The sequence below is a fragment of the Mus musculus genome, chromosome 4, assembly GCF_000001635.26.
Source record: "Mus musculus strain C57BL/6J chromosome 4, GRCm38.p6 C57BL/6J".
Lineage (NCBI taxonomy): Eukaryota > Metazoa > Chordata > Mammalia > Rodentia > Muridae > Mus > Mus musculus.
Genome location: NC_000070.6, coordinates 47,085,604 through 47,145,768, shown reverse-complemented (window position 1 = coordinate 47,145,768; position 60,165 = coordinate 47,085,604). Strand labels below are relative to the sequence as shown.

General features: G+C 48.2%; 1 protein-coding gene and 1 long non-coding RNA gene across 4 annotated transcripts; one reads left to right on the top strand and one right to left on the bottom strand.

Moving 5' to 3' along the window:
- Positions 1-22,710: 22,710 nt before the first annotated feature.
- On the bottom strand, positions 22,711-53,875 carry Galnt12 (polypeptide N-acetylgalactosaminyltransferase 12). 3 transcript variants are annotated; one of them, XR_003954907.1, is made up of 11 exons: positions 53,441-53,875; positions 41,500-41,669; positions 37,189-37,378; positions 34,128-34,313; positions 33,330-33,447; positions 32,340-32,431; positions 31,865-32,041; positions 27,734-27,865; positions 26,141-26,254; positions 25,261-25,407; positions 22,711-23,332 (listed from the first exon to the last, which is right to left on the bottom strand). XR_003954907.1 is itself a non-coding variant. In NM_172693.4 (10 exons), the coding sequence occupies exons 1-10, from the start codon at positions 53,794-53,796 to the stop codon at positions 23,192-23,194; spliced, it is 1,731 nt and encodes a 576-aa protein (NP_766281.1). In that variant the 5' UTR covers positions 53,797-53,846; the 3' UTR covers positions 22,726-23,191. The 3 variants fall into 3 exon arrangements, 1 of the variants encoding a protein (NP_766281.1); NM_172693.4 differs by lacking the exon at positions 32,340-32,431 and having other exon boundaries at positions 22,726-23,332; positions 53,441-53,846; NR_156438.1 differs by lacking the exons at positions 32,340-32,431; positions 41,500-41,669 and having other exon boundaries at positions 22,726-23,332; positions 53,441-53,846.
- Positions 33,810-46,762, top strand: Gm52731. Its single transcript, XR_003955395.1, has 3 exons — positions 33,810-34,756; positions 40,679-40,742; positions 46,596-46,762. It is a non-coding gene; the product is annotated as a predicted gene, 52731 (long non-coding RNA).
- Positions 53,876-60,165: the final 6,290 nt, after the last annotated feature.

Sequence of the window (60,165 nt, the reverse complement as noted above, 5' to 3'; positions counted from 1 at the left end):
GAGACAAATGTTTTTGTAACTTCTGTGTAGATAATGACCCGTGGGATTCATATAGAGAGATGCTAATGGGAACAGCTGACAATGATGGCTGGAAGAGAGGAGCACAGGAGAAGCACTGGGAGGAGTTAGGGTGGGTGGTCAGAGGATGGAGGCTGTGTACTGGGTGTACTGTAACCATCGCTCATCCTAGGAATCATTGATGAAAATGAGTTCTAAGGTTGGCAAGCATGGTGCCACCGAAGCTAGGGATTCAATTCTGCGGCTCCAACATCTGCAGTCTGCACAGGTGGAGGAAAGTCTCCTGGGGAGAAGGAAGCAGAGGAAAGGACTGGGGTAGTGGAGATAGATTTGGAGTGTAGAGGAATTTCAATCCTGGTCTGACATCTTCCCGGTGGGCAGTTCTGAGTTCCTATAATTTCGTTGTGTTCTTTGTAGGTGTCCCTAGCAAAGACTCTCCCAGTGGTGGGTATTGGGAAGGTTAGAGAGTGGCTGGGCAGTAGCAGTTAGAGTGAAGGATGGCAAAGACAGCCATAAGAACAGAGGAAGGGGAAGCCTGTGGGGGGCACACATCCTGGGCAGCTGCCATTAGGTAAGATGTCCTTCCAGAGATCTTGTCTGGCTAGGGGTCCATCTCTTCTTTTTTTTTTTCTGTCTTTGATCCATCTTCTTGGTCTGTGGTATGGTGTTGGACATTCCTGGCAGGGACTCAAATAGGCCTAGGCTGGTCCTATGGAAAAAAACATAGGCAAAACCCCTTCCTATTGTTAGGAGGAAATCAGGCCTGTCCAACACCTGTCTAGTGGGTTCTTCTACCTGACCAGGATGGGTGGACTATGTGTCGGCTGACTCCAGTGACAGACAATGGGAGTTTCATCCTGTGTAGCATAGACGTGGATTACACTGAGTGTAGATAATGCCAGGTTTAATTGGGTGTTTGGTGATAGGGAGCCTTGTGCCTGTTTGATTGTTTTTTAAGTGTTCTTTCAATGACAGCTTGACCCTTGGATATTTGGGGAGATACCAGTATGGCAGACAAACTTCCAATTTTCACAGAAACTTTGCAACCAATGACTTTTGAAGGCTGGTCCATGATCAGTTTTGATTTGGAGAGGGACCCCCATGACAGCGAAAGTGAAAAGCATACAGGCAAAGGGAGAGGTGGGGGCAGCTGTGAACCCAGCTGAAACAGCCATTGGTGCAGGATGCTTTAGGAGCTGAGGAGGTCAGGGCTCCATAATGAGGTAGACTCCCCAGTGTGGGGACTGAGAATATCAGCAGCCGACACAGCTGTGACCAGAAATGGGGCACAAGTCAGATAGGGGAACCGTAGTGATGACAGGACACGGGGGGTGGGGGGTCCTAGGACATGACAAAGGAATGGAAGGCAGTGGGGCCGTGCAGGGAGCAGAGGCGAGATGGGAGCCTGATCAATAGAGGTCTGTGCAGCTTACATGTGGAGAACGAATGAGAGGGTAGTAAGTTCCAAGTATGGGCTGTCCAGGTCTCTCTGGGATGTCCCCGACAACTCCATACAATGACAAGTCTCACTGCAAAGCTCAAGTGGCCCTGAGATACCCTGCAGTACAGAAAACAGTCAAAGCCTGTTCAGATTCACATTGACCAAGACCCGAAGTGAAAGAGAATAGAAATAAGCACTACAGCCACAGGCGGAGTCAACTCAGAGACAGATGGAGAGGCCAGGAGGTCAGCGGTCCAGGCCCGCAGACAAGTGGGTGTGCTGAAGCATACTCAGGGCTTAGGAGTCACTGGCTTACTGGAAGACTGGCCATGGAGCTGGAGGAAAATATAGAAGGACGCAGTCTGAGGTCAGATAGGAGGCCATGGGAAGAGCCATGCATGTGCAAATGCGCTGCTATGCTACACTTCCTTTTTCTGTCTTGTTGACTGAGATCAGGTCTCCTAGCTCAGGCTAGCCTTGGCTTCATTACAAAGTCAAGGAGGACCCTGAACCACTGCTCTACTTCTTTCACCTCCCAAGTGGTGGTCTGCAGAAGTACTGCTGTGTCCAGCTCCCTTCTTATTTCTAACTAATAAATGCCAGCAAACACGGAGCCGGGAGTAGATCCTGAGCTAAGGACTTGAACTCTCCAGTGACTCACAGGTCTGAGATGGTCCCATCAACCCACTGAGCCTCAGTTTCTTCACCCGAAAGATGGGGCTGATAAATTCTAGTCTAAATACCATATACTACTGACATTTTGATCAAATATACGGATAGAACCAGAAGCCATCTTAAATTGTCGAATGAAGGCCGGGAAGTTAGAAGATGGGGCAGGGAAGGGGTGCTGTGAAACTGCCTGTTGGCCCTGAGGTGCCTGTTGTACTTCTGAACCCTCAGCAGCTGTGGCTCTCTGACAGCCTCAAGCCAGTGAGCAGTCCAGCATGGATGGAAGAGGGGCCTCATGGTTGCCGGGGATGGGGAGTCATTCGCCTTTAAGGATGTAGCCACTGGTAAGGGGCCCATGTTCATTCAGTAAATAGCCCATGCCCATGTTCACCCACTCAAGCAACCCTGATTACACACAGTAGGTTATTTCAAACTGAAATTAAAAGACGTGAATGTAGGAGCAGAAAGTGTGAGAAAGGTTCCAGGAGGAGGGGAAGGGGGATAAGAGATGGTAAATAGATTAGATATTATCAAAATGTATTATGTGCATGCATGAAATTGTCCAAATAGAATATTTCCCTTATGAAACACTTGCATTCCATCTGAGCCTCTTGTATGGAGAGAGACAGAGACAGAGAGAGAAAGACACACACACACACACACACACACACACACACACACACACACACACAGAGAGAGAGAGAGAGAGAGAGAGAGAGAGAGAGAGAGAGAGAGAGAGAGGGAGAAAGAGAGAGAGAGAGAGAGAGAGAAATGAGAAAATTACCACAAGAAGCATGGGAATGGACTAGGGAGGAACCCTTAGGCATAGCTTCCCAAGGGACCAGGCAGAGTCAAACAGGAAGGAAACAGACCCAAAGACACAAATTTAGGGGGTGTCTGTGCTGTTAAACTAATTGCCACCCCACAGACGCACTTGAGAGGATCTCAACCATCTATTATTCAAGCAAGACATTTATGTTCTTTGTCATTAATATCTCTCCATCTCCCTCCCATCCTTAATCAGCTGGGACAGTCACCTGGGCCCACTTCAACCCCATCAGAGCTGGTTTGCAAGAGAAAGCTCCGACAGAGAAGGTCTCTATGCCCCTCTTCAGAGTCAGAGCCCAGGGAGAGTGCTCAAAGCCGCAAGCCTGTCACCCAAGAATGAGTGCTGAATGTTTCCCCTCACTGCCAGATCCAAGAGGCAGAGAGCAGAACAGGCTGCGGAGCTGTTGTCTGTTAGGTTCAGAGCCTCCATCTTACAAGATTACTATGAGTTCTGGAGATGAGAGGCATGCTCAGATGCTTAGCGCTGCCCAACTGTCCAATTCGAGGTGATCAAGAACGGACTGAGGAGGGAGCTTAGTCAGGGATGCTGGCTCTGCAAGCTCAAGGATCTGAGTATTATCTCCAGAACCTATGTAAGGGAAAACACAACAACAACAACAACAACAACAGCAACAACAGCAAACAACAACAGCCGACACTGGCATGTGCTTGTATCCCAGGGCTGAGGAGACAGCGAGGAGCAGACCCCCTGGGCTCACTGGCCATCCAGCCTAGCCTATTTCATGGGCTCCAGGCCAGCAAGAGACTATCACATAGAATGCAGATGACTCCTGAAGAACAATACCTGAGGTTGTCTCTGGCCTCCATACAGTACACTTGTGCACCGCACCAGCACCCATGAACACGCACATACAGAGAAACAGTGGAGAGGGCAGACCCTTCATGTATTGCCCCATGTTAGTAAAAATAACTGTTACAGTCAGTACTAAGGAGCCTCAATTCAGGGCTTTAATCTGGTGCCCTGGAAATCCCCCGTGGATGGAGTCTACACACACACACACACACACACACACACACACACACACACACACACACACGCCTTCTCCATCAGTTTCGCAAGGATAGCTGTGCCCTGTCATCTGGGCTGATCTGAGGTTTACCCCGAAGCTTTAAATATTCAAAGGCATCTTTGTTTCCCTGCAGAGCCATTCTCATTCATTCTGTGGTTACATAAGCCATAGCTTTGGTTCTGATATATAAGGAAAAACCCACTACCCATTTTATTCATTTTGAATAAACTAAAAATAATGAAATGCGATGCTTTCCATTTCCGGCAGTCAGTGCAGTCTTCAGGAAGAACAAAGGAAAGAAAAAAACAAAACCGTGAAAGATGGAAAAAGAGCCCTGGGCTGGACACACAGGAGCCTGAGATCCAGTGTGACTGCTTAGTCGGCCGTGTGACCTTGGGTGAGTCCCTCCCTTGTGGAGCCTCAGGCACCTCATCCAGTGAAAGAGAGAAGTGTGTTTGAGCCCCTCCAGCCCTGACATCCTACTTTCCAGCGAACAGCGAGACAAGGGACTGACAGTCTTATAAATGAATTGGTTTTTATTATTCAGAAACATTTCCAAATTTTGATGCGATCCTGCTTAGACAGAAGCAGCTACTGTCATCTCTCCTCTCAGATGCCTTCAGAAACACCACTAGACGCACAGGCGCCACCTCCCCGCACTCCAGTCCACTCCCCTGCAGCAGCATGGTCTCTTCCCCATATCCAGGCCTTTGAAATTGCTCTGTCAAGGTCACCATAACTTCCCAAGACAGAGAACAGCACATACCTCCATCTTTCTCTCTCTTGGCCTCTCAAACAGCTCCCCCATGGAGCATGCTCTTTTTGGAGATGCTATTCTGGCCCTCGGGGTGTCCGGAGGGACATAGGGGAAGTGCCTTGAGTGTCGCCAACAGTGCTGGCCAGAGCCTCTGTGTGCCACACATGCCTCGTGGTGACTCCTCTTCCTGTTGTGATCCTTTTGCTACCAAATTCTATATTCCCAGGTGAGACATCCATTTAAATACTCAACAAGTATTTGTTGAGAGCCAACAAATTCCCAAGCTTGGTACCCGACAGTAGGAACATGACCAGGGTCAGCACAGCCTCTGCACTCCTCCCATTTATAGCTCATTGCCAAAGTCGGATGTCCGTGAAATGGGGGAGTACAAGTCACAGATACAAACCAAGGAGCCAGGAACTGTGAGAGGTGAGATGGGGACAGACATCCACTCATGGAGCAGCAGGATGCTGATGTTCATAGATGCCTGGCTATGAAAGTGGGAGGAGCCAGCAGAGGAGCCAGAGACCTGCCTCTAGGCAGAACTGCAGGATGGAGGACCTCTCCAAAAGGGCACCTGGTAACCTAACACTGTCCTTTCTCTGGATGGAGAACCTGGGCAATCAAGTCTGGAAGACCCTGCCTATACTAACACCCACATCAGCCCCTCGCTCCTGGGGTAGAGGATGGAGCATGTGTGTGGGGGCTGGGGGGCTGGGGGGCTGGCAGACACACTAAGAGGTCACACCAGTCAGTCAGCAGCCATGCTTTAGAAGTATTCTGTGACCTTCCACAGACACAGCCAGGGTCTGCTCAGGGTCATGTCACAGAGAGTAATAATTCACTTGTGCTAACTTAGCTCTTAAGTGACTAACTCTATTTTGTCATGGGGAAGAAAATGAGACCATTTTCTTCAGGTGTCCCTGTCATCTTCACCAGGCCTGCTCTCTCATCCTCACGTAAGGGCATGGTGGCCAGCAAGGCCAAAGACCCGTCAAGGGCCACGCAGCCACCAAGGGGCCCCCAGGAGGACTTGTCTATGTGATTTCAATGTTCACACCACCTCTCGCCCCTGCACCACCTCAGAGACCCACTGGGGACTGTATGTCAGCAGGTGCAGAGAGGCTCAGAGACAGGGAGGGCCCTAGGACAGAAACCTGCCCCCTATATCAGCTCTATGCTGTCCCCTGAGTCACAGAAGAAAAACTGACCCCCGAGCGAATGAGTTGGCGGTACAGCTGCAAACTAAATAATGAGAGTGGGCTGAGGCCAGCGTCTCAGGACTGTGTGAAGAAAGCAGCTCCCTGGCAGGGGCAGCTGAGAGACTAAAGCACTTGCTGACCACACCCTCCCAGAGGAACAGGAGAGAGCTGGTCAGGATCCCATGGGAACAAGCCTTTGCTAGCCCCCTCCCCCACCCGCCACTCATCTCCCTCCTGGGGAAGCCCCTCTAAACATCTGTATCCTGCCAGGAGCTGGCACGGGGACTCTGCTGTCACCCAGGGTCATTCAGCAGAAGCCCACTAATCCTGGGACTGTCACCTCTGACCTCACAGAGACCCTCCCTCTCTGACCCTGGAAATCTGGAGTGAGTTTGGGGGGGAATTTAGACGGATGTTGCTCTTGCCAGTTTCCTGTGGAAATTAAGTGAAGCCAGGCGGGGAATCACTCGGAAGAGAAGCAAGAGACTTGAGGACAGCAGGGAACATGAAGGCGGGAGGTGTTTGTTTGCAAAGCTTTACTGGGTCCATCTCAGGGGAAGAAGACCCCTGGCAGGGCTTGTCAAGTAAAGCAAGTCCCTGTCCAGCCAATCTTCATCCCTCAGCCCCACCCTGGACTCTCCCAGCGCCCATGGCTCTGAGCCCACAGATCGCCACACTCTCTGGCTCTTGCAGGCTTCTGAGCCCAACACAAGCTGCTTCCTCTGCCTAGAAGAGCCTTCCTTGAATCTGTGTTTGGAAAACCTCTACTCAACTCTCATTGTGTCTCCCTATCCTTGATAGGGATTTAATCACCTCTATATCCACCATGCCAGAAGCTGGGGGGTTGGGGGAGGGGATAGGAGGAAAGATCTGGGTTGGACATCATCCCAATGCCATGTATACATATATGAAGCTGTCAAAGAATAAATACACGACATCTGAAAAGATAAAAGGAGAAATGAAGTCAATTAACTGGAAGAAGGGAAGGGAGGAAACAGAAGGGAAAGAGGAGGTCTAGTGTGAATGCGAGCTCACAGATACTGCCCGTGGCTGTTGATGTACCAGTCTCTCTAAGTACAAGCCTGCAGATTGAGCTGCTACGGGGTTGAGCTGAGCAACACATACGATTCCACTGGGAACACCTGGAAGCCATACTGAATTAGGAGAGGCTGCTCCGAGTCAGAGGCCACAGGCTCCTTCTGGCGTGTTGCTCTGCCATCTAGCATCTAGGGTTATGCCCTGTGCCCCAGTGTGTCAACCATATGACTGTGTCTAAGATTCCAGCCACAGACAGGCACAGGGCAAGGCAGGGAATATTGTTCCCCTCACGGATACAACTGGAACTTGGGATCAGATGGCTTTGACTTGCTCCCTGGCCATGGCTACTAGACAAAATGCTGCCAGCTTGCCTCCCTCCCCTCTTTCCTGTCTTCCTCCCCACACCTTGATGACAAGGTATCAGCCCCCTCTGTAGCTAAGGGGTCCCAGAACCCAGGGCTGAGCTGGTTCATAAGATTTGTGACATAAATAAATGTGCATGTGTCTCCTCTTCCTCAGGATAGACGTGTATAGGCAGACAGTGAAAGAGACCAAGGCCTTGTGTGCACATCCTGGACATAGTTGTACTTGAAGCTACTGACTAGGTCTAAGTATGGAAATAGTTGAAGATTTAGCCTGTTCCTTGTAGGTATGAACTTGAATTTGAGAGACTTCCTCTTGTACAAGAATAAAGCCACCCATGGGATTGTCAACTGCCTCTCAGGCTTGTGGTTCTTGAAGCTGATTGCACTTCTCACTGGGTAATACCTTGACTGCTCATCGTGATCACCAGCTAGAACATGCAGGTCACAAGAGGGCCCAATGGGATCCTGGGAAATGGGGCTCCAGAATAAAGGAAGGATGACCACAAAAAAGATGGGGAAGAAACCCTGGGCAACAGGGTCTCTGTGTCTGTCAGCTGTGAGGTCATAGAGCAAGGGGGTGTGGGAACACGAGGAAAAAAAGTTTTCAAGGACTCCAGCAAATGAAAGGCCCGTGACCTTGGCAGGAAGGTCCAGCTTGGGGTTGGGGACAGAAGCCAAACCACACAGTGTGATCAAATCCCAGCTTTGTGCAGCTCACTGAGGGAGGAGTGGGACACACATGCTCAAGGAAGGGTGATGCAATGCAGAAATAGCTCCATAGCCAGCTGTGGCCGTGCTCCCTTGCAAATCCACTCCTCCCCACCCCTGGGTGAACTTTCAGCTCATCTGGCACAAGGCATGGTCCTGACACAGATGTGCCTCCCTCAATAGTTCCTACCCACGATTCAGAAGCTTACTGTACGTTAGGGCCTATCCACTGGCCTTTCCTGGTAACCCAATACCATCCTAATCTGACAAGAACCAGACCATGCCTTCCTCCAGTCCCCTCTTTTGACTATGCAGTGACCCAATGTCATGCATATGACCATGCCTATACTCCAGCCACAGACAAGTAGAGGGCATGGGAGGGAATGCCTCTCTCCTCAAGGAAACAATGGAAACTTGAGGTCAGATGGCCTTGACTTGCTTCTCAGCCATGGCTCCTAGACAAGACGCTGCCTAAGTGTGCCACCTCGCCTGGAATTACCATCTGGAATCATAATTGTCATGGCTCATAGGATGGGATCAATGTCCACACTTGTGTTCCCACAGGGCAGAGCCCACTGCTCTGGTGCATTTAAGAGTGTCAACAGCTGTGGTGAGCTCCTAGAAGACTGTAGGGACCTCTCCTGGGTCCTGCCAGGCCCTTTCGTTCCTCAGAATTGGCCTCAGATGCTCAGGAAGGAAGCAGAAGGCCGAGTGGCCCATGGTGCTCCCCCACCCTGCTTGCTGCAGGGCCTTCCCTGAGGACAGCTGCTTCCTTTCACTCTTTTTAGAACCAGAAGACACGATTATGACCAAATTTAGCAAACAACCAAAAAAATGAAAATCCAACCCATATTTTAAAGTGCGCTTCTGCAACTCCACCCTCCGGAAGGGAAGTCTCCTCCGAGCCATGTGGGTGTGGATGGAGAGCTGAAGAGGCAGAGCCATGCTGTGTCACCATTCTGAGGGCAGTGGACATGGGCGGGGTCTCCTCACCAACGACAGACAACTGGCAAGAGCAGGGCCAGACTGGGGTCTGGGGGGGTCCATAGCCAAGAGAAGCCATCTCTTGGCTATAGCGGGGGAGAAGAGATGCTTCTACACTCCAGATGTCAGACTCGGTAGAATGGCCCTCTTTAGACGGGCTCTACTCTTAGTACATTGTTCTACTGTGCTTGCTGAGGAGCACAGGAAACCCAGGCACCAGTGCAGACTGCCTTACACTATCATAGCAGCCAAGTATTAGGGGCTGCACATGACAGGCACACTGGACAGGGGGATTGAAAACTATTATTTCCAGGAATTCTAAATGAGCCCAGCTATGTCTGAGAGATTTTCAGAAGCGGGGAGAGGTGCCTGGGAGCCAGAATGAGTGAGGCAGGTACACCAAGCATAGGTGCCAAGGCTTGCCCTGCAAAGTACAGCATCTGAGAGCCAGGCCTGACGAGGCTGTCCTGAGAGACGCTGTTTCCTCTGGCTAAATTAAGAGACAAAGCGACCAGATTAGACAAGGCTATAATCTCATTAGACTCAGTATCCCTCAGCCCAGATGGGAACCAATCTCTCCTCAGCTAGAAAAACACGACAGGGCCAGCAAGATGGCTCTGTACATAAAAAGTGCAAGCTTGATGTCATGGCTTCCATCCTCAAGACCTCGGGGAGAAGAAGAGAACTTACTCCTCCAAGTTGTCCTCTGGCCTGTATACATCCCCCAACTCTCAAATGAAATGACGAAAGCATGCATCTATAATGTACAAACACTTCCGTTGTGAGGTTGTCATGAAAATTCAATGTATGAAAGTCAGTCATCATGGTGTCTCATACACGCAGTACACACAGTAAATGGTGTTCATCATTGTTAGAAACTTTGGCATGTATGACAAAGTTGACAGCCGGGTGTAGTGACACACACCTATAATCACAGCCCTCAGAAGAATCAGGAATTTGTGGTCAGCTGGGGTTACATGAGACCCTCTCTCAAAAAAAAGGCAAGCAGAAAGCAAGCTAGCTAGCAAGAGGCAAATACGATCAAAGCTTAGTCGAGGCATTTCTCCCAGGAGTTGGAAGGTGCAAGATGAGTTTGTGCATGTAAGCCCAGGGGCCTAATTCTGCATCCCGTGAGGATGGACTGTGTTTACTGGGCATAAGGCTTTTCTTTTGGTTTGTTTGTTTGCTTTGTTTTGGTTTTTTTTTGAGACAGGGTCTTTCTACATAGTCCTCACTCTCCTAGAACTCACTATGTAGACCAGGCTGGCCTTGAATTCACAGAAATCTACTTGCCTCTGCCTCTGGAGTGCTGGCATCATTCAGATGGTCAGCCACGCAAAGGAAGCTGTGGTCAAGGAAAGACTGTTAGGGTCTCTGATCCAGCCTCAGCACACTTGGGCACGTGGACCTGAAAGTCTTCAATCCCCACCACAGAGATGCTTGCACATCCATGTCTACTGCAGCACCATTGACTGTTGGCAAAATATGAAACCAATCTAGATTGCCAGCCACAGATAAATGTCTAAAGAGATTGTGGTACATATAGAGGATGGCTTTTTACTCAGCTGTGAAGAAGACTGGTGTTTTCATCTGCAGGAAAATGCAAGAACTGAAGATCATCAGGTCAAACACAAAATCAACCAGAGTCGGAAAGACAAATGTTTCTCTCATGTAGAATCTAGATTATGTACTCTATCTATCTATCTATCTATCTATCTATCTATCTACCTACCTACCTACCTACCTATCTACCATTTATCCATCATCTATGCATCAGTTATTATCTATCATCTATTATCTATTTATATATAATCTGTCTATTATCTATCTATAATCTATGTATGTATGTATACTATTATCTATCATCTATCTATAATCTATGTATATATATGTATCTTCCTACTATCTATAATCTACCTATCTATCTATCCATCTATCATTCTATATATCTATGAATATCACATAAAAATAGAAAGGCACTACTTGGGGGCAAGAAAAAGACCAGTGGGGCATGAAAGAGAATAAGGGTACGTTTTTAGTTAAGACATATTCTCTCTCCCCACTACCCCCTCTCTCTTCTGCATTTGAAATGCTCACACACACATGTGCGAGTGTGCGCGCGCACGCACACACACACACACACACACACACACACACACACTAAGTGGAATGGCTTTAGCTTGGTGGCTCCTTCAACAATGCAACAAAAACAAAATGAAGCAGAAAATGAAAGTGAACAGAAGGCTAGAGGGAATGCTCCAGTGGTGCTGTCTCTGGACACAGAGTGAGTGGCTTCTTGATAATATGTTTTTGTAGTTTCTAAATTTTTGACAATGAGCTTACGTTTTTTGCTCTTATTATTTTTTACTTTGTTATTTAAAAAAATTGGAAGTAAATAAAAACACGCACTAAAATTAAGCAAATCAAAGATTATGCAACTTAATGAAATTATGAAATGTTAGAATTGGCTTATTTTTTTGTAATCATATGAAGGGAATAAAGTGTTAAACACAGCGGCACACACCTCAGGAAGCCAGCCTTGTATGAGACTGTGGGTGTGGGTTTAGTTCTGAAGCTCCCAAGCCAAAATCTATTCCTATCAGAGATTCAGAGCAAGCAGGTGTCCTTATCCCTGCCAAGCCTGCTCCCTGTGTCCTTGCAAGAGAGAACAGACACCCTGAACAGGAACCCAGGAGGACAGTTCTAGGGTGTGAGGCCCAAGGATGGGGTCACGGAGGTCCTAGGAGCTCAGGTGGCACGGTGGAGATGGGAGTGTTTCACTCAGCTCTAGGGTCAGTCAGGCTTCAGGTCAACAGCAGTGTGGCTCTTTACACTAGGACTAGTCTCCCCATCTGCAATGGCTGGTGTTTATCACCAACATGACTCAGTCTACCCCACCCAGGAACTAGGCCTCTACAGGACCTTGCCTCTGGGGGATGATCTTAAGTTCCCTGATGTAGGCACCCATCTTAAGTGTGGGTGGAGTCACTCCCTGGGCAGGGCAATCTGGGTTGTATAAAATGAAGGAAGACAGCTGAGGACCGATAAACACCCACCTTTGCAGTGACAATTTTGGCATTTTGGTTGGTTCCTTTGAAAGACACAGAAATGTTATAGGAACCTGTTTTCATCGTAATCCCAGGTGTGAGAGATGAGGCTGTTGCTTCAGGTGGTCCACGGCAGCTGACTATGCTGTGCCTCCTGCTCTAGCAGGGGCGTGATTTTTCCCAGCAGCAGATCGTTTCTGCGACTGTGTGACATTTGGAATTCTGGGGACTTTTCAGAGGGTATATAAGAGCCAGGGTCTTATTGTTGGTTGGATACTGCTGGTTATTGGTGGCCGAGGTTTAAGTAGTTATGCACAAAGAAGAAAGAATAAACTAAGGTATCCTGACGATAAAGATCAAACTTGCCCCAAGGAACTCAACAGGAAGCAGTCTAATGGCAATGTTGTCCCCTCTCCCCTGTATCCTTTTTTCTTTCCTATCTAGTCTTGGGGTTGAAAGGGTGGAAACAAAGGGGTGGGGCAGGGTGGAAGAAAGAAGAACCCACAAAGTAGCCAAAGACTGGCTACACGCCCCTCTCTGTTTCTTGACTGTGCCTGCTGCTTAGGCTCTTCTCCCTTGACTTCCCCACCACAACAGACCTCATAGGGCTGTGCACTAAAACAAACCCTTTCTCCCTCAAGTTGTTTTTTTTTTTTTCAGAGTATGGATAACACAGCAACAGGATAGACCCAAAGGCACCATCAGAAGGTGGCAGAATCAAGCCTGCTCTACTTTGAATCAAAGACAGTATTGAGCTAGGACAGACCCTGGGCCAGCAACAGGAAATGAGAGTTCTGGCGCTGTGTGACACTGGTCTGGTACTTTCCCTCTCTGGGCCTCTGGTTTTCCATCTGTAGTTGGTGGAGTTGGACAGAGTACGTTCTCACTGGCTTTCCAGCTTGAAGACAACAGTGGTGTGACAGCACAGAGCCCTGGCCACCCTGTCTTCATGGCCTGATAGACTGAGGATGCCTTTGGGCCCTATTGTTCTAGCCCTGCCTTTAATGAGGCCACATCTGGAGTGTATCTCCGCTGAGCCCTGTTGTGTGCAGCTCCTCACAGCTGGGTCCCCATAAATCAATTTGTTCTATGGACAAGTTCCCAGAACCATCACAGATTCTGACCCAGAAAAGCAGTTTTTATTTCCCTGCAGTTTCTGGTTCCAAAGGCTGTGAAATGAAGTCCACTCACATTGGGGCAAGCTCTCAGCTTCTCCAAATTCCAGCCCAGAGGATTTCAGAGGAGCCACGTGTCTTCAGGCAGGAAGCATGAACCAACCCCTTCTGGTTCCTTTGAGAGGTTGGGGTGGCACCCCAACTCCACGATGAAAAGACAGCGGAAATGATCCCCCCGGACTCCTATGACTCTCAGATTCTTATTCTCCTCAGAGATCTTAGTAATTTTGGAGAAGAAGAATAAAGAAAATTCACCCCTGTGGAGGGAGGGAAGCCTGTGCTCTTTAGCTCTGCAACAGACACCACTCTGTCCCCAGCTCTCTCTAGGTCTCAGACATTGGAGTCCTGCCTGGGTGGGCTCTGCATCCCTCCCTCAGTGAGTGTTCCCTGTGCATCATCAAATTGGCTTGGGGGTTGGGAGGAGCAGCATTTCACCCTAACTCAGATGAAGCTCCGTGCTCCCTCCCAGCCCAGACCCTACTCTCCTTATCCTTGGTTGTGAGCGGCTCATCAGTAAGGTGGCTTGCCCAGAGTCCAAGCAGCCAAACTGAAGGTAGCACCAGTCTCAGCTACAGCACCACCCGACCTCACCTCTCCTGACCACCTAAGTCCACCCTTGGCCCTTAGTTGTCTCTCTTGATAAGGGTTTGGAATCAGATTCCACTTAGAGGTGTTCTTAAAGATACATCTTTGTCTTTGTTTATTTGTATATTTGTTTATGTTATTTGCTATTCTTATTTATTGAACTTCCTCTGTAGACAAGGCTGGCCTCAAACTCACCGCAATCCTTCTGCCTCAGCCTCCCAAATGCTTTAACTAATGACATGAATCACCACACCTGGCTGAATGACAGTTTTTATCAACAAGAATCCATGTGTGGCTCAGGAGGCTTCTGAGAAACAGCAGCCCCCTGTCCCATCGCTCTTTGCCCCTGGACCGAAATGACCCTTAGACTTCCTGAAACTCTTGGAATCTAATTTTTTCCAGGGAGCTAAAGTAATTATGGGTAAGACGAGTTGAAAAATTAAAACTATGGAGGATGGCTGAGGCTTGGTCATCTCTGAAGATCTGTGCTTTTCTGTTCTGCTGTAGCAGACATCACAGGACCCTGGTGAAGAGCAACAATGGGGTTTCTCTTCACTGACACCTCTGTCCCCAGCTATCTCTGGGAATAAGCCAGAGCAAAAAGTACCACCGCTTGGTCTATGCTCCCGGCCCTCCCCTTCCCATCCAGTGAGTGTTCCCACTCCAGACTGAGAGCTCACCCTCATGCTTGCATACTTATTCCTGGATTTGCATCCATGTTCAAATAGCATACTACCCAGCTTCCTCAAGATGTTTCCATCTTAAACTATTATTATTATTATCATTATTATTATTATTATTATTATTATGACTTCCTGGTAGGGAAAACAGAGGAGTTTGTTCTTTTATACCACCAGCTCTCTCCACCTTTGTGGGTGGGGGAGGTGCAGGTTCTTATATATCCCAGGCTAGCCCTTCATCTTCCCAGCTCCACCTCCTGGGTGGTGGGATGTTAGGTAGGTTCCATTGTGATCAGCAGGCCTTTTCCTTCTTGTAGATACACACACACACATACACACACACATTCTGCCCTGTCTATCCCACAGCCTACCCAGCAACATCACTTGCATCACCTCTGAGGTATCTGAGGTCAGTGTGGCCTGGTCAGAAGCTAATTCAGACCTCCAGTTAAATGTAGATTTAATGTTGGCACTTGCTTCTCTCCCTCGTAAATTATGAAAACCACACCCCAGCAGGATGGTGGAAGCAGCAAGGCTGGAGGGCTATCCTCGGGCAGAGGAGACTCCAGAACATCTGCTTTCTTAAGGACCATCCAGGGGGTAAGAGCAAACACACTGGGTGGCCTCCAATGAGATCTAGAGCAAGAATAGAAGTCCCAGGGAGACCTATGCCAGCACCACCTGGATGTATGTTAGGATGTGTGTTTAGTGGCAGGAGATAGGCTGAGGCTGGCTGTGTGTGCTGGAGACACAGATGGGGGATTTCTGCAGGGACGGAGAGGTAAGCATTTGACTCCTGAAGTCCCTGCAGAGCCTACAGCAGTCACTTGCGTTCTCAGCTCTGTGATCCATGAGAATCCAGTGGTGCTCTGTCGTCCTTCTTGACTGACCACACCAGAGCTGTGCCAACGGGCACACACATCTGGTATATCCTTGTAGGGTGCTGAAATCTCTCTTAAGGCTCCCATGAGCAGCCTCTCTCACTGACCCCTGCCTTATAAAAATTTCAAGATGATTCACAGACATTTCATGATTCAGCAGTTGGGGCAGAAGCCTCCGTTCCACAGGGACTGAGTGGAAGATGGCGAGGAAGGGCTAGATGGAGCAATCACAGCTGATGTGGGCTCTGACTGTGGCCTCTCCAGCAGGGCAGCAGGGATCTCATAAGGCAAGACTGAGGAAATACGTCCCCCAGCCCCTGCCCTGTTTTAAAGAAAGAGATGGTAGAGGGTGAAGCCACAGATGGAATTCTACCTGCTCAGTGCATTCACATACGAGGGAGCGGCAGTCTGGCTCCTAAGTGGTTCCACACGTGGGGCACAGTCCCTGGCTTCTTCTTGTTCTGGAACTCTCTACAGAAATGTAAATCAGCCACAAAATCTTCTGTGCTCTCCAAGTGGGACAGACTCATTCATTCAGGCTGCTGATAGCTATTGTTGTGTAAGTGGGCTAAGAGTTGAGGAGCCGGCCTAACATCAGGGTGTGGGAGCTATGGGCCCCTTGGGGACCTGTGAGTCACTTTTTCTCCCCTCTGAGAAGCAAGAGAGCAGCAACCACTCAACTCTGGAGTAAGTCCAGGGTGCTATGTGACCTAAGACCAGTTCTCAGCCCTCTTCAATACTTCTATCTAAAACAGGGCCAGGGTCTGTGTGGCCTGGCATCTTGGCAGGTATTTTGCGAATCCAATGAGCTCACTGGTAGAATGTGCTTACAATAGTGCTTTGGTTGTGGTAATTATAATCATCCTGAGTAAAAGCTGCACAGGGGAAGCCACAGTGCCCCCCTCCCCCGCCGACCTGACAAGCTCAGACAACATAACCCCTGTAGAAAGCAAGTCTCCAAAGCTATGAATAAAGAAATGGAGGATACAGCTTGTTCTTCATTTCAATTTTATTCTATGAGTGTTTTGTCTGCATGTGTATCTGTGTGCCACACTCATGCCTGGCATTTGAGGGATCTAGAAGAGGGAGTTCGATCTCCTGAAACGGGAGTTGTAGATGGTTGTGGGCAGCCATGTGGGTTCTGGGAATCAAACTTGGGTCCTGTGGAAGAGGAGTCAGTGCTCTAACCACTTAGCCATCTCCCCAGCCCACCAGGAAGCACGCCCGTATTCCCAGTCATTCTTGTCAAGTAAATACTGCAGGTGTGATATGCCAGGCCAGATGGTGAAACCTTCAACACTTGTTCCCAAGATTGGAACCCAATACAGTCAAACACAGCACAGCCAGGCTGTGAAGGCTCAGTTTAAAACGAGGCCCCGCTGACACCTCCAGAACTTCAACCAAGCCGAATCCAGAAGACAGTTATAAACAGTGTGTGAAGCACCAACATTACAATTCCGCTCTGGTTTGCTGTGTCTGCAAGCACACCCTTTCCTCGACAGCCCCCGTCTCCCCCAACAACCACACGTGGCACTGGGTGGCCTCTGGGTGCCTGCCAGGTATCTACCCAGCCCATGGATCTCACATCTACAGGAGTTTAAAAACCATTGTCTTGTCTTCCACAGAAGCACTGTCCTATTTCCGAGCTGACACCACCACCTAGTGTGTCACTCAGGAAGGCACGCCTGTTGTGGGGTGGCGGGGCTGGCTGGAGCCTCCCTTTGCCCTTCTCTCTCTTCATGCAGGGCCTCAGCCCAGCCCTGCTTCCTTCTTGCTCTCACCTGTTAAGGTCTTGCAGCCCATTTGCCACACAGTGGCTCACACCTGTAAGCCTAGCACCTGGGAGACTTGGCAGCCTGGGCTACAGAGAGGATTTATGGCCAGCCTGAGGTACATCAAGAGATGAAAGAGGGGGGAATAGGGAAGGGGTTTGCTGGTTGTGAGAAAAAGGGAGAGAAGACGTGGAGGAAACGAAAGAGTAAAGAAAACAGAAGAAGAAAATGGGAGGTGCTGGAAACCTACATCCCGGAAGCAACTGCATCCCCTAAGACTTAGTAAGGCTGACAGACCCTGAGCCTCACCCTAGAACTGCTGAGCCCAAATGCACCTTTTCTCTAAATGGCAGGTGATTGCCTCAGTGCAAGGGAATGTGTGAGGAGCTGTTCTAACAGGAGGGGGAAGGGAGATGGCTAGGACAGTCTATAAAGAAACAATGCATATGGCAGTGGTGGCATATAATCCCACCTTTAATCCCAGCACCTGGGAGGCAGAGACAGGCAGATTTCTGAGTTCCAGGACAGCCTGATTCACAGAGTGAGTTCCAGGACTACACAGAGAAACCCTGTTTCAAAAAAACTGAAAGAAAGAAAGGAAGGAAGGAAGGAAGGAAGGAAGGAAGAAAGAAAGAAAGAAAGAAAGAAAGAAAGAAAGAAAGAAAGGAAGAAAGAGAAGGAAAGAAAAAGAGAGAGAAAGAATACATAAATATTATCTATAATTATATATAAAATAGAACATAATGTTAACCTTAGAAGTAAAACAAAACCTTCCTGAGTAATACGACATTTGTCATGAGAGGAAATTTTATTTCTTGGGAATTTTTAATCAGTCTAAAACAATGGAATCTTCTAGAATGACCTGTAGGAGTACTAGGCAGAGGGTCTCCAGTACTCCAATCTCACTGTACATTCGGTATTTGTGTTCTTATGGATGGAAGAAAACCACTGATTGATCTCTGATCCTAGACAGTCAATCTGAACTTGGCTCCTAGAGGCCATCTTGGGACCTAGCCACAACACAACATGGCAGCTTAGTTCTTCAAAGCCAGCAGCAGGTTCTCAGCAGTGACCTCCAGGAGCTGAGCTTCAGACCCATAAAGCACAGGGACTGATTTCTGCTATTGGTGAGCTGGGAGACAGAGCTCATGTCTCAGAGAATGCAGCAGCAGAACACAGCTTGCTTTCATTCGAGATCCAGAGGAAAGGAAAGCTGAGCACACCCTGCCCTTTGACCCCCAAGAGTGGTGAGGAAGGAGGTGATCGCTGACTTCACCTGCTAACTTCTTGGCTACAATAGGAAAATTCAACGGACACCCGGAACCTAGACTTTCAGCATGGAGGAAATGTTGAGGAGCCTAGCAAAGAATGTTTGTGGTTCCTAAATAGAGGTTGGGTGAAGACAAGAATGCTGGACCTTGAACACAGAAGGGTTGCAGAGTGGAAACTGGAGAATGGCCATTCTCCTCGGAGCAGAGAGTTCTGCAGAATTGACTTGTGAAGTTACAGCGACCTCAGTCCTGGAATAACCCAACATGCCAAGGATGGTCTTATACCCAGCTAAACTACCCCACAAATATGGAAGAAAGGCTTTTTAAAAATTCCCAAATAAGCAAAACAGCCAGATGCAAATGATTCTACTTTTCAGAGAAGTATAACATCCTTGCAATTCAAGCAAACAATATGTGGAACCTCAGAATGTCAAGTACAACTCGGGAACTGGTGTCTACACCAGGAAACTGAAGGACCCTGTGAGTTTATGTGTGTGTGGGCGGGGGGGGGGGGGGGGAGACAGAGAGAGAGAGACAGAGACATCTCCAGAAGACATACTTAAGCCATCATGCAGGTAGGTGATGAATCTGTAGTGGACTCTCATCATTTTATGAGAACCATCATCCTGGTGACCACTCTCCTGTAAGACTCACCCCACTGATCCCCACACCCAGTGTAGAAAGGTGATCTGCTATGAAGACCACCTGTCTCGGTATGGCTTTGCAGAAGAGGCTCAACTCTGAACATACCTGTTCAAAGCTGGCAGGGAAAGTGCTAAGATGCCCTGAATAACAGCAAAGGCTTTAGTCACCTGTGCCCCAACACCACAATTCTTTTCTACTCCTCATTGACTGTTCATGTCCCAGCTCCCTATTCCTCTGGCTGAAAGACCACATCAACTCCATCTTGGGTTCAGGTTCCATCTTAAAGAACTTGAGTTAACCAACAAGCCTGCACCTAGCACTAGTTTCAGGTCTTTCCTAACAACCACGCATCAGGAGGAAAGCAAAAGTTACAGTTGTACCTAAAGATATTTACTTATGAAAGTTTACAGCTTGGCTCCCAGCACCAGCCAATCATTCTAAAGGGCAACAAATTCTGTAATAGCCCCGCAACAAAATGTGTGCCAGGCTGGAATCCCCTTGCTTGTTTGCTTGCCTCAACAAAAGGTTGCTTGAAACTAAGCAAGGGGGTTCACCCTCCTGTCCAGCCGCATCAGTGACTACAATGTGGCCCGCACTCGAGCTTGAATAAAGACCCAGTGCAATTGCATCAGAATCAGCTCCTTGGTGGCCTCTGGAGGTTTGCAAAATGGGCATGACAGTGGCTATTCTTAGTTGTCACCTGATTACATCTGGAAGTAACGAGTGCCTGGGCACACCTGTGAGGGGTTTTTCTTAAATAATTTGAAGCTGGAAGACCCACTTTTTAATCTAGGTCTTTTGAGGTGGGAAGATCCATTCTTAACTTGGGCCACGCCTTCTACTGAGAGTCTACATAAAGGACATGGAAGATGGAAGCTTGCTTTCTCTGCCTGACTGATCTCACTCTCCCTGGCAGGTCTACTCCTTCACTTGGATTAGAGCCCGCTTCTTTGAGATCCCAGTGCATACTGAAATCCAGCGGAGACATCCATTCTCGTGGACTGAACAGCTACTGGGTTCTTGGACCTTCCATTGGTAGACTAGCCAGGGAAGAGTGAGGTAGCCATTGTTGGACTAGCTGGACCATAGTCTGTAAGCCATTCTAATAAATCTACTTTTTCAATTAATCATCTATCTATCTATCTATCTATCCATAGTCACCTTTCAGTTCTGTTCCTCATCCACCCACCCACCCACCCACCTATCTAGCTACACCTATTCACTTATCAATTCTCTATCTATCTATCTATCTATCTATCCATATTAACCTATCAATTCTGTTCCTCATCCATCCACCCACTAACCCACCCATCTATCTATCCATATTCACCTATCAGTTATCTATCTATCTATCTATCTATCTATCTATCTATCTATCTATCTATCCATCCATCCATCCATCCATCCATCCATCCACCTACCTATCTACATAGTCACCTATCAGTTCTGTTTCTCTAGAGAACCCTACCTAATGTCTCATTCCTCCCCGGATCTGTGATGCTTCTTGCCTTTCATGCCATTTCCTTCCCATGGCCCACTTGCTAACACTTCTAACCCTAACCTCTTTCTTTCCAGGTCAGGGATCCCCCAGACGATGGTGGTCATGGTAGATTCTATTAGTCCCGGGGGAGAGAAGAGCCACAGCCACCTGCCAGTGTGAACGAGCCCTGTGAGAGCGACACCTGTTCACAGGTCGGACACTTGAGCCTCAGGCTCTCCTCCAGGACTCAGGAGTCACCCATGCAAATCATACCCTAAACATCTATCATCACACACCCAGGTCCCTGAAGGGCAGGCTAGGACTGATGCTCTTCTGTGAGTCACAGATAGAAAAGCAAAACAGAACCCTAGGATCCAAAGCAAGCTGCCTCAGCCACTCTGCACACCAGCACTGCATCCACACACTAGGGACGGGAACACACAGGCAGGACAGCTGGAGGCACTTCCTCACATCCATGTGGCCTTCTAGACCCTTCACCCATCACTGAAGGGAAAGCCGCCTCAAATATTATAACATCTTCAAAACTAAGAGAATATTGTTTTCCTGGTCTTCCCACACCCTGAGGCTTACTTCTCCTGGTGGAAGAAATCAGTGAAGAGTCCTCAAGCAGAGCCAATTGGCCACCATGCCTCTGAGGCACACAGGCACAGGTGCAGCCGCCCACACGCCGGGTGCAGTCTGGGATGCCGCCGACTGCATGTCTGGCCCACCCAGGCTGTTTTCCTCTGTTTGGGGAGAGGCTCTCTGCTACACCAGGCCCACCTAACCACACTATAGAAGGCAGAGGGAAGCAGAACTGTGGACCCTCCCCTGACCCACAAGTCTCCCCAGACAAGGGGAAGGCCATACCCCGCCTGCCTCAGCATGAGAGCTGAGCTGTGCAGAAGCCACCCCACCCCACCCCACACTGATGAAGGGCTGCCTAGTCCACAGAGAGAAAACATCTGCATTATCCTGTACTGGCTTCTGAATAAACGCCTGCTGACACTCACTGTGCTTTGCACTTTATACGGGCCTATTATGAGAATCTAAAGGGGTGGGATGGCTCAGTGGGTAAAGTGCTTGCCTTCAAAGAGTGGGGACCAGAGGATGGACCCTCAGCATCCACAGAAAAGCCTGACTGACATGGAGGTCTGCAGAGAGTGATCAAGGCAGACACCTTGATTTAAACTCTGACCTCAACACACATGTGCCTCAGATATGTAAACACGCTACATACACATAAAAGAGGGTGGCGGGGGATCTCAAAGATAACATCTCAGAGACCCCCCACACACATGCTAAGCCCTACCTGCTCCCGCCCCCACACCCAGTTTCCTGGTCTCCATCTCGCTCACAGGAACTCCAGTACAGAGCAGGTCAGTCCAGGCAAAGCAGACCTGATTCTGAGGAGCGATACCCTCAGCATACATGTCTGAGAGAAGAGCGAGAGAAATACGCTGATGCTTTTAATCCATCGCACTTGTGTTCTCGCAATTGACGGGGACGAAAATAAGATCTGCAGTCTACCTTCTGACTGATGTCTTCTTGAGACAGGGTCTCATGTAGCCCAGGCTAACCTCAAACTCTCTGCGTATCCAGTGATAACCCTAAACTTCTGATTCTCCTGCTTCCACTTCCCAAGTGCAGGGATTAGGGGTGCGCTGTCAAGCTGATTATTTAAAATGGGGTGCTGCGGATTTAACCCAGGGCTTCATGCGTGCAAGGCGGGCACTCTAGCCAGAGACCCACACCCTCAGTTCACTGGTGGCATTTCTAATTGTTCCTATTAGCTTCACCAAGTTGGTGAGCTCTTGGAGCTGATCTGGAGTCATTCAGACGGTTGAATTATCCAGCAATGTCCACAGCAGCTGCCTCATCACCAACTCTCAATAATCAAATACTATAAGTAATAATATCTATAATCAAATAATATTATAAATAATATTATTAAATAATCAAATGCTATTTAAGGAAAAGCTTAAAAGTTGAGTTTCATGTAGAGCATTACATTTCTTGCTGGAAATACCCTCTTAAGTTTATAGGGCCTTGGCAAACCCTATAGCTTCTTTGAGCTTTCAGATGTGGTTAGCCTGGTTTGGTCAGTAATGAACATTATGATAGAATTTTGGCTGTGGCATCAACGCATAAGCAAAAGCATTCTTTATTGTATGAATCTAGACTATCTCACCCCACTCACACCTGAAGAAATCAACAGTATTTCTAGTGTCCACCTCATCCCCCTGAGAGAACTCTAACTCAACATTTGAGGTATTAACAGTTTGTGTAAAATGTGCTACAAACACCCAGGAAGCTTTGTATGTATCAAAATAAAGTATTTACCTTTTTTGCTAATGAGAATAAAAGGCACCATTGTAAAATGCACATCTTGATAGGAAAATATCCTTTCCAAATACCAAAGGCAACATCTTAGGATTGCCCTCAGAAAGCAGGATGCCAGGAGACATTTTTAAAGTTTTCAAAATCTGTACAAAGCTTATTCACACTCTTGTGACACCCAGCACATTCACGAATGACAACCGTGTACGCTGTCCATCTCATTGGGCACACAGTCCACAGCCGTGGAGGGCTCCTTCCTTGGCAAGGCGATGCACTACGACATGCGCTCCTTGAAGAACCACCTCTGGTTATCTGAGTTGGTACAGTCCCGTAAGTATGGTGCAAAGCCGTTGTCTAACACCTTCTCTGTGGCCTCCACACATTTCCTGCTGTGCTTGTGAACTAAAGTGCCATCCTACAAATGAAAACATTGTTATGTTCAAAATTATTTTAGTGATTGCTCAGAAAAGCCACATTTCCCTTAAGGCAGATTTTGAAGACCCCAAGGAGTGACTTTTAGCATTTCGTAAATGTCAGTAAATGCAAAACAGCGCCACCTGCTGGCTACTGAAGAGGATGGGAGGGAGCCTCTAGCTCCTCACCACTCCCCTCCTTCAGTGAAGTCACAGCCAAGATCCTTTATGGACCTCCCTCATGTCTCTCCATCACCTAACTCCAACCTTATGACTTCCTTCTCCTGAGCCGTTTAACAGCATCACGTGACCTTCTAACTTGGTGGCAGCATATCCAGGTGAGGGACCTGAGTCCACAGGTCACCTGTTCTCAGCCTGGTCACAGTCTCACATCCCAGGTCATGGCAGTCTTTAACGGCCAGCTTGCTTCCTCAATACTTGCTGTGGGCATGGAGAGCCTCTCTTTGCTGTGTATCTTGCCCCTCTCTCTTCTGTAGTGTAAGGAACATAACAAGGGGCCAGCAGCCAAAAGTGACAATGCATAGGCTCCTGGTTCCGAGGGAGAGGCTTTGCAAACTGCTAGATGCTGTTAACCCCCACACTTCCATGGCTCTCCAAGTTTCCCCCTGAGGAAGCTAAAAGTAAGGGACTCACTACAGCATCTCTCTGGCCAGCCTTCTACACAAACCCACGTCTCCAAAGGGATCACTGAACTTTAAGGTAAAATGTTTGTTCGTGTGGGGGCTATGCACGTTCACACACATAGGCGTCTACACATACATGTATGTGTATGCAGAGACCAGAAGATGACAAGGTATCACACCTCCACCTTCTTTACTTGAGACAGGGCCCTTTCTGACTCTAAAGCTCATCATTTTAGCTAGCCAGCCTGTCCTGGGAACCCCTCTGCTTCCTAAGTACTGCCTCCCAGGCGACCTGTCAGGGCGTTACGGGGTGATGAAAGTCTGAACTCCAGTCTTCATGCCTGTGTGCCAAGAGTGTTACCCATTGAGCCATCCCTCCAGCCTTACAGTGGAATTCTTAATGCAGCATGTGACCAATCTTGTTTCTAGATTGTACTATCGTTGGGGGCGGGGGTAGAAGAAAAATGCAAAAGGAAGAGGACAACAGATTGTGGACTGTGTGGATTATTTTTCCTAAACTATTTTATTTTAAGACACATCTTGCTGCCCTGGAACTCACAATCCTCCTGCCTCAGCCTCCTGAGTGTTGGGATTATAGGAGTGTGCTACCATATCCAGATCTTACTTTCTTCTTAAAGTCAAACAGGATAAGACCACAGGGTTAACACCGCAGCTCTTCCAGGGAGCCTGTAAACTCCACTGCTTATTATTCTATTTCTCTACAGGAAAATATATTTCAACTTTGAATGGGATTTTTGGACTGCTCACAAATGGGTCAATCAACAGTATCTGGAAAGCCAGCTCTATCCCAGGCTGCCTCTTTGGTCACATCCCAAGCAGCCACAAGTTCTCTACAGGCCCTCACAGCTTCCACAGGAAGTCCCGGGAATCTCTAAGTCCTTCCCGGAGCAGAGCAAGGCTGCTGTTATCAAGCCTGTTTCAGAGCAAGGTGAAATGATGCTCAGAGAAGAAGGGTGGGTCATGCCTGGGTCTAACCTCATGTTCTGGCACTTGGGTCACTTACGACACTCATATACCCATCTCACCCCCACACATTAGTGTCAACTCTACTTTCTATTACAACCCACAGCAGCTCATACCGTAAAAGACTGAAAAAGAAGAAAGCCTCACTGTTACCAGAAGCCATACACTCACAGTCATTCCCCCAGGGTCAAAGTGAAGTTTCCAGTGTCTGAGACCCACCGGGACCAGGCTAGAGAGTACACCTGGCTTCCGCACAGGCGCACAGACCTGGGCCGATGGCACCGAAAGCTGCATTCACTGACCTCCTGTAGGATGAACTCCTGGTTCTCTGGGACGGTCTCTCGGCAGAGATCCATGACAAGGGTATCCTTCCCGTCCTCCACGGTGATGCAGGCTTCGGGCTGGCGGGTGTTATAGCGTATTTCTTTCCGGGTCGTATACTCGAAAAACTAACAACAGTTTAACAACCAACAGATGTCAGTTTACCTTGTGATGTGGAGGAAGATGCCCTGCACAAGATTATCTAGGGCGGTAGTTTCTCAACCTGCATATCAGACATTCACATCACAGTAGCAAAATCATAGTTATAAAGTAGCAATGATAATAATTTTATGGCTGGAGCTCACCACAACATGAGGAACTGTATCGAAAGGTCACAGCATTAGGAAGGCTGAGAACCACTTCTCTACTGGAAATAAGTGAGGGTGGGTTAGAGCACCACCCCTACCCCACACCACCACTGCCATGACCCTGTATTACGGTTCCAGGTATCTTGAGGTACTAAGTTGACCTCTTATTTAAACCTAGATAAGTCTCTACTCCTGGATTTTTTTCTGCCATGACACATCCAAAGTAACAGACACCGTGAATCCCACATGCTAGGCTAGTGCTCTGCCACTGAGTGATACTCGTGCAGAGGGCTAGTGAGAGGGGTAAAGGCTCTGACGACCTCACCTGAGTCCTGTCCCTGGGATCCACATGGAGGGAAGAGAGAACTGACCCCCACCGTTCTGACTTACACACACACACACACACACACACACACACACAGAGAGAGAGAGAGAGAGAGAGAGAGAGAGTAGGTATATACACACACACACACATACACAGGCAAATAAATAAATATTTTTTAAAAAGTGTTTTAAAAGAAGCTTGCCCCTCCCCATCAAGGCCCACGCCTACCTGGTTCTGACCCATCCCATGGCAGAGGTACAGAAGGACCTGGTGGCCTTCAACATGGTTTTCATTGGGAGGATTGTAGTCAAGGCAGTACCCTCTTAGGCCTCTGTTCTGGAGCTAAACAAGACACAGAGGTAGCACCTCAGTCTAGATTTCCACACACCAAAAGGACTCCACACAAGGAGAGAGAAGAACACAATGAAAGAGGAGCCCTGTCCCTTTGCCCAGCTCTTTCCAGTCACTATAATGTTTTCCTATGCTAACAACAGATGGGAACTTGGCCAAACTTTAAGACAACAAATCTGGCCTAAAAGCTTGCACCTCTAACTGCTCAGTCACAGCCTTCTTGCTGCCCTAGCACAATCTTGGGTGTGGCCTCACTTCCACGGTTAGGAAACACAGAGGAGAGAGGTCTAGCTTACAGACAGTGCCACGAGTGAAACAGTACACACACAACCAGACTGGGGTAAAAGCAGTCATGGCAGAGAAAATGAGGAGGTGTGGCTCAGACTAATGGAGCCTTCCAAAGCAAGCTGCAACAGCCCGACACAGTGTGTGGATCCCCACTAGAATCTGCAACCACCCACAGAGCACCCTGAGAAATGGAGGAGTGTGCGCTGAGTGGCAGAGTGAACAGGAGCGAGGCTTCGTGGTTACGTGGCAGGCTTCGTGGTTACGTGGCAGGCTTCGTGGTTATGTGGCAGGCTTAGTGGTTACGTGGCAGGTTGTGCACACTTGAGAGTACAGAAGGAAATCACAGGACACCAATAGCCAAAAGCACCAAGGCAGGACAGGATAGAGGAAACAAGAGGAAGAGAATCTTGACGACTCTAGAATCACAGACACAGGACTCATTACACTATTCCCTGTGTTTTGGTACATTTGAACACTTTCACCTTGAAAACATAATTTAACACTAAACCCTGGCTTCATAGTTATCCAAAATGGAACAGCAGCATCTCAGATAGGCAACAGTTAGCCCATAGGGAGATGGTTCAGCTCCTAGCAAAATCAAGACTCTCGCCTTGTTTGGCCTCTTTTTTTTTTCCCTCTACATATTCTGGATGACTGGAAGGGAATCTTCTGCCTCTGCTATTGCTTGTGTTGTTTCTAAGGGCCACAAATCACTAACTGGCCAGGCCAAGTAATCTGAAAATACTGGCAAAAACTAAGACACAGAAACCCCACATATGCATGCCCATTCCCCACAATTAACTGACTGGCAAGATGCTCAATGGGTGCAAGCATGTCCACACAGGTCTAATGACCGGAGCTTGGTCCCCGGGTCCCACAGAGTGACAGAAGAGAAGCCACTCCTGAGAACTGTTCTCCGATCTCCACATGCAGCAAGACATCCCAGTTAATTAAACAACAAACAGTAGCTCACCCCTGACAATTTCCAGGTGCCTTCCAGTCCTGACCTTGCGGACCCAGGGCCCAGATGCCCAAGGGGAGAGGAAAGGACGGTACATACATGATCAGACCAGAGGGGTGAAAATGGGGGAGGTCTGGGGTGCTCACAAATGGGGAATTCCTCCCCAGGACTGTGGTTCAGACACAAGGCAAACATCCATTCCACCATGACCCACCACTTACCATCCCAAAGAAGCCAGGCCTGTCCTCTGGCACGTGCAATTCTGGGTACACTGTATCTAAGAACCACTTGAAGTCTTTACACTGGAGCTTAGCCCGAAGCTTCTTCCTCTCTGTCACGTCCCCAAAGGGTTCCTGAGAAAACAACAGAATGCTGAGTCCCTACAGGCTGCCTATCCACACCTGTTCTCGATGAAATTACTAGCTAATGTACAATCCACACTCTTACTGAGCTGGGTGCTGGGCACAGAATATTCAAATTGTCCCCTGTCCTCCATATGTGCACCACTGGCACCTTCACAGTCACATAAAACAAATGAAATGAGATTTATTTTTAAGAGGAAGAACTGGGGGACAGCAATGTGAAGGGACCAGATACTTATTGCCCTTTTGGGGAGGAGGGTGTCACATGTCAGTCTTCAACAGAATAACACATTAGAGTGGGGACAGTCACATCAAAGGCAATAAGCAGAAGAGACTGTCACACTGGCAGAGCTATGGGGTCAGGAGACAAGGCATCTGCAGACAGAGCCTAGGAGCTCCCACATCAATATCCTGGACCCGTGCACCCTGGTGGACTCTAACCACAGGCTGTTCTTATGTCTAACCAGAGGAATGGGATGGCTTACAGCTGTACCCTTCTTATTATTGATATATGAATATTCACTCTCAAACACAGGCAAGTGGCCTAGATATTATTTATTATAAGTGACCAGCATGTTCAGTATAGTGAGGTACAAACATATGCTGAACATTTAACTCATTAATATGAGCTCAAGACTGCAGCGAGCAAGTGTTTGACTTCACAGGCACCCCCGCTGTCCCCCAAGAGCGTTGTTTTTGGTTTGGTTTGGTTTGGTTTGGTTTGGTTTTGGTTTTTTGAGACAGAGTTTCTCTGTGCAGTCCTGGCTCTCCTGGAACTCACCCTATAGACCAAGCTGGCCTCGAACTCAGAAATCCGCCTGCCTCTGCCTCCCAAGTGCTGGGATTAAAGGTGTGCGCCACCACTGTCCTGCATTCTCCGAAGAGCTTTCGAGTAATAAAATAAAGCCTGCCACCAGGTAGCACAGCAAATGTTTACACAAGAACAACGGCAAGGTCTGAGATATGACTGTCCTTGCTCTAATTTGTTTTCCTGCTGAAGACTGATGAGGGACACCAAGGAATGGCAACACATAAACATCTGGATGTCACATCTATTGCAATGCCAAGTGCAGGCCCTCAAGACCAGGGTCCGTACATAGACCCTATATGACCTTGCCTCCAAATTATTTCTGATTGGTAAATAAAGATGCCAACAGCCAACAGCTGGGCAAAAGAGACATAGGTGGGGTTTAGGATTCCAGGTCTGGGGTCTGAAGAGAACCACCATGAGAAGACTGTGAAGGGTGATGGAGAAAGACACCATGAGTTAGGAGTCAATAAAGCATGGCCTTAAGGGCTGGGCAACTGGAGCCCAGGGGAGACACAGTAAGTGATAACTCGGGTTACAGATAGGAGAGTAGATTCTGATAGCATAGAAGGGTAGAGACCTGCCCAGCTCTTGTGCTGTTTGAAGCTTACTATAAATAATAAAAGTTGTGTCTTTTATCCAGGAACTGACTAGGCAGGGTAGAAACCCCAGGTCCGGATTAAATAATGTCTACAACATCCCCAGTACTTCCCTCTAATAACCTTTCATTTGTTTTGTGTCAGCCTGCATGCACATATGGAAACCAGATGACAAGTTGTGATACCTCCATCATGTGGGTCCTCAGGACTGAACTCAGGTCTTCGGACTTGGTGGCAAGTCCCTTCACGAGCCATCTCACTGGTCCCACAAGTCCCTTCTTTAACGAGTCACAGTGCCCCAGCTTTGATCAAAGCCCATCTTCAAACAAAGCCAACAAGCATTGAGCATACAGGTGCATTCAACACCTGTTGACGTGTTCTGGGGAAGGGGTGAACTTTGAGAATAGCAGCTAAGAGTTCGAGGCTGGGTGGCAGTGAGGAGCAGGTATTTTAGTCTGTTGCTCTAGGCAAGACAGAAAAAGCCATGGCAGATGACGGGGAGCTTCTAAGATATAGGGCCATGCAGGCTGTTGGCTCCTGTATTCAGCCAAATTGAAAAAAAGACCCCTGGCATGCAGGCCCCAGTCCTGCTGCCGCCTCCCCTGAGCTACCAGGCCTTAGGAAGGCTCCTTCAGTTTCTCAGTCTCCTTACCTCCTCCTCCCCCTCCCCTCCTCCCGTTCCTCCCCTGTCTCCTTGTGTGTGAGGCTTCAAAGCTATAAGATGGCAGCTACCTTACAGGGTTACTAGGAAGGCCTTGGGAGAATTTTCCATCAAGGGCCAGGGCAGATATCTTGAGGACCTCTTGTGTCAGCAAGTGGCTCTTAGATATGCAGAGCTGGCTTCTGACATACAGGGATGGCTGGTATAGAGGCCATGGACCCAAAGCCTTTTGGCAGGGGTTGGGGTGGGGCAGATCCATAGGTCCCTAAGGCAGGGACAGAATGAGGCTCTGAGGCACAAGTAGCCCCTGAGGTATGGTCCTGAGGAGAGATGCTAACTTGCTCTCATAGGGTCTCATTCATCACATGGAATACGGGCTCAGCTCAATGAGTGGCTGGATTCCATGGGTGCAGGGATGTAGCTGTGGAAGAATAAGGCTGTAGGTTTGTGAACCATTCCAGGGAGTGAAGGATGAAGCCTCTAAAAGGGCACAAGAGACTGCCAGCTAAGAAGTCAGGTGTGCTCTGAGCAGGATCTTCAGACAATAATCTGTGCTTAACTTCCAACCCGAGCACGTGGGCTCAACCAAGCTGGTTACAAAGAGAAAAGCCAAGACCCCTGCACCAGTGCCAACAGATGACGCCACACAACCCAGACTGGACATGCCAGTGCAGCCAGGCCTGGCTGCTCTCTAGCTCTTTACCTCCGTGTTGAGTTGCACTGTCATGGACATCCACAAATAATCCCTTCAAGTCGTTCAACACGCATGCTTCCAGGAAGGTCTAACAAGGCCATGCCCTGCCTTCCTGACTTGCATCCACACTGTAAAAGTGTCTTTTCCACAATCTATTGGGGCCTTGAATTTCACACCATGTTTCTGACTTTACCAGCTGTGGTGGTTTGAATTTGCTTGGCCCAGGGAGTGGCACTATTTGGAGGTATGGCCTTGTTGAAGTAGGTGTGGCCTTGTTAGAGGAAGTATGTCACTGTGGAGGTGGACTTTGAGACCTTCCTCCCAGATTCTTGGAAGTAAGTCTTCTCCTAGCTGCCTTTGGAACAAGAGGTAGAATTCTCACCTCCTCCAGCCCTACATGCCCCCTACTGCCATGTTCCCGCCTTGATGAAAGTGGACTGAACCTCTGAACCCGTAAGCCAGCCCCAATTAAATGCTGTCCTGTGTAAGACTTGCCTGGGTCATGGTGTCTGTTCACAGCAGTAAACCATAACTAAGACACAGCCATCTAAAGTGACTGCCAGTCAGTGCTTCTTGCATTCCTAAATGTAAGAAACTGACGCAGGGCCAACGATATGGCTCAGCTGTTAAAGGCACTTGCCACAAAGTCTGACAACATGAGTTTGATTCCTGGAACCTACGTGGTAGTAAGAGAGAAGCAATTCCCCTAGAGTTGTCCTCTGACCACAACACATGTGCCACAGCATGCATAAGCCTAAGCATAAACACACACACACACACACACACACACACTCACACACACACACACACCCGAATAAATAAACACAAAAGAAAAATACCTAACAGCTCTTACCTAAAGGTGTTTTCTCTGTGCGGTTGTGATATGCCTTGCAGAGAAAATACCTGTAGGTAAGAGCTGTTCAGACATGAGTTCCAGTGCCCTTGGCTAAGCAAACAGTGCTGATGAACCAACAATAAATAAATACATACATACATACATACATACATACATACATACATACATACATAAATAAAGAGTCCTCAAACAGAGCACATGAATGGTATGTCCTGAAGTGAGCCTCACAGGAACCTAATATTGCTAGAAGCAATGGCATGAAAATCACTAATTCAGTATTTGTAGCAGCTTTTATAAAACATGGCTCTGTGGATTGTGAGAACTGGCTGGGTATTCCTATCCATGAATGGAAGAAGAGGTTTTCTCACTCACCAGGCGGGCCTGGGGATTGCGGTGGTAGTAGAGTTCTTTAAATTCATCCATCCACACTTCTGCAGCTCGGACACTGTTGGCCAGGGCCTTGCTACGGGAATAGGGAGCTTGCTTAGGGAAGACGTGGCCCACATGGGAGCACGGGTGCGTTTCCAGAGTGCCACCACACTGCCAGATCTGCAATGGAGGTGGAGAGGGGAGGTCACACAGTGAGCAAGGGATGGCTGCCAGTCCACAGGGAGTGCAGTCAGGAGGTGGCGCCCTCCGAGGCGCTCACCCTCCCCAGGGACAGAAGCCACTGACTGGCATGCACCTGGCACAAAGGGAGAGAGTGAGAAAGCAGCCCTGAGACAGGCAAGACACAGAAGCTAAGAACCCCAAGGCCCAGGCTACAGCTCATGCACTTGACTGGGGTGGGCCCTAGAGACCACGCCAGCAACCCACTTCCTCGGTGGGTCGGACGTGCCTTCATTACCTGACACCACAGAAGAGAAGAGAGCAGCAAGGAAGAAGAGAGGTTTGAAAGGTAGAGAGGAAGCTTCTAGAAGAGGCAGAGCGTCCTGACACCTAGGGAAGAGGCAGAAAAACTGTTAGAATCACACCCAGAACTCAGGTCACTTGGGGCCTCGTTTTCCCAAAGGCGTTCTTGAAGGAGCCTAGCATCTGGTGTTTATAATGTAGGGTGTGAACACTGTGGGGTAGGGAGGAGGCCAAATTCTTCTTAGCTAACTGTTTTCGAGAGGGTAGGACAACAGAAAACATTGCTAAAAATATTGGTTTTGATTCTGAAACACGTTAAGATTCTGCTGACGAGGAGACGGCTGAGACGCAAAGGCAAGAGGGGCTCCCAGGGCAGCAGCCAGGCCTGTGGCAGAGGGCAAGCTCTGGACCACAGACTCAATCAATTGTGTCTGACTTTGTACAGTGAACCTGTGAACATGCCTGTTTAAAAGACAGTGCCCCACAGTTATCAGCCGTGCTACATGCAGGGGCCGCCTCCTAAGCTGAGCACAGAGGTCAGAAAGCAGCTCCAAGAGGTGGGTCCAGGACTCTGGCTCTGGTACTCCAGTTCTGAGTGAGCATGCGCAAGTCATATCGCCACTCCTAGCCTCAATTCCTCCCATCTTTAGAGCGAGCGAGAGAGAGAGAGAGAGAGAGGGAGAGAGAGAGAGAGAGACGCTAGAAGACTTGCCGTGCTGTTTCCAGCACAAGTCTGACAGAAATGTAAAAGTACATCTCCCAAAATAGCTAAGACATCAAGCATGTTGCTAAGATGTGCTTGTCAATGTCTCTCAGGTTAATTGGATATGCCTCCAAGGCTGAAGAGGGAGGGGCAACACGGGGGGTGGGGGGAGAGGGAGAGATGTGTGTGTGTGTGTGTGTGTGTGTGTGTGTGTGTGTGACAGAGAGAGAGAGAATATGAGAAATTAGAACACAGAATGAGTCCAAACAAAAGACTACTCACCCTAAAGGAGAACTCAAGGTTTTCTCCTCCCCAGACTTCCATTCCTGTATCGTAAGACCCCAGATAATCAAAATATCTCTTACTCACAGCAAACAGGCCCCCAGCCATAGTTGGAGACCTAGAAAAAAGTAGTACCTATATTTCAATGCAAGAGACACAAAGCCGTCATGAACGGCTGAGCAACGCTCGCCCTGCCGCCCCCGAGTCTCTGATCCACGAAGCTGAGTGCCTTTCATGTATTCATCCATCCACAAGCACACCTGAGCTCACGCTCTGTGCCTTACACCAGGCAGAGCCTGGAGGCCCACAGATAACACCCCACAGCCCTCGCTTTGAAGTTCAGATGGAGCTGAGCAGCCAAGTCTTCCATGTGTGACAAAGGCTACCCAGAGCCCTGTGAGGGAGGGGAGGGAAGATCCAAGCTTCCTGAGGAGGCAAGGTCTGGGAAGAAGGAGCATGGCCACACCCCCTGCCATGAACAATGGCCTGAGCAGGAAAACCCCTGTGCTATTAGAAGTTTAGAGATCAGAGGCTGGGGAGCCAGCACTTGCCTGGCAAGTGTGATGCCCAGGATCCCACCTTCAGCTCAATCAGGGAAAAGTGCAAATTTTAGCTTAGGCATGCTTCCCCCTATTAAAATTTTTTAACTAATTAGCTGAAAGATACCAATATAAAGTCTATCTGTGTAGCAAAGATATTTGATAAGATAAATGCTCTGGGAAGCACCGATGTAGAGAATGGAAGCCATCCTCCCGTAGGACAGGCTCTGAGATGAGTGGCCAGGAAGGCTAACCTGACCTGATAACATCGATCGGCGACCGCATCGACTGCCGCTCCCGCTGGGGAACCACGTGCCACGTGAATACCAGCCGCCAGTCAAAGCCGCCAATCTGCGGCTCTCCCGAGTTGCCCAGGTACTCAAAGGTGTTCCAGTCAATCACATCGATAACAGGGCACACGACTGCGGACTCCTTCTCGTGGATCCTGTAAATACCCAACACATCCATCTCATCTGTCTGCTCCAGACCGCGCAGGGCGGCAGCAGGACCGCTCCTGGGTGAGAAGACCCACCTCCCTTATTTGGGGGTCTGGGTCATGTTGGGGACCACCAAGGAGCATGGAAGAAGGTGAAGAGGAACTGAAACGGGAACATCCCACAATTCCATCTCCTCTAATCCCGTCCGCGGGCATTCTGGCTAAATCTGAATCTCTTTCAAAGAGTCAAGGCGTGTGAAAATCACACATGCTCAAGTTCTCAGGAGTGCAAAAACGCTTCATCAAGAAACAACTATCTTTGGGATGGCTCGGTGGATAAAGGAGCCTGCGGCCAAGACTAATGACCCGAGTTCAATCCCTGGGACCCACGTGGTGGGAAGAGAGACTGACTCCTCCAAAATGTCCTCTGACTTCCACACATGCAGTGTGAGGTACCCATGCATGCTTGCTCTTGCTCTATCTCTACATGTGATGTAATTAATCTTTTTGATAAAAAAAAATATCTTAAGAACAGAAGATGTACCAGGCATAGTAGTAAATGCCTTTAATCTCAGCACTAGGAAGACAAGATGGTTCTTTTGAGAGTATGAAGCCAGCCTGGTCTACATGGTGAATTCCAGGACAGCTAGATAGAGGAACTATGTCAAAAATAAAAAGGAAGAGGAGGAGGAGGAGGAGGAGATAGCCTGAGGTCAGGCTCATAGTTAGACTCTCATCTTTAAGGATTTGAACACTGCTCTTTATTTGCTATACTGTATCAGCCAAGTCACCTGATGTCTCAAAATCTATTGCCTCTATAACAAGATGGAGATGTGTCCTCATAGGACTAAAATGAGGATTCCCGAGGGCACGTCTGTAAGCTCAGTGGATGAGAACCTGGAACCACCGCTTTTCTTTCCCTGTTACTGTGAACAATGCGGTGAACTAAAACGTCTTAACTTGTGTGTGTACACACCAGCCTGCACACATGCTGGCTTTGCTACCCACGAATACTCTCCAAGCCCAGCTGTCCATCCGCGTGCCCCTCAGTGACGCCATTGCCTTTGGCACATGGGAGAAAATGAACTGAAAGGGAACTTCCCCTTGGGAACTCATTTCTTTGGGTTACGGCGGGGAGGGAAGCTAGCTCAAATGTAAGTAATCTAAGAGTCTCGGCATAGAGGACACATGAAGCAGAGAGGTAGACTGGAGCCACTCCTGCCCTAGACCAACAGAACAAAGTCAGAGAGACAGCAGATGCCAGCTGAGGTGGGACTGGCAAAGGCCATGCAGGAGCAGACAGTGCGTCTGTCAACACCCACCTCTTCAAACAAACTGAGGGACTGTTTGTTAGAAAGGTGGAGCAGACTAAGGACAGGTCTGCTTGGCTGCCGGTCTTTGGTGGGAACCACAGAGAGCCCAACTTTAGACAAAGGGGAACCTGAGGAAATGCCACACTGATACTCGGGTGCAGGACTCTGCCTTGGGGGTAGATGTATGCATGGGGAAGTTTCCAGAATTAAGAGCACAACGTGCATTACTCAGCATCCTCCGCCTGCAGCACACCAAGAACAGTTTTTGACATGACGACCCAGACATCTATTTCCAGAGGCCCCTGGAGGGAAAGGGCCAGGATACAGCTAAGACTGTCAGGCACAGTCTGCAGCCCTATGGGTCTCGTTCCAATGTGTGCCAAAGTCCTAGTGAGCTTTGAACCCATCTAGAAGCTCAGTGAAACCCTATAAGAGTCAGATACAAACATCCCCTGGGTATTTCCAATGAATCTGCCTTGCTCACAGGGAGGAGCTGCACTGATGGTCTAAGATTCTGCCACTCTGATATTCTGTTAGCTCACCAGCTCAGGGGTTAGGTTGGCATCCTCAGACTTCACACTGGCCCAAGGGTAGCCATCTGCTTGCACATTGTGGGAGAGACAGGGGAGCTGGTTGGCCAGACTCTAGATAGCACAGTATATAGATCCGAACCTCAGCCTCCAGCTCAGCCCTAGAGAAACCCCGAGGCTGTCACCAATGACACCTCTGACCTTTTGTCTGCTTAGAGTGGGGATCCTAAACAGAGCTCCATCTGGGGGAACTCCTGGCTTGCTAGCTAACTTCTGCCTTCTATAGTAGACAATTGGGAAGCCTGGGAGAGGGAGACACAGAGGACCACAGCCAGACCTACAGTGTAGACAGCTAGGTACAAGGCTGGGGATGACAGGGGAACAGCCTTGAAGGTGTGTGTGTGTGTGTGTGTGTGTGTGTGTGTGTGTGTTATTACTAAAAAGTATACTTTACAACTAAACTAGCACAAAGGTGAAAATACAGGCTAGGTTCTTTCTGCTCATATATACTTGCATTTTTAGTTCTTATATTTAAAGAAATTAATATTTTTTTTAAAATTGCAGGTTCTAGGGATATGCCTTGAATATATAAAGCTCTTAGTTCAACCTCTAGTACTATATACAAATACTTGTAAATACACACACACACACACACACACACACACACACACACCTCCCTACCTCTTTTAGGGTCTGAGTTTCAAGGACCCCAAGTGTTGTACTTAATGAATGCTGAATAACTCCAGTATCCATGGCTAAGTGAGCCGTGCTTGAAACACACATGCACATCCCCATGAAGAGTTCGTCTGCAACAACTTTGTAAGCCTGGGGTTGATGATACTCCATGGCTCTGCTATAAGAAGCTGGCACTGTAGCAGTCCCCAACAAGCTGCCAATTCTAAGCACCTTTCACACACCACTTCATTTACCATTGTACCATCACAGAGTTCCTGCTTAAGGGTACCAGATGTGGGCTGACACCCCCCCCCAGCAGCCAAGGTGAATCTGTCCTTGCTTCCACCTCCATGGGGTCTCACACACCTCTGCAGCAGAGGCTCCAGCCACCCCTCATGACATTCACAGTGACAGTCTAGGAAGGTCAGCACTTCGCCCCTGGCCGCAGAGGCTCCCAGTAGCCGGGCTCGCACTAGGCCCTCTCTCCTGCTAGCACGGATCAGGCGCACCTTGGGGAGCTGTGACAGCTCGTTGGCCAAGCGTTCCTTTAGGTGCTCTGTGGACACAAACAGAACAGTGGTCATTGTCCCACGTCTTTGGCAGAGCAAGCATCCCAGCCCCCACCATCCAGTGTCTGCCCAATGCTAAAAAGTATTTCATAAGGGACTGCAGAGAGGGCTCAGTCGTTAAAAATCTGAGGTCCCCTTCCTGAGGACGGGATCTGGGTCCCCAGTACCCAAATCAGGCTGTCCCTAACAGTCTACAACTCCATTTCCAGGGGTTCCAGCATTCTCTTCTGGCCTCCAAGGGCACCAAATACATATGACGCATGCACACACATACACGCACACTTGTGGCTGATTTTTAATGTTATGTGTACATGGATGTTTGGCCTATCTGTAGATTCATGCATCATTTGCCTGTTTGGTGCCTGCAGAGGCCAAAATAGGATGTCAGATCGCCTGGAACTGTAGTGACAGACCATTGTGAACCATCAGATAGGTGCTGGGAACCAAACCCAGGTCCTCTGGTAGAACAGCAAGTGACCGCTATTAACCACTGAGCCCATTCTCAGCCACCAAATAAACCTTTATTTAAAAGTCCTTCAGAGGTTGACTTATGCACATTAAAAGCTGAAACCCACTAAATATGGTCCCTTGCCTCTGTGGACGCACTGTGACTAAAGCTTCCTCACCAGGATGGCGAAGTTGGGATCTGGTGGAACCTTTTGGAGGCGGAGCCTATGGGGAGGCCCTGAGGCGGCTGTGAGAGTGTACTGGGGGGTGGGGGGGAGGGACAGGACTCCGGTCACCCCCTCCGCCCCCAGCCCCAGGCTGGGAAGTATAACTTCCCACCAACGCCTTCCACTATAGCATGCTGAAGATGAGAAACAGAACTCCCCAAACTGTAAGCCAAAGAAACCTCTTCTCCCTTCTGAGTGGCCTGCATTGGGTATTGTTATAGTGACAGAAAGCTGCCTAAGACATAGTTTTTATTAAAACAGTAATTATGGTAGCAGACATTTTCTTTATTTGGAATCAGCACTTTATAGGGTAGCAGCTACCACAGCTTGTCAGGGGATGTGTACATCTCGGTCTGCAGAAGAGGTTACACATGAAGATGACAGGCAACAACTAGCCTCCAGTCTCCTAATTCCAGGACAAGGAGTCACACTCTGACTAGAGGGTCAGGGGAGGGCGGTGGGAACCCACTTGAGCCAAAGAAAGGGAAGAGAGAGCGTTTCCCTCGCCACCCAAAGCTCTCATCCATTAGTGAATGTTCTATGTCCTTTCAGAACTAATGAAAACATCTCTCTAGACGTGCTTAACACATTAACATTTCTCACTGGTTTTCTCTCTGAGCTCTAAATGACTGCCTGTGAGCTGACAGCACACATGAAGAAGGTGACTTTACAAGCCACGCCACGACAGTTGACCTCAGTGTGGTGTGTGCACCCTGAGACACACGTGGGTTTGCCGTAACTGATGTGGGGTGTGCCTGTGCTGTTCCCTAGGCTGAGGAGTCGACCCTCAACTCCCTCCCCCCCCCCCACAATCAGTTCTGGTAAGCAAAGAGAAGGCAAGTGGAGCTGCCACGCCAATGGCATCCCAGGCCTCGTGGCTCCTTCCTCGCTCTCTATGTGGCCACCACAGGAAGGTCAGTGGCAGCTCAACACTCTCCACTCTAAGGGAGTGCACACTGTCTGTACTTCTGTCTGCTCGGGAACTGTCTAATTCCCAACAGATAATATAGGCAATCTGGTATTTGATTTTTGGTCCTGATGTTGATGTCAGTCAGTCCATTTGGTTGGTGATCAGTGTTGGTATGGTAGACATGAGCTAAGTTTACAAATCTGACACCATTTCATACAAACAGAAGTTATCATTTAACGAGGCATAAGTATTTTCCAGGCACTAACATGCATCCCTAGCCTCGTCTCACGTAATCCTCACTGTGAGCGATCCTATACCATAGGACTTATTATTACTCCCTTTATAGAGACTGAACTCATCAATGCCAAAGCTCAAAGCTGTGGAGTCCCTGGGTAGGCGTGGGATCCAAGCCCTCAGCGTGACGTATGAGCAGGCTGCATGTAACCTCATTTACTTTTCCATGTAATTCTCTGACAGAGGAGTGGATAAATGTATTCTCAGGGTAGAACCTGAAGCTCAGAGAATAGGAGTGACTTCCCAAGGTACCATGATGGTGTGGCCAGACCATGGTAGAGCTTGCCTCAGACCCAGGGATCCTCTACCTGGAGTTCAGGGGCCCCAGGCTGTGCTCAACATCAAACTCCTTTGCTTGTTCTCTGTCTCCTCCCTGCCGGGGATTCTAGCTGAGCTCACAGTCAACAGAATAAAGACTGTAATTCTTTCTTTCTTTCTCTCTTTCTTTTCTTTTCTTTTCTTTTCTTTTCTTTTCTTTTCTTTTCTTTTCTTTCTTTCTTCCTTCCTTTCTTTCTTTCTTTCTTTTTGCTATTTTTTATTAGATATTTTCTTTATTTACATTTCAAATGTTATCCCCTTTCCTAGTTTCCTCTCCAAAAAATCCCCTATCTCCTCCCCCTTCTCCCTGCTCCCCAACCCACCCACTCCCACTTCCTGGTCCTGGCATTCCCCTATACTGGGGCATAGAAGCTTCACAGGACCAAGGGCCTCTCCTCCCATTGATGACTGAGTTGGCCATCCTCTGCTACATATGCAGCTGGAGCCACAAGTCCCACCGTGTGTTTTCTTTGATTGGCGGTTTAGTCCCAGGGAGCTCTGGGGGTACTGGTTAGTTCATATTGATGTTCCTCCTATGGGGCTTCAGACCCCTTCAGCTCCCTGGGTACTTTCTCTAGCTCCTTCATTGGGGACCTTGTGCTCTGTCCAATGGATGACTGTGAGCATTCACTTCTGTATTTGCCAGCACTGCAGAGCCTCTCAGGAGACAGCTATATCAGGCTCCTGTCAGCAAGCTCTTGTTGGTATCTGCCATAGTGTCTGTGTTTGGTGGTTGTTTATGGGATGGATCCCCAAGTAGGGCAGTCTCTGGATGGTCGTTCCTTCAGGCTCTGCTCTAAACTTTGTCTCTGTTACTCCTTCCTTTTGTTCCCCCTTTAAGAAGGATCGAAGTATCCACACTTTGATCTTCCTTCTTCTTGAGTTTCATGTGTTTTGCAGATTGTATTTTGGGTATTCTGAGCTTCTGGGCTAATATCCACTTATCAGTGAGTGCACATCACGTGTGTTCTTTTGTGATTGGGTTACCTCACTCAGAATGATATTCTCAAGATCCATCCATTTGTCTAAGAATTTCATAAATTCATTGTTTTTAACAGCTGTGCAAGACTAATTTCTAATTCCCCTTGCAGCTGGGTGCGGCTATGGTCTGACGTTCTGCCTGACGGAAGAAGGTCGGGGACGTCTAGAAAAAGGGTAAGTCTCTTGCAGCATCCTTTTAACTTTTCTGGCAGGACCAGAATGGTGGGGTGTGAGGTGCTAGGCCAGGCCAGGCAGACTGGAGCTGCAGAATCCCCCAGAGGGGAGACATGTGTTAGGAGGGAGCAAGCCCAGACAACATCTTGACCTATTACACCAAACTCCTGTCACCCCAGGTGAATCTCTGTCTGTGAGAACAGCCCAGCACCATGTAGGTCCGAGCACACTCTCTGTCCTGCTGTTACACAGCCCACAGGTAGCAGCTGCCGAGTGCATGATAGCTCAGGACAATGACACGGATTTAAACTGCAATGACGTTCAGTGATCTCTGTTGCTTCATTCTTGACACTTCTCCTCAGTTAAGCCCAACAGTCCCTACTTTAGCCAGTCACCCAAGATCTACTGGCGGGGGTCACTCCATGGATATACTAGTCGCAGCTAAGCCAAGGCTGCCCTGTGTTTGCCCTCCCCTCCCCCATTCCCATCCCTGCCCAGCCTTGCCCCTGCCCTTGGCCATTCCTCATAGAGCACACTGACCTCTTGATGACCCACCTGTCCCTCTGAAGCTCTCTGGGTGGCCCCTACCAGACTCCTGAAATCTCAATACCTTATGGTGACCTCCAAGGCCCTCCACGTACAGCCTCCTCTCCCTGCTGGCCAATAGCTGACCCTAGAGTATGCCTCAAATTATCACTGGGCACACCTAGTCCCTCTTCCCTCCCCCTATCCCCCTAGCCCCTGACACAGGGCTTACCTCTGTCGCTGTAGTCATCTACCAGAATGACCTCCTCCAGCAGGATGTCAGGGGAGGTCTCAAGAACACTGTAAACTGTCCGAAGGAGTGTGGACCAGGCTTCATTATAAAATGCTATGACAACAGAAGTCTTGGGCAGGTTATCATAATCGTATTTCACCTCTCTGCACCTGTAAACAGAATGTAACTTCAACAGCAGAAATGCCCGAGCGTATAGCACTGGGGATGGAGTGACAATAGGGACGCAGGCCATAGTCTTTAGGCTTCCCCTGGGAAGTAATCTACTAAAAGATCTCTCGCCGAGCTCCAGAAGACGCTCAAGAGAAGGTGTAACCGTAACGCCTGCTTATGGGATACTGGTTTCAAACCGTAAAGCAATGTCAAGACTTGGGCAACACACAAACTAGACAGAATCCAAGGGAGAGAGCCTGTCACTCACTCGGTCTTGGCTATCCTATCTGTCCACCCCATTCCAATCCGGCTTGGCTCAGACTGTTCCCTCCTTCTGGCAGTTTCTGCTTCCTCCTCCCTTCTCTTCTTGGAAAACCCCCTAGGCTTTCCAAAAGCAGCTCAGCCCTGGTCTCCTCTAAGAAGGAAAATGTCTGTCCTGGAGAGCTGGCGGCCACACGGAGCTCCAGCATGGGGGCTCCTCCATTTTCACAGGTACACGTCACACGATTCCTGTCACCCAGGGACTGTGCCTACCTTCCCCAGCATGCAAAAGTCACTACACCTCACAAAGGTTGGAAGCCGAGCACATAAACTAGATACATGGCGTCTATATTAAGGGACAGCTTCTGGGGGTGAAACTGAGCCTGTCTAACCGTCGGGGTGGGGCCCTGACTAAGGCTCCTGGGAGTCAATGATCTCCTGGCTTGGTCAGGAGTTTGTGTCACTGTGCACTGAAGGCTCCTGGTCAATACAACAATCTATCCTCAGAATCACCTCAGGGCTGTGGCGCTCACTATGGGGCAATGCTTGGAAATTGTCAGCAGGAAGTGCTGATGGCAAAACAAAATGATATCAGAGTCACCAGATTTCAGACACTGGGACCATGCCACGGGATGAGCTGGCTACACCACAAGAAGATAAGCACTGAAGAGCAGCCAGTCTCCTGGCCTCCAAAGAGGGCCTCGAAAGACAGGTGAGACTCGAGAGACACAGAGCTACACAGAGAAGCACAACCCACAGCTGCCCACTGACTAGCAATACTTCGGTGGCCCACCTCAGTCAGTCACCAAGTATTTCCTCATTGCCTGCCATGTGCCAAATAGGCAAGGGCTTTTATCCTTAGAGCTTACCTTCCGGGGGACAGTAATCAGGCAAGCAAATCAGTCATGACAAAAATAACCTATGTAACAGAGGAAGTCAGGAAGGGTAGTGGACAAGAACCACAGAGGAGCAAGACAGAAGTGGCCATAGATAGAATTAGTGAGGTAGTGTGTTGCGCGCGCTCAACTGGCCAGGAAGAACGACGCTACAACAGGATCCTTCTGCACACATTTATTCAGTCCTGTTTCTTCTTGTTTATATCTCCCTTGTTTATATCTCCCTTGTTTATATCTCCCTGGTTTATATCTCCCTTGTTTTTATATCTCCCTTGTTTTTATATCTCCCTTGTTTATATCTCCCTTGTTTTTTTATCTCCCTTGTTTTTATATCTCCCTTGTTTTTATATCTCCCTCGTTTATATCTCCCTTGTTTTTATATCTCCCTTGTTTTTATATCTCCCTCCTAATAGTAATCCTCTCTTGAATAATAATCCTCCCTCTAACCCGGGCCTCTCACTCTTATATACTCTCAGTTCCCATCCACGCACAGCAGGCCACGCCACTTCACCAGGCACGCAGCTTCAGCTAATCAGGGCATCAGGGGCAAATCTCCACCAAATTGGATTCACCTGTATCCTGGTACACCTGCGCAGCACTCAAGATGTTTGTGTCTTATATGAGGAAGTCAGGTGCAAGTCATATGACTTAGCTGCAGTCCCTGGCGCCTTTGGGACTGCCGCCACACCCGCTCCCCACAATTCCCCCTTTTTTTCTTTTTTGGCAGAGAGAATGTCTGTAGATAGCCCCTCGCAGCCATGCCCCTTACCCGTCCTTGGGTGACAAACAGCATTGGTTTGATCCCTGTCTTAGGTTGGTGACATGCCCAGGGAGTCTTATCACTGACTACCTCTCTATCATGCCAAGCCACACCTGGGGAGATTGTGTTTTGCTTGCGGCAGGTGCATCAAAAGGCCAGGATGTTGATTAATCTATGGCCAGATCTTAATTGCTGCAAGCAAGCCTCATGGGTGAAGGTAGAGGTCTGATCCCCAGTGTGCAAGCATAGGGGCCCTACACAAAACCATCCCTTAGGCTCATCACCCAGAGAGGTCTTGGCCAGCTCCCGTGTCGTTTTTCCTAGGGGAAGGGAACTAGGACACTGAACCTTCATGCAATCAGACATGCCTTCCACAGGATGCCAACAGCAAGCTATCCTCTGTGCAGTGCTTAGCCTCGCACCCCACGGCATAACGCAGCATAATTTCTTTTAGAGTGGCAAACCGAATCTGAGGAGATTGCCCCGCCTCCACTGCAGCAAAAGCCTACGCTACCATGGCGAAAGTATGGGCCTGCACACGCTGCACCTAACACATGTGCCAAACACACAACACACACACACTATAACAAGCATACATCCCAGGGCTCTCATCCCCGCTCATCTTCCCTGAAGCAAGGGATAGATAGCCAGAGGGGCTATCTCTTTAAGGGAAATTCAGGGATCAAAAAGCGTGGAAAGAATATCATGTCGAGCTGGTATCGGCTTCTGGAATACCGAAAGGATCTCTCATCTCGGCTCCATCCTTTGTGCTTGTGGGAATATCCACCACATCCACAGGGGCAACTGGATCAGGAGCCTCATTCTTGCAGCGTCTCACCAATCTCTCCAGCACCCAAAGAGGTTCTATCTGGTCCTGTGGAAACACACAAACAGACCCTCTCACCCACATCAACACCTGATCTACTCGATCCCCAGGGGGGATGGACACAATACCTCGTGGTGATGAGACCATAACCTCAATCACCTGTGTGTCCATCTGGGGAGTCAATATGAGAGTCAAGTTTTCATTAGCTTCCCCTCTGTTGGGCAATGATTTCCATGCCCTTATAGCAATCTGATTCACCTGCTCAAACACCTGCAGTGGATATCCTGTTTGTTGTTGTGCAAATCGACCTTGACCAAGCAGCATATCCCTATCCTCTCTGCCCTGCTTGGTCGGTGAAAATAGGACATCCCAGCAAGATTGTCTAACCTCTCTCCAAATCTCCGGACAGAAGGTCCGTCTATATGCGGCTGCTGAGGAGGCATAGGGAGGAGGCGCAGAAGCTAATTCGCCTTCCTCTTCCACCTCGGCTTTTTTGTTTCGTCCTTTCTGACCACCTGATAACACTGTGTCTCCTTTCTTTTTCCTTTTTCTTTTTAAGCCCTTCTCTTCCGACATACTTTCTTGTTGCTCTATAAGGATTTTCTGACCTGTCTTGACTGCCTCTTGATTCACACAGTAACAGAGTCCATATATCAGAACAAACAAGACCAAAACTATCAGACCTACCCACAAAGGGTCAATGGGAGAAAAAAGCATAACTACACAGCGAGGATCTCTTGATCACTACACTGAGGTTATCATAGTTCCTTAACTTGTCCCCAAACCGGGAACCTTAACTTGTCCCAAAACCAGGAACCTTAACTTGTCCCAAAGCCTGCTTCCTGGCAACTTTATGCTCACCTCTATTTTATCCGAGGTCCTTCCCAAACTCCTGGGGTCGCAAGTTTCACTCACCGTGAACTTACCCTGCCGGCAACCACTGACTGCTGAAAGTTCTGAACTCGGTGGGGGAGTCGGTTCCCCGTACGGGCCACCAATTGTCGCGCCCACTCTCAACCAGCAAGAACGACGCGACCACCAGTCCTTCTAACAGCAGTTTATTCAGTCCTCATCTCTCTTCTTTCTCTTCATCAGTACCGTTCCCCAGCTGAAGAGTTCTGAATCCACGCCGGATCCTTCTCAACAGTCTGTTTCACGGGAACCTTTATTAACCCCTTCTTCCCCGTTATGCAGTTCTGAATCCTCCCTGTAGCAGGGGGTCTTCGCTCTTGCCTGAAGATGTTTCTTTTCCCGGGTTTCGGCACCAACTGTTGCGCGCGCTCAACTGGCCAGGAAGAACGACGCTACAACAGGATCCTTCTGCACACATTTATTCAGTCCTGTTTCTTCTTGTTTATATCTCCCTTGTTTATATCTCCCTTGTTTATATCTCCCTGGTTTATATCTCCCTTGTTTTTATATCTCCCTTGTTTTTATATCTCCCTTGTTTATATCTCCCTTGTTTTTTTATCTCCCTTGTTTTTATATCTCCCTTGTTTTTATATCTCCCTCGTTTATATCTCCCTTGTTTTTATATCTCCCTTGTTTTTATATCTCCCTCCTAATAGTAATCCTCTCTTGAATAATAATCCTCCCTCTAACCCGGGCCTCTCACTCTTATATACTCTCAGTTCCCATCCACGCACAGCAGGCCACGCCACTTCACCAGGCACGCAGCTTCAGCTAATCAGGGCATCAGGGGCAAATCTCCACCAAATTGGATTCACCTGTATCCTGGTACACCTGCGCAGCACTCAAGATGTTTGTGTCTTATATGAGGAAGTCAGGTGCAAGTCATATGACTTAGCTGCAGTCCCTGGCGCCTTTGGGACTGCCGCCACACCCGCTCCCCACAGTAGTGGGCTCTCTGCAGAGGTGACATTCCCCATGAAGCTTAGTGCTTGTCTAACATGCATAAGCCCCTGGGTTTGACCCCAGTACCACATAAACCAGGACTGGCGATGTACACGCATCGTCTTGGGACATAAAGAGAGGCAGATCAGAAGTTCAAGGTCATCTTCACTGGCCTGGGTTACACGAGACCCTGACTCAGAAAAGCCAAACCAAACCAGGTGGTTAGAAACCTAGCCCCTCAAAGCAACATGGGGGCGCTTCACATGTGTGACTTAACTTACCCCTGGCACGTTTTCCATTTTATTTTACTTTGAAGTTTTTCAAATAGGAGGCAGGAAGACCAGAAGCTTCAACTGACTGTCCACCATCAAGAGTTCACATACAGGAGACCTCAACCCATGCTGACTGTCCACCATCAAGAGTTCACATACAGGAGACCTCAACCCATGCTGACTGTCCACCATCAAGAGACCTCAACCCATGTTTATTACCCACCCACCCCCCACCGTCCTCATCTCAGACTGTTTTAAAAGAAACCCCTGCATAGCGCAGCACCCACAGTTTCTTGAACATGTATCTCTAAAATAAAGATTTGTTCCTTAACATATCTGTTTCTGCCACGCCTTAGAAATGGAATGCCTCTTGGGGCTACCCTAGCTCTGCTCTGTAGTAATCCATCAAAGCTAAGCAGGCGGCTGACATAGTTTCAGGAACCAGAAAGGGAAAAGTTGCCAACTGAATTGTACAGAACAGATTCATTTTAGAGATGTCAGCATGGGACTCCACTCACACATAAAATCCAGTATTTAATCTTTACCTCTGAAATCACTTCCTGAACTGGAGAGAGAGTTAGTTCTGTGGTTAAGGGTGCTATCTGCTCTTGCAGATGACCCAGTTTGATTCCCAGTACCCATAATAGAAGGCTCACAACTCCTGTAACTCTAACTCCAGGGGATTCAACGTCTCTGGGCCTGCTAGCACATACACACACAGACATACAATTAATAATAAAAACTAATATAAGCTTCACAGGTTTGGTTTTAAAGCTGCGGTTCAGTGATGTCAAACGGTATGCTCAGCTCACAGAGCACAGGGCTGTGAACACACCGGATGTCTATAACCAATGGTCGTCTGGGGAGCTCCTGGCTCATTCCTCATATCCAATAGGAGGCATCCTATATGGCACTCCTTCCCACCAAACAGTGACCTTCCCTTGCCCCTTCCCAGGGCCCTCTAGGAGAGTCCATGTTCCCAGGATAAATGTCACAACCACTTCTGCAGTGAGCCCTGAGGCTCCGTGGCCATGGCCTGGCTCTAGTACCGTTGTACTGGCTTCTCTAGAATCACAAATGGCCTCTTGAGAGACTCTGTGTGGGGCAGGAAGCTTCTCTCCTCAGCCAGTTCCACAGTCTCATCCCAGCTGCATCCTGAGGCACTCAAGGAAAATTGAGCTGCGGCAGCAGGGACATCCTGCTGTCGTGCAGCCAGGCAGGAGCAACACCTTCAGACCCCAGGCTGTAATTCATGGGCACAACAGTACCAGCATCAGGAAACTCTAGTAAGCCACACACGGGAGTCTGATTGATATTCAAGGTGAGAATTCAATCCAGCCTCAGAAGGAATAACATCAAAGAAGAAAGCAAAAATAGTATATCTCAAACTACCATACAAGAAGAGAAGACATGAAGAAGAAGAAGCAGGGAAGTGGAGGAAGAGGAAGGGAGGAAGAAGAAAAGGAAGAGGAAAAAGAAGGTGGTGGTGGGTGACATTTTCTCCATATTACAGTGTAATGGGGCACAGGAAAGGCAGCTGCCACTTTGTGAGACTATTGGAGCCGCCCCATGGGGGAGGCCGTGAACAGGTAAGTGCGCCATCTAGGGGTCACAGTCTCTTGCCCCATCATGGGTTCAGATGACCAAGACCCAGGCATCATGTTGGCTGAGACTTTCTGAGACTCTGACCCAGACCCACCCATCTATGGTATTCCTAAACTCCAGATCAAAGAAACGTAAAATAATGAATGGCCATTGTTATTTAAATTGTGACATTTTGTGGCGATCCATCCTTCAAAACAAACCATAAGGAAGTCCAAGCTGAGGGTCCCTTAAACCAACAACACTGTATTCACATCAGTGGCCTGAGACAGGCAGAGGCTGAGCCAGGACACAACACCGTGAGTGCTGGCCTACGATCCAAACACTGGAGAAGTAGAGGCATGGGGATCAGGGGTTCAAAGCCATCATCAGTCATACAGAATGTTCCAGGCCAGCTGGACCTACACAGTGAGGCCCTGTCTCAAAAAACAACAAAACAAAAATATTGCAACAAGCCAGGCGTGGTGGGTCACACCTGTAATCCCAGTACTTTAGAGGCCAAGGCAGGGGGATGATGGTGAGTTCCAGGGCAGCCTGAGATACAGAGAAGCCCTGTGTTGTAAAACAAAGCCAAATGAGCAAAAGACAAGATCATAACAAATACGACATATAACATAAATGGCATAATCAAATCCAAAGTATCAGTATTAATGAGCACAATAAATATAAATGATAGAAACATCTGCTTGAAAGTCTCTCTCTCTCTCCCTCCCTTCCTCCAATTTTCAGATATGAGGTCTCAGCTACTGCTCCAGTGCCATGCCTGCCTGCCTGCCTGCCACCACACTCCCTGCCATGACAGTCATGGTCTCACCCTCTGAAACTGTAAGCAAACTGTAACTAAATGCTTCCTTTTTATAAGTTGCCTTGGCCATACTGTACCTTCACAGCTATTTAGTGATATGCCTAAAGCATATAGGTCCAAAATGAGTGGGAAAAAAAGGGCAGGAAAATGGATCCAAAGCTGAGGAGGTTCTGTGGATCTGAGGAGGTTCTGTGGCTCTGAGAAGGTTCTGTGGATCAGAGGAGGTTCTGTGGATCTGAGGAGGTGCTGTGGATCTGAGGAGGTGCTGTGGATCTGAGGAGGTTTTTGTGAAGATTCTGTGGATCTGAGGAGGTTCTGGGATCTGAAGAGGTTCTGTGGCTCTGAGGAGGTTCTGTTGAACTGAGGAGGTTCTGTGGCTCTGAAGAGGTTCTGTGGAACTGAGGAGGTTCTGTGGCTCTGAGGAGGTTCTGTGGCTCTGAGGAGGTTCTGTGGCTCTGAGGAGGTTCTGTGGAACTGAGGAGGTTCTGTGGCTCTGAGGAGGTTCTGTGGAACTGAGGAGGTTCTGTGGCACTGAGGAGGTTCTGTGGCACTGAGGAGGTTCTGTGGAACTGAGGAGGTTCTGTGGATCTGAGGAGGTTCTGTGGATCTGAGGAGGTTCTGTGGATCTGAGGAGGTTCTGTGGATCTAAGGAGGTTCTGTGGATCTGAGGAGGTTCTGTAGATCTGAGTCGCTGGCTAAAGGTCACAAGCTTGGTCTGACAAAGATTAAAAAAATATTCTATGCTTTGCAATCCTTTTTGGAAAGCAGAAGAAATACTAGTTTAATGTCCACTTGATATGGGATGCTTTACAAAGTTAATTTTGCCAGAGCAGATAAGCTCTCTCTCTACAAAAGAGAAGTCCCACCAGCTTCCTCCTGCAAGCTCAGCAGGGCACTTTCCATCTTGTGAACAAATATGCAGAGTTATTCTGAGACTCTGAGACCCTCTGATATCCCAAGTCCTGATCTCTGAGCCTAGACACACACCTAGCCCCAGGAGTCAAGGTCACAAAAAGGAAACAAGGTCAAGAAATCTCATTCCTCTAGCCAGCAGCAGACAGCTGTGTGGCTGGTGCTGGCACACATGACATCACCAGATATGGGTCAGAGGACACCACCACAACACAGTCACTCCACTTTCTTTTTGATACCTAGATCAGAATGTGAGTGGCAGACAGCAATCATCTCGTTACTGTATTTAATGAATACTTTTTTTTAGTATAATGTTAGCAACTCTTGACCTGTGACATAATCCTTTCTAGTTTCAATGCAGTCATTATTAATTATTTCCTCTACTTTCCACCATACCATGATTCCTCTGAGCCAGCACTCCACAACAACTAGGTCAGCAGCTCCAGCTAGGCCACACATCAGAGCCACAGAAATTCTGATTTCATTGTTCTAGAGAAGGTCCCTGGCACTGAGAGAACTCCCTAGGACGCAGAACCCAGCTATATGGGCTCCCCCTACTTGGGCCTGCTATCTAGGAGTAAAATCCTCCTCACTAGCATCAAATGAGAGGCACTGGGGAAGGGCCTGTGAACCATGAACCCATGAATTGACTATGCTGCTATCCAGAACCTTCGCTGACTAGACCACTATCCAAGGGCGCCTTGTTTCCTCCTCAAGTCAGCACTAAACTAACAAAACAAAGCTGTGCCCGCAACTGTCAGATCCTCCACTGCATCTCAAGAAAGCAAAGCCAACTTCCCAAAAGTCCCTTTACTGATCGGACCCCGGTGCCAGACCTTGCCCTTGCCAGCAAGGGCCAAAGCAGATGTCTCTGGGTTGTGCTGTGTCTCCTCAGGCATGTATGCAAAAGGCAATGTGAAGACAGCAAAAACTTTCGAGTTTGCATGTACGCTCATGTTCTCTCTCATCTACACATCTTATGTGTATATTTTCCAAAGTCTGTTTCTATACTTGGAAAAAGTCTAGACAGATACACAGCAAAATGTTAATAACAGTTTTGCCAGGGTTGTAAGCTGATTTTTTTTTCCTTTTACTTTTTGAGTCTTGCTATGTGGCTCTGCTTGATCTGGTCCCAGACGTGCATCACCATGCCTGCCTTAATGCTCTCTTGTTGGCATTTTTTAGCTGTTTGGGGTTTTTGCTTTTCTTATGGTAAAATTTCTGAAGCCCACATATCTTGCTTTTATAATAAAAACAAACAGATAAATAACTGTTCCCACCTAAAAAGGAAAACAGAACATCTCTACCCAGACCTTCTGGGTGACCTGCTGCATGGCTTTTCTTTGGTTTGTCTGGAAGTTACCTTACAGGCTCGCCCTCCTTGACAGTTAAGGACCCTGATTACCTCTCTGCTGATTAACCGGACTCCTGAGGGACCCTATGCCGTGAGCACAGGATACCATCTGAATTCTCAACCCAAATCTCAAGATTGACTCATAACTACTACAGAGACCCCATCCTGTGTGGGGGTTCCCATTCTGTAGCTTTGGTTATTCAATCAATCTTATTCCCAAAGTATCAAATGGAAAATTCCAGAAACAAATCAGTTACAAAAGGAAGATTGTAAACCTCCTCAAATACTGTAATAAAAGCTTGCCCTTTCTATGAGGTGAGTCATTCATCCCCTTCCTTGTCCAGTGTATTCACACTGATCACCAACACGCCATCGTCACTGACCACCAACACACCGTCGTCACTTAGCAGCCATCTTGTTGCAGGACTTGGTGCTACATCACAGTGCGGTATCACAGTGCTTAGTATACATAAGGTTTGGTACCACGTGAGAAGTCAGACATCTACTAGGATCTGGAAGCTGCTCCCTGAGAATAAGGGGGCGGAGGGTAGGACTATTATGCGGTATTAGTGAGACTCCCTTGCAAGGCCCCGGCACTGCTAACCATATGGAGGCTGTGCCTCAAAGACTGTCCTGATCCAGACATACACAGCTCCAGTTTACCTTTTTCTCAGGCTAGCCGAAACTAATGGGGCAGGCCTGAGTCAGAGGCAAGGCCCATCCTGCTGGGTTGGATTAATTTCCAGGGTCAATGGCACAGCAGGATCTAGTCTCAAATCCCGGCAGGACACAAGGCAGCTGCATCACCATGGAGACAGGAAACCATAAGCCCCACAGGTCATCTAAAGTGTTTCAAAGAGATATTCACAACTCCTAACCATAAAGGAAATTGGATCCGGAGAAGAATAACTTTCCAGCCAAATGCAGATGACACGAAGGGGCAGTCGAGGAAAGAGGAAGTAAGCAGGACAGGGTGCTCCCAGGTACATGCTGACTATTAAGTCTGAGGCGGCATTCCTTCAGCCCACTTACACAGAGTGTACAGACTAACCCTCATCGGTTCCCTAGTTGGCAAACAAGGAAACTGAGGCCAAATCAACTAAAGACTGAACCCCACTGTCGGAGACCGCAGAACTAGTGAGCAAAAGACCTGACCTTTCAAAGAGCTGAAGCTGCCTGAGGCACTGGGTAGGAGTGGAGAATCCCTGCCAATCCCAGCAATTTTGACTCGGAAAGAGAGTGAAAAGGGCTTCGGGCAAAGCCATTGCGGTAGGTGAGAGAAATTCAGTTAAATCTGTTAAACTCTCCCTGATGGAGGAAGGGGCACAGCAGACCGCATCTCATCCTCTCGCAGGTCAGTGTTGCCTATGCCCTCTGAGTCCATTTCCAAACTGGAAAAAAAAAGAACTGTCAAGGCCTGGAGAGTAGAATGTGGCAAGCGCCTGATAATCACACCAGGCTGGCCCTGTGGCTCTAACCAGGACCCCTTTCTGAGTTCTGTTTTCCAGGCAATCTACCGAGCTCAAGTGGGAACTAAAAGTTCTGTAACAAATTTAAAGGGTGGAGGCGTCTGGGAGACTGAGGGTAAAGGTGGCAGCAGCAGCTGCTGCGGGTGTTTGCTTCCTTGTCTCTCACCTGTTGAAAAGCCAGCAGCTTCAACAGGAACTAGGCTCTGACTACACAGGATCTGCCCTGCACCACCTACAAGAGTGTGCTCGGCTGGACTCAAGAGTCACAGGCGCCCTTCCCACAAACCTCTTCTTCCCACCGCCCTCCACCCAAAGCTAGGACTTCAACAGCCAGAGAGAAAGGGAGGCGGCTCCGGGCCTCGGGCACGGCCATTGGGCATCTCGATGGCTCTGCTCTATCCCTGGGCAACAGCACACCCACACCAATGAATGGGGTCAGCCCTGTGCTAGTCGCCGTCAGCTCTCCGGAGTCACAGCCACACCCACAGTCCTAACTGCCCCCACAGGCACGAAGTAGGGGTCTCTTCAGTGTGTTTAACTCGAATCTCACCCTGTCCCGACAGAATGACAACTTTGAGGTGTCTGATTCAAGGGACCACTCAGTTACCAGTTTGACTTTCTTAGGTTCGTTCTGATTTTTTTTTTTAACTTTCCCGCCTCTTCGCCCTCTAGATACGCCCCACCACCACCCCCGCTCTGCACCACCTCCTCCCGAGAAGGATGCTGCGTCCCACGCGCCAGTGCTCCGCGACTACTCACAGAGGGTTCCAGCGCTCGGGCAGTCGGCGGTGCAGCGAGATACGGTCGCTCAGATAGATGTTGATCTGGTGCTGCTTCACGCTCTCCTCCTGCAGCCGCAGCTCCTCGCCCTGCAGCTGCAGCCGCACCGCCTCCCCATGCGCTCCCAGAGCATCGGCGGGCAGCGGCGGCCTGGGCAGCACTGGCTCGTGACGCCCGGGGAGAGGAGTCCGCGGGGGTCCCGGGTCCACCGTCCCCGACCTGCTTCGAGCCCGCAGCAGCGCGCCCAGCCCTGCCAGGGCCAGCAGTGCCAGCAACGCCTCCCGGCCGCGCCGCAGCCCCCGCGGGCAGCGCCTCCTCACCGCACGCCCCCACATGCACCCGCTAGCTGCACCCCGCGGCCTCGGGCCGAGGCTGGACCCGGATCCCGGAACCGCGGTCGCCCCGCCCCCGGCCCGCCCCACCTGCGCCCCGCCCTCTTCCTGGCTGCTGCCTCCCGCGCCCACCTGCCTGTGCCCACATGAGAGAGCAGAGAGCTTGGCGACCCTTGCGGCGTGAGTGTGGGCTGAGCACAGCGCTCTGGGCGCTATGGGGACCCTTCCTTGAACTTACGTGACACTAGCACTATCCCGGATGGAAGGTCCTTAACCTTAGCCACTACGTGTTCAGGATGTGCTGGCCAAGACTCATGAAAGCTGCAGGCGGCTCTGTGCGGTACTCAGTGGCGCCTAGAATAACTAACTGGAGCCCATGGTTTTCCAAGCTATGTTTTTCAGTCTTTGCTTTAGGGACACCTACACTCCGCAGGCCCATCACACACACACACACACACACACACACACACACACACACACACACCATCCTTTCCTGTAATGTATCAGGTTTGGCTCAGGGCTTATAGGAGAAAAGGGGAGCCACGGGGCCCTTGCTTCGAAGCTTGAAGGACAGAGTTCCATCCATCCCCACATGGTGAAAGGAGGACTCCCTCAAGTTGTCCTCCAACCCCCACGTGTGATATAGACACTTGTGTATACATACATGCATACAGATAAAAGTTTTAAATTTAAAGTTTAAATCAAAAATGTGTTGCTGTATCATAGTCGGAATCTCAAGTAACCCAGGCTGGCCTCCTTTCCTGAGTCCTAGAATTACAGGTCAGTGGTACCAAGCCTAGCTAAATAGTGTCTCCAGCCCCAGCCCCTGATGTTGACTGAAATATGGTCTCACTCTGTAGTCCTGGTTGACTCTAAACTTTCTACATAGCCCAGGCTGGCCTCTAACTTTTAGGAATAAAATGTCTTCAGTAATTTACACAAACTGCCACTTTTACCTTTAGTTGTGGGGGGAGGAAGGAGCCAAGCTAGGCTGGTGCCTTTGCAAATTCTGTTCCTGCACCCACTTGCCTTGCCCCACCTTACCAACTCTTCCTGAAGCCTTCAGCCACTGCAGCGTTTTCAGGATGGCTTATTATTATTATTAATTTTGCCACTAATAGCACATTTTCACGGCAGAAGTTTTTGTGTAATTCTGGGTGTATATGTATATAAAACCAGTATATAAATCAACCACTTACTTATAGTAAGTCATAAAGAAACTCATTTTAAAACAATCTTTAAAATACATATAATTTTACTATTAATAAAAGAAAGCCGTTTACATGTTAAGATGGATGGACTTGCTTATTTTTATATAAAGACTTAAATTAAGGCTAAGCATTTGATACTACAGGACACAAACCATCGTCATAATTTTCAGAGTTGATTGATAATTTCATTTTAAAAATCCCAATGCTGGGAGTGCCATTTCACATAAATGTGTGGTGCCAGGTAGCAGAACTATATTTTGGAGTGTTGTTTTGAAATTCTGCCCCAGTCCCAAGAAAATTTGTTTTTAAAGATTTATGTTGGTGCTGTAGAGATAGCTCAGCCATTAAGAGCACTGGCTGCTCTTCCAGAGGACCCAACATCTACTTGGCAGCTCACAACTGTCTGTAATTCCAGTCCCTGGGGATCTGACACCATCTTCTGGGTGCCCTGGGCACTGTATACACATGGTGCATTTATATACAAATATGTATGCATATGTATTCATATGACATATAATATCTTATATATGTGTGTGCCTTATATATGACAGACACTCATACATATAAGATAGAAAAATAAAATCTCCAGTTTTTAAAAAATTTATGTGTATGTGTGTGTGTGTGGGTGTGTGTGAATGTGTACCTCATATGTGGGAGTGTCAGTGGAGGCCAGGAAAGAGCATTGGGTCCCCTGAAGCTAGAGTTGCTGGTAGCTGTGAACTGCCCCACGCAGGTGCTGGGAACCCCAACTCTAGTCCTCCGCAAAATCAGCAACCACTGTGGACCACTGAGTCATCTCTCCAGTCTCTGGAGCCAAAATCGACTTAATGATCTTTTTTCTATGAATCAAAACTCAAACAGCTATTTTAAAAATCAAACACCTTTACACAATGCAATCCACTTAATACTTCCATACTGACGAATGGGCAGTAAGGGACTTGGTTTCCCATAAGAAACTTTTGTTTCTGTAAAAGTGAAAACTGTATGTTCAGTAAAACAAAAAACAAACAAACAAGCAAAAGAACACTGTGGTTCACATCATACAATAGTCTCAAGTTTGAGTTGAGGTGGGTTCAGGCAGCATCACCAGCATTGCAAATTATGATGGCTCACAGCACAAAGCACACACAGTGCGTGTTCAGAACGGAGGCTGCAGTAAAGTCACTTGATATAACACAGGCCACCAGAAAAACATGGGATTCCTTACATTTTATGTTGAATAGATGTTTGCTCTTTGCGTTTTACTATTGCTAATTTTTTCTTGGTTCCCCACATTTAGTTATGTCACCCCATATGGGGTGCAGACCGATACTTTCAGGCTGAGTTTTAGGCTATTGTATTTTATAACAGCATGAAACAGAATTAGGGAAAGAGAGACTAAGTCATTCACTATAAGGAAGAACAGACTATGGTAGATGCTGGTTGGTCAATCTGAAATCCACATGGTGGGCCGTCAGGGTGGTCTGGACTTCTGGCAAGCTCGGACTGGCTCAGGCTCACCCGGATGCCCTCCATATCTCTTTCCACAGAAGTAGAGATAATCTAGCACTTGCTGACATCACCTGGCTATGGGACCCGATGCACAGAACTATGTCGAATTCACACCTGCCCTTCCAGCAGAAAGAACTAACGTGGGGGCCATATCCATTCTAGAACTCCAGATCGACTCTGCTGCACACTTGAGATCCCAGGCTGAAGGAGGAAGATCCCAAGTCCCGGTAGAGCACGGGATCATGGGTACATCATGAGACCCCGGGTCAAAGCGAAAAAAACCAACAAAAGCTAAAACTTGGGATGGAGGCAAATGGTGCTTAGCTTCTGGCTGGCTCCAAAGGGCACACTCAGCTTCTGTAATGGCATTAATCCAGGGAGAGGGCTCTGAAGCAGGATGAAGCCTGGGCAAGTGCAGGGAGACTCTGCTTCCAAACATGACAAGCAGCCAGGCGTGGTGAAGCGTGCCTAGAAGCCCAGCAGCAGTTGGGAAGCGGAGTAAAGATCATTCTTGGCTGCAATGTGAGTTTTAGAGGCCAGCCTGGGCTACATATAAGGCCTTATCTCCTGGGGAAACACACACACACACACACACACACACACACACACACACACACAGACACACATGTATATATATCAGGCAGGAAGATGACAAGCAGGTCATCTGTCAGTCTCCTGAAACCAGGACATTGATATTTACTACGTGATACTTGGAGCTTCCTATTTAATTTAAACATCAGTGCCCTTCTTGGGAACTGGTCACCAGGCACAACAGGAAGGAGAGTAGAGTAAGATGGGACAGGAACCTCTGATGGCTGTAGAGGGATTTAATCCAGCATTATGGCTTCTCCAGCTGGAATACAGACTCGTCCTTAGTACGCACCTTTAAGCCCAAACAATGAAGGTAAAGTTAGTTTGTAGAAGGAAGTGCCCATGTTTGAAAGTGATGTCTAAATTGAGTGGCAGACAAGGTGACAAGACAAGGTGACAGAAAGATTTGGCAGGATCAGATATGCAGAACTCTCATGAGAACAGAGGAAAAGTAAGAGACAACAAGCAGAGAGAGAAAGTAGAGAGGAAAGTTTTACCGAGACAGTTGTACAGAGGTTGTAGAAAGAGAACAAGCTAGACACAGGTGAAGACAGAACAAGCCAGAGAATGAGAAGGAGCCAAAAGATTAGAACAGATTGCCAAAGTTAGTATGAGGCCAAGCAGAGCAATTCATCAAGAAGTTTAAAGAAGCCAGTTTGAATCAGTCAGCATAGAGAGGATTTGAGCCAGAACAGCTGAGTTGACCAGTCAGCCAGAGTTCAGAAAGCCATAGTAAGGGTGAGCTTATTCAGCTGAAAACATTTTAGGCCTCAAAAGACTGTACGGAAACTAGTAGCTTCCAGGACTAGGCCTTGATTAGCAGAGAGAGACAGTAAGCCTCCAAGACAATTATATCGGATGATAAAAGATACTTTTACAATTGGCTGAGCCATTTTCCCCCTCACCTCTCTCTTTTTCCTTATCAATAGATCCTTTTTTTAAAAAAGTATATGTTTCACTTGACAATATATGTGTCTTAACTTGCCAACCAGGATGTCAGTTACCCGCATGCATGTCTCTTTCTGCCAAGTAGGATGTCAGTTCCCAGGGAGGTCTTGAGAATTTAAACTTTACTAGACCACTACTCAAAATTGAAGTCTTACTTCAAATAGTTTCTTGTATGGGTGTATTTGTCTCTCCTCCCTTATGCTAGAGTCCATCCCAGGGTCAGCTTATAAAGGAAAATGGCATAAAAGCTCACACACAGGTGCAGGAAGTGCTGTTGAGTGGTTGGTTCACATCCAAGCTTATTGTGGGTAATTATACAAAGCAGATCTAACTGATTTCTATCATGATTGGTTTTCAAGGGCTCAGAACATAACAGAATATATAATCAACTTGGGCGTGAGAAAGTTTCCTAGGAACAGCAGAAACATGTAAGAAAGTTTCCTTATAATGTCAGGCTGGCCAAGTAACAGTTACCTAGGCCTTAACATTCCATCTAGGCCTCAACATTTCACCTAGGCCTTAAACATTCTGCTTAGGCCTTAATATTTTACCTAGGTCCTAACACCTTTTTGAGTAAAATGATGAAATCTTGTCTGTTTTTCTCTGTTCTGCCCGGACCATGAGTCATCTTCTTGTCTAGAGAGTCCGTATTGTATATGCTACCCACATGTAAGTTATTTGATACCCGTTTTGCATACTGGATGAATAGCTATGGTACTGAGCACTGATGCTGGTGGTCAGGTCCCCCTAGTGTACTTAATAACAGCTCCAAGTGCAGAGTCAGTGATGCTGCAGTTCAGAGAGATCAGAGAGGCAACTTATAGTGCTTCCTACACTCCAGTTCTCAACTAACTACACACACACACACACACACACACACACACACACACACACAGATAAAGTTGCTATGATATACACTGGAATAAATTATATTGAAAGACAGAGACCATGCATATTTAACATATGTTCTTATCATTGTTCTTCTTTTATTATTTGTTTTTATTTTTGTTAGCCTTAAGTTAAACTTTATCATAAATAATAGAGATGAAAAATATAGCACATATATTATTTACTACTGTGGTGATTACTCTTCATGGTCAATGTGACTGGGTTTAGAATCCCATATGAGACATGCTTCTGGATGTGCCTGTGAGAGTGTTTCCAGAGAAGTCTGAGTGAGGAAGGAAGACCCACTGTGAATGTGGGAGGCAGCATCCCGTGGGGTGTGGTCCCAGACTGAGTGAAAAGGCATGAGGGAGAAAACTGGCTGAGGATGTGGCAGTGTTCCCTCCCTGCTGCCCACCTGGCGAAGCAATGTGACCCTCCGAGTCACATTGTACTGCCATGCCTTCCTGCTGTGGTGCACTATGAACCGTGAGCCCAAAGAAACCTCTGCTCCCTTCACTCTGCTTTCTCACAGGTATGAGACTAGTAACTAAAATTATTACTAGTGAAGGTTTCGGGAATCTACTGGAGATTGCTGACCGTATACTGCTATTATTGGGGTAACGGCAGTGCCCTTTCTTAAAAATGTTAAAAGCTACAGTTTATTTCATTTTCATGATTACAGACAATATAGGGCAACGGCAGTAAGCAAAGTCAGTAAGTGCCTTTCTGTCATTTAACCAGATGCAGCCCTTTGTAGGTAGATCGACTTAATTAGTTGAGTTGGAAGTTGACCAAAGAGAATCTTCCTGATGTGAGAGTCCATGAGGATCTTCACTGTCTGCTGGGAGCCTCGAAGTGGTGTCAGTCGATCCCTTGAAGTTTGTTACTCCAACAACTCTCTTTCAAGGCTGTCTTCCTTTTCTGCAGACCCAGCCACCAGCAATCAAAACTCTTAGAAAAAGATAAAACTGGCTCCCAAACATTGATTGAAACCCTTCTACCCAAATCCCCTTTCAGAGCATAGACACCTTGAGAGGAACAAAGGCAGCAGAGAAAGGTAGGAAAATGTAGAAGAACATGAAAGAGGAAAAGGAACCCTGTGGTGGTTTAAATGAGAATGGCCCCCACAGGTTCGTCTCTTTGAATGCTTGGTCTCTGGTTGGTGGAACTGTTTTGGGAAGGACTGGGTGGTGTGGCCTTGTCGGAGAAAGTGTGTCCCTTGGGATGGGCTTTGAGGTTTCAA

Bases quoted from the DNA above. Each gene is read 5' to 3' on its own strand.
- Galnt12 (NM_172693.4), bottom strand. From the start codon at position 53,796: ATGTGGGGGCGTGCGGTGAGGAGGCGCTGCCCGCGGGGGCTGCGGCGC. The intron at 34,314-37,188 runs GTGTGTGAGACC...GGGTATTTACAG, and splicing joins CTGGAGCCTCTGCTGCAGAG to GATCCACGAGAAGGAGTCCG. The intron at 32,042-33,329 runs GTGAGTAGTCTT...CCTCCATTGCAG, and splicing joins ACCTTGAGTTCTCCTTTAGG to ATCTGGCAGTGTGGTGGCAC.